At 42.5% G+C, this 72,089-nt stretch overlaps 3 long non-coding RNA genes across 3 annotated transcripts in view; all 3 read left to right on the top strand.

Moving 5' to 3' along the window:
* Nucleotides 1-27,507: 27,507 nt before the first annotated feature.
* Nucleotides 27,508-39,365, top strand: LOC139076436 (uncharacterized). The gene is made up of 3 exons (XR_011528043.1): nt 27,508-27,619; nt 27,725-27,843; nt 39,229-39,365. It is a non-coding gene; the product is annotated as an uncharacterized lncRNA (long non-coding RNA).
* A 13,263-nt stretch (nt 39,366-52,628) lies between these two features.
* LOC139076435 (uncharacterized) lies at nt 52,629-57,127 on the top strand. Its single transcript, XR_011528042.1, has 3 exons — nt 52,629-52,762; nt 53,105-53,254; nt 57,019-57,127. It is a non-coding gene; the product is annotated as an uncharacterized lncRNA (long non-coding RNA).
* Nucleotides 57,128-68,660: 11,533 nt separating this feature from the next.
* The window catches only part of LOC139076434 (uncharacterized), a 4,566-nt gene continuing 1,137 nt past the window's right edge, over nt 68,661-72,089 (top strand). Inside the window, exons 1-3 of the long non-coding RNA XR_011528041.1 lie at nt 68,661-68,891; nt 71,339-71,593; nt 71,686-72,089. The exon at nt 71,686-72,089 is cut by the window's right edge and continues 1,137 nt beyond it. This is a non-coding gene — a long non-coding RNA (uncharacterized lncRNA). The remainder of the gene's footprint in view (nt 68,892-71,338; nt 71,594-71,685) is intronic.

The following is a 72,089-nucleotide window of genomic DNA, read 5'->3' as shown; positions in this document are numbered from 1 at the left end:
TTTAATATTTCTTCATTGTGTGTATTTACGCCTTGCCCAATAATGGTCTATGTTATGTCAAAAGCCAGTCTGAGAAGATTGCTATTTGAGAAGAGTTGTCTAAGGGAAATACTAGCTGTCAAAGACCTGTCCCTTTACTAGGTTAGATAACCAGAAAGCCATATAGTCACATTATTTATTTTACGTCTCTTGGTTCATCATTATTATTGTTATTATTGGTGCTGTTTTTGAGATCTCTTTAAGAAAAGAAAAGCACGTGAAAGACATTTTTGGAGCTTTGAAAATCTGTTCTTGATGATGTTGTTGTTGTGTTTTTCACCATTTCTTACATAGCAAACCATGTTCTATTTCAAACCGTGGTTCAAACCATGACCATGTTCTATTTAGCTTTCGAAATTGTTTTATAGTACCTCTTCTTTGGTAAACTGTTATGCATCTTTTTATTAGCTATTGAGAATTAAAATCATCCTGTTGCCCTTTTTCTTTGACTAGCAGGAAGCTCAATTGCAGTATGTGTCTTTACCTAGATTGTTCCTACAATGCTTCTCCCTCCGGGGCTTTCTTACTATTTTTATCTTTATTATAATGGTTCTATTATATTTACATACTTGTGCAAGTTCCTTTAAAGACTTTCTGGTCATATTCCTGTCCTATTGTGACTATGTAGGCCTCTGAAAAAGTCTTAGTTGTTCTGATCACTTGCCTTACCAGGAAATTCGAATTGTCATCATGGAATATTAGACCCACTTGGTCCTTCACTCATTTTGCAGAGGAGTAAGTGGAAACTCAGAAAGTCTGCCTACTGGAAGGGTGTTCAGTGTAGAGGTGGCGGAGCCAGCTCTAGGACAGAACCCCTGACTCATGCTCTCTTTGAACTATACTTAGGTCCAGCACTCTTTCACTAAAAGTGTGAAAAGCACCCCCGGTATCATTTCACTCAGCATTAGAGTCTTCATGATTAAGAGAAAGATACTAGACTGTTTTTTTCCGTGTCAGTAGAAGTTGTATTTTCCAAGCTTTTCTGGCATCTACTCCTTCTTACCCAAATCTAAATAAAGTCTGAGAGATTGGTGAGATAATTCTCAGTTTAAGTCCTGAATTTTATAGTGTTCTTATCTACTTGTATAATTTCAGTTTTTTGAGTCACACTCACTAAAAAACCAAGAGGCTGTGTTATCTGCCAGAGACTCTCCCTACCCAGTCATCCTGAGATTCCAGGCTACAATACTTACGGATCCTCCATATGTCCCTGGGGTCACTTGTCACTTTTCAATGAATGGAGAGAGAGTGGGAAAACACCATAAGACCCTGTCTCCCTGTCCCCAAGCAGTTGGAGACTCAGGTTAGGATTATGTGCTACAAGAGTCGTCCATGCTAAAGGGCTCTGTGCACCGCTCTCATCCAGCATGACCCCCGCTCCTATGAGTCCCCACTTTTCTCAGGACCCTTCCTACACAGCCTTGCCCCATGAGACCCAGGGCTATTATTATGAGCCCAAGACCTGCCTGGGTCAGGTACTCAAGTGATGGTGTAAAATTAGATCCAACTTGTAAAACTGGGTCATTTGTATGTGAGCTGTCACTGTATAACAAAATTGCATTTCCCTAAAGAAGTTTTTTTAATGATCAATTCATTTGTCTTTATAAAATCCAAGAAGTTAGCTGAACTAAGGAACTCTGTAATAAGCATCAATAACTAGCTGTACACTGAAAAACTTTCAAATATTTTTTGGAACCTGTTTTTTTCCTCAGAGGAATGCCTAGTGAACCATCTCAAATCAGACAGATATCGAGTGGTTTATTGAAAGCAACTAAAGTCTCGAAATGTTCTCTAAAACAAATTGATTAATCAGTTCCCACATTTTTGCTGCTTCCTGATCAAGGATCCTGCTGTTAATAAAGCTTCTATCTTATTATCACCGCCTTTCCCATTCAACAGGTTTTTCCTTAACGGTCTAAGCAAAGAAAGGGCATGTGTGTAGTCTGGGTAGGAGAGAGTCACAGTCAGGATTTTGTCCCACAGCCATGGGGAAGCTCCAGAATATTGTCTCTGGGGTGATATGCCACCTAAAATCCTGGACAGGAAATTTAAATAATAATAAAAAGAGGATGATATTGTTGGTTAACGTTGATTATAGTCGTACTGTAGGTAGTCAATTAATCTGCCTGTTGCCCTCTTTTTAGACTTAATTATCCTTTTATTTACTAATTCACATAACAAACATTTAGTGAATGACCTTAGATGGCTGTTTGACTAGAGTCATTCATTCATTGATATCTTCTGGAAGATGGGCAGCAACCCATATGTTGGAGATATGGCAGTCAACATAAAAAAATCCCTCTTTCCCGGAAGTTTACATTCCAGTGGGGTAGGGGACAGACAATTAACAAATCTGTGGCATGTCATGGGGTAATAAGTGCCATAAGGAAAAAAGGAAAGTGGGGAAGAGTCATAGCGATAGAAGCAGAGTGGAAATAGTAAAAAATTTATAAAGGTGGTTAGCTGGACTATAAACATAAATGTTTGTTTTGAAATGGTTAAAGTTTTTTTTGCCTTAGAAAAAATTCAGATCATCTAAATCTCCTAAGGCAGCAATTCTGAAACTTGGACCCTCACTTGCCAAAATCCCCTTTGCTATGCCTCAGTACACCTTTAAAGATGGCACCTGGAGAAGGAAAATAAACTAAAGAAGCATAAGCATATGACCCTGGAGGTCACCTTGTCCTTAACTTGTAAAACACCGTTTGCGGCCTGTCTGACGTCAATCAGCAAAGGTTGACAGATGATTCATCTGTGTTCGTACCATTGTTGGTTCCTGTTATTGTTTTTCTTCTCACATGTTAGTTAATCATTTGTCTGAGTTAGGTTAAACACTCACAGGCTTTATTAGGCCTTTTCCTACAGTTTCATCTTGGCCAGACCCTGGGTGGAAATGCAGATGTGGGTCAGGTCTGTATTTGTGATATGAGGCCCCTCTGGTTCTCCTGAGGGCCAGTATACTGGCATGAGAGACCAGAATGAATGAATCCAGTTTGTAAAACAAAATCATAAATAGCCATAGGTTGGAGGACAGAATGTGCCACTCTTTGCACAAGCAAACTCACCTCGGAGGTCCTATTTCTACTCTGAAATTACAGTCAAGTTTAAAATAATTCCATAATGAGCCATTGACCTGAATCCACATCATCAAATAACACGAAAGGGAGGGTAACAAGGATTTAAGGATAAACTCAGGAAGCACAGAGACCAGACTCCACTAGGATTTCAAAAAGCCAGATCTGCTTACAGAACACATTCTAACCCAAAGTTTCTGAGTCAAAAGTCACTTCTAAGATATGCAGACATGAAGGGAATCGCTTAATAAAACTCTCCTACTTCTGAGGCGGGCTGAGGCACAAACAGCAGGAGGCCTTTAGCAAGTCTTGCTTTCTTTTTTTCCCTAAAATATCCTTTTTCTTAGCTTTACAGTGAACAGGAGGCACTCTGGACCTGACTTGCTTCGTCTGGGTTCTTCCTACCCGGCTGGTGAGAAAGCTCTCTGTCCTCAAACACAGAAAGAAGTCGATCTCACTCCCATCAACATGCATGTTTCTGACCCAGCTCCAAACGAAACTTCAGACCAGACTGGACTCTTTCAGAGCCAGGCTGAGCCTAGGCTGGGCCCCGCTTGCAGAAATTGCTAATGACTTGCTGGTAAGCACCCAAGTCCGAGAAGCCTACGAACACTCGAAGCAGGGCTTTGGAACCGAAAAAGAAAGTTCATCTCCTCACCATCTGGCTAGCTTTTATAATCCTTATTGCACTATGATTAATTTTTTATGCTGTAGATTTCTGCTAATTAATTGTAATTACCAAGAACAGGAAATTTCTGCACGGCCAGATCATGTTTACCCAGAATGGCAAAGTTGGAGAACTGTTCTTTAAGAGACGTTCTTGGGATTATTGAATTTTAAAAGCTGGGTGGAGCCTCTGAGGCTGGGTCTCCCACGTAGCTGGTTAGTAGCACAGCGAAGATAAAAACACCAGCTTCCACATCCCTGGTCCAGTCATGTTTGTACCATGCCCTGCTGCCTTGAGAGCTAGTTCACACCAGAAGCAGCCACTCCTCTCTGTTTGGGTGGATTCATCAAATCCAGGATGGAATTTGGTCAAAATGTCTCATTGCATCACCATGTCACTTTGAAACTCCTAGTTCTTCGGACATAGAGTTCTTGTCCATGTGATATGAACCAATAAATTCTCTGGAAAAAAATCAGTCCAAACACTTGGCTGGTATCTTAGAGGGGAAAAAAAAAAAAAGTCTGGGTGATTGAATTTTTAAAATTGAGTTAAGCAACTGTTTTTGCATTCTGTGGACACTCATAGGAACTCTAGACAAACTTGTCCAAAGCTGGGATTGGGATATAGAATTGTACGGAAATTGTGTGGCCGCTCTGTCACAGTGTCATGTGACATATGAATGCTCGATAGTCGTCCTGGGTGACGGGGAAGCTCCAGGTGTTAGTCCAGAGGTTTTTAAATTGTCAAGCCACATTTTCTCTTTTGAACAGCAGAATCGTTTTTTCAAATGAACTATTTATGTGTAATATAATATTATTATAATATATTATTATAATATATTAATATTATTATAATATATTAATATATTATAATATTAATAATACAGTGTAATTTGTGTGTAAAATAGATTAGGACAATATTTTATGTTTAAAATGTTTCCCCTTTCTAAAAATAATAAATGAGAAAAATACAATTGTCTTAATGAACTGACGTTTGCAATGGTGAGTTATAGGAGTCGGTTTTAGTCTTAGAGCGCGGTCAGCACCTGATTCGTTTCTGTGTGTGGATTTACTGGTACCGTAACTTATTCATCTGGTGTATCAAGTGCTCAGCACAGCATCTGGCTTAAGGGAAAGACGAATGCATCAATGACTCTTAGCTGGGAGCTTCATAAAGGTAGGACCTGCATCTTAATTTGCCATTTAATCCACCCTTCCCTGAAATGACGCCTACTGCCATGCCTTTAACAAAGTAGGCATCCAACAAAAATCGACTGGATTAGGAGGTGAGGAGTTTGTACCTGATGAGGTTAACTAATGATGGTCCACTGGAGAGCTCAGGGCAGTGGAGGGTTGTGGCGAAGTCAATGAGTTCGATGGGATGCTTTAGCTGCAATGTCAGGGATGAATTAGAACCAAATGTGTCAGCTTGCTTCATACAGACTCTTCCTCCTTGTGGCGTATTTTAATTCATGACATTCTCTTGTACACGTGGTCACCAGGACACAGACATTTTTCAGCTTCTCCTCTGGCCTTACTCTCCCCCTCTTTCAGCCAGTGACAACCCTTATCATTTTCTGTCCTATGTGGCACTTTTTGCCTCTTCAGACAGCGCCTTAATCAGGTCTTTATCATCTTTCATCTGGACTACTGCAATAACGCTCTAACTCATGTCCCTATCTCAAGAATCTACCTTTTCTAGTTCATGTTGTGCTTTGTTATAAAGTTTGCTTTCTAAAATCCAAATCTGGTCAGTGTACTCACCTGCTTAAAAGCCTTCAATGGCTCCTTAGTGTCTGTAGGTTAAATTTCAAAGCTTCTTTGCAGGGCATTCAAGGCCACGCTCTTCCTCCACCCCCACTCCCCCACCTCACGTGACCCTTAGTTTCCCTGCATAGAGGATAGTTCTGTTTGGGGCCTCTGCTCCTCTGCTTGCATTATTTTTCTGCCTGAAACGCCCTTGCACACTCCGCCTTCTATGTCTGTCTCCCAGTAGACAGCACCCCCCCATCATGGCAGGTACCTTGTATCTTTTTCTCACCATTCTATTTCCAGTGCTCAGTCCATGGTCTAGCACAAAATATGTATTCAATGAATATTTGCTGAATGAATAAAAAATAAAAAGGGTGATAAATATAATTTGCATTGAATTAAAAATCAAATATATTTTCATTACTAGGAGCTGGTCTACTTAGACTGAGATTGCCCAGTTCAGTTCAGGCCCTTACACAGTAGGAAACACAAAGATTGATAAGACATAGTCTCTACAATTTAGAGAGTCAGTCTGAAATAATCGGGGCCGGCAGGAATTGTGGGAAATATCAGAAGAATGGGGCAGACTATTGAGGTAAACTCTGGCAGTGGTCTCCTTACTGGATTCCCTGCCTGTGATTTCTGCCCCCTCCAATCCAACCTGCACATGTTTCTCAGATTCATCTTCTCAAGTGCCCTTTTAGATATGTCAGCTCTCACCTTAAAAACCAAATGTTCTGTGATCTTTGTTACCTTCAGATTGGAGTCCAAACTACTTATTAACTACATATATTCTTCCTAAAGGATCCAGTCTTTGGCTGCTATGACCTGCCCTTGTGGGATTCTGTCTTGCTCCAAGGGGCTTCTTACACACCACCGGCCTGTGTTGGTTCATTCCCGGAAGGATGCTAAAAGCCACGGCAAACCTAAGGCAGCAACCCTGTCCTGGGAGCAGGCATCATCTGTGCTGGTATGTGACACCTTGCTTGTCTGGATCCTACAAGGCAGGTCTCAGTGACCCAGACCGAACTCTGTTCTATCTTATGACCCCCTTGCTGTGCAAATTGCCCCCTTATAGCACACATTCAGGACGCTTCTGCCTGCAGAAGCCTCAGGAAGGTAACTGGGGCTCTCTGTCCGGGCCTCTCCTTGTCCTACAATCAGTACCTGCTATAGATACTTCTCAGCTTAACTCCATGTCTTCTAAAGTCTGCTCCTTCCCTACCCCACAGGGAAGATTCCAGCATTCAGAGCTGTAAGAATCACCCCGGAGCTTATTAAAATGCAGATTTCCGAGCCTCACCTTTGAGAAGTATGCATTTTAGATCAGCCTTCTGGCTGATTTTGGGGATTGGATTCACTGCCTGCACTTTGAGAAACATCTCGAGTGTGGTCACCCACAGTTCTTCTGCATGAAGTCATTCATTCATTCACAAGCACAGGCATTTCTTCTACAGCAGAGCTTTTATAACAAGAATTGCATATAATGGGATAAATTAATTAAGAACAATGGATTACATCTGCTGTTAATAGTTATAAATCACTGTCTTCTAAAACCATCCAGTAATCATACTTCCTTAAGGAAAAAAACGCTGCTCGAGTCCACTCCACACAGCTGCTTGGAGAAGCTCTGTGATTTCTTGGCGCATCGGCGGATGAAAAGAAAATACGAGAAATCTGCCCTTACATGGTAAGAGGAGAAGAAATGCCTCACTTAAACTAGATGGATGGTTGGCTCAATAATGTTTAGTTTTTCAAGTTATGCTCTTATAATTTTTTTAATTCCAAAAAGAAAATAAAACTTCATAATTTCACATCTGAAACTTTGGCCCCTAAGTCCCTAATATGATTTTTGATAACTGAAGATTGATTAGGAACACAATTCTCAAAATACAGAGAAGAAATTGTATTGGTTCATTTAGCCTACTAAGTTCCAAACGCTATGATGGGGACACAATAATACACAATAATACACAGGACTTTCTTCGAGGTATTTATCAGGGTTTAGTGGGTGGTGACATATGATGATCATAATCTCCCAGATTAAAGATTAGGGGCCATGATATCATACATGGTCTTACAAATCTGGATGTGAGATTATTCTTGAAATTCCTGGACGTATGTTCCTCTTTCCACATGAATTCACAGCCTAGCCAGATTGATGTACTCATTGTCCCCAATCTTGCCCCACACCTTTCTGCAGCCTCTCTTTAGCTCATGCACTTGCCCATTCTTGGAATACCCTCCTTCTATTGTTCTACTGCGTAAGCCTAACCTTTATCCAAGATCCAGTTAATGTTCCACCTTCTTTGTGAAGCCAACCTAAACCATCTCCGACCATAATGAACTTCAGAACACCTCCATCCCTTATTGTTTCTACTCTTACTTGGTTTTTAACAGATGCCAAGGCAGCATTACAAACCTTCTTACGCACAGGTCCCTTTTCCTCAATTACAATGCTGCACAGCCCTTTGGAAAGCAGTGGTCAGGCCGTATGTATCTTTGTAGTCACTATATTGAGCCTAGCATCTGACCCTGACGGTGCTCCTTAAATTTGAGACACAAATGAGAACACGAACGTTGTCTTTATTCTTTTTTTTTTTTAAAGATTTTTTTATTTTTTCCTTTTTCTCCCCAAAGCCCCCCAGTACATAGTTGTATATTCTTCGTTGTGGGTCCTTCTAGTTGTGGCATGTGGGACGCTGCCTCAGCATGGTTTGATGAGCAGTGCCATGTCCGCGCCCAGGATTCGAACCAACGAAACACTGTGCTGCTTGCAGCAGAGCGCGCGAACTTAACCACTCGACCACGGGGCCAGCCCCTGTCTTTATTCTTTATTTGTCAAATTTTCTCCGTTCTTGGTCTATTTCATTGCGCAGGCTCTAAATTCTACTTTTGTTTATGACATCTAAAATTTCAATGATAGTTGTTGTCAGGTGCAAAGTTATCTCTGGTGATAACGTCTGTTTAAAACCAGGAACCTCAAACTCACGCTTTTGGGGCCAGTCAAGTAACTAAGTAGGACTGTGCCCATCCAGCTCCATGTCCTTGCCACAAGAGAATACGGGGAAAGCTAAGCCAAGCTCGTCTGTTCTGCTAAGAGCCAGCAAGGCTTAGCATGTTCACACCCCGACAGTCTACACCACTAGGGCTCTAACTTTATTAGCTCTTTTTGGTCTTTTAACTCTCTGCCATGGGCAGTTTGTTCTCTGCTTAAAGTCGTTTTGCCATGCTGACCTAAATGCAAATGTCTTGCCGGACCCAAGCGCAAAGACCTGTCTCCAAGTCTACCCTAACCTGGGTCTACCTTTTCACACAGAGCCCGATTGTCAAATATCAGTACAATCTCACTGGGCAAGGCTTGTTGGCTCCCACCTCTGCCCAGAGTTCCATAGCCAAAGGTGCTCATCAAGTTCCAACTCTCTGCTGCCCTCAACAGGCCCATGATCTCATTGCCTTGGCCATTTAGCCTGGTTAACTAGGTGGGTTCCAGGTGAGATAAAGAAGGTCTTGCAGTGTGAAATGGATCATGCATTTTGTGTCAAGTGATTTTGTGTGTTTGGCAGGTAATTTTTGTTTTGGTTGTGTGTGGGGAGGTGCTTTTTCCTTGACTTACTTTATTTTTTTAATTATTTTATTGAGGTCATAGTGGTTTATAATATTGTGTAATTTCAGGTGTATATTATTATGTATCAGTTTCTGTATAGACTGCATCATGCTCTCCATCAATGGTCTAGTTTTTATCCGTCACTATACATATGTGCCCCTTCACCCTTTTTGCCTACTCCCCAACCCTTTCCCCTCTAGTAACCACTAACCTGTTCTCTTTATCTATGTGTTTGTTTATCTTCCACATGTGAGTGAAATCATACAGTGTTTGTCTTCCTCTATCTGGCTTATTTAGCTTAATACGAATACCCTCAAGGTCTACCCATGGTGTTGCAAATGGGACAATTTTGTCTTTTTTATGGCTGAGTAGTATTCCATTGTATATATATATACTACATCTTCTTTATCCATTCATCAGTCGCTGGGCACTTGGGTTGCTGCCACGTCTTGCCTATTGTGAATAATGCTGCACTGAACATAGGGGTGCATAGATTTCTTTGTATTATTGATTTCATGTTCTTTGGATAAATACCCAGTAGTGGCATAGCAGGATCATATGGTAGTTCTGTTTTTAATTAGTTGAGAAATCCCCATACTGTTTTCCATAGTGGTTACACCAGTTTGCATTCCCACCAGCAGTGTCTGAGGGTTCCCGTTTCTCCACAACCTCTCCAACATTTGTTGCTTTTTGTCTTGGTAATTATAGCCATTCTAACAGGTGTAGGGTGATATCTCATTGTAGTTTTGATTTGCATTTCCCTAATGATTAGTCATGTTGAACTTCTTTTCAAGTGCCTATTGGCCATCTGTATATCTTCTTTGGAAAATGTCTTTTCATATCTTCTGCCCATGTTTTGATTGAGTTGTAGTTCTTTTTGTTGTTGAGTTGTATGAGTTCTTTATGTATTTTGGAAATTAACCCCTTGTTGGATATATGATTTGCAAATATTTTCTCCCAGTTGGTGGGTTATCTTTTTGCTTTCTTCCTGATTTCCTTTGCAGAAGTTCTTTAGTCTGATGTAGTCCCATTTGTTTATTTTTTCTTTTGTTTCCTTTGCCTGAGTAGACATGGTATTTGAAAAGATGCTGCTAAGACCAACGTCAAAGAGAATACTGTCTAGGAGTTTTATGGGTTCAGGTGTTACATTCAAGTCTTTAATCCATTTTGAATTAATATTTGTGTATGATGTAAGGTAATGGTCTACTTTCATTCTTTTGCATGTGGCTGTCCAGTTTTCCCAACACCATTTATTGAAGAGACTTTTCTTTCTCCATAGTATGTTCTTGGCTCCTTTGTCAAAGATTAGCTGTTCACAGATGTGTGGGTTTATTTCTGGGCTTTCAATTCTGTTCCTTTGATCTGTGTGTCTATTTTTGCATCAGTACCATGCTGTTTTGAATACTATAGATTTATAGTGTATTTTGAAGTCAGGGATTGTGATGCCTCCAACTTTGTTCTTTTCTCTCAGGATTGTCTTTGTTATTCAGGATCTTTTGTTGTTCTGTATAAATTTCAAGATTCTTTGAACTGTTTCCATGAAGAATGTCATTGGGATGCTTATTGTGATTGCATTGACTCTGTAGATTGCTTTAGGTTATATGGACAGGTTAACTATGTTTATTCTTCCAATCTGTGTGGATGGAATATCTTTCTATTTCTTTATGTCTTCTTCAATTTTCTTTCAAATTAAGTATAGGTATAAGTCTTTTACCTCCTTGGTTAAGTTTATTCCCAGGTATTTTATTCTTTTTGTTGCAATTGTAAATGAGATTGTAGTCTTGACTTCTCTTTCTGCTACTTTGTTGTTAATGTCTAGAAATGCAACTGATTTTTGTAAGTTGATTTTGAACCCTGCAACTTTGTTATAGTTGTTGATTATTTCTAATAGTTTTCTGATGGATTCTTTGGGTTTTCTATATATAAAATCATGTCATCCACAAACAGTGAGAGTTTTACTTCTTCCTTTTCAATTTGGATTCCTTTTATTTCTTTTTCTCACCTAATTGCTCTGGCCAAAACCTCCAGGACTGTGTTGAATAGGAGTAGTGAGACTGGGCACCCTTGTCTTGTTCCTGTCCTCAGAGAGATGGTTTTCAGTTTTTCCCTGTTGAGTACGATGTTGGCTGTGGGTTTGTCATATATGGCCTTTCTTATGTCGAGGTACTTTCCTTCTATACCCATTTTATTGAAAGTTTTTATCATAAATCGGTGTTGGATCTTGTCAGAAGCTTTCTTTGCATCTATTGAGATGAGCTTGGGGTTTTTATTTCTCATTTTGTTAATGCGGTGTATCACATTGATTGATTTGTGGATGTTGAACCATCCCTGTATGTCTGGTGTAAATCCCACTTAATCATAGTGTATGATCCTTTTCATGTATGGCTGTACTCACTCTGACAATATTTTGCTGAGGATTTTTGCATCTATGTTCATCAGTGATGTTGGCCTATAATTTTCCTTCTTTGTTTTTTCCTCGTCTGGTTTTGGTATCAGGGTAATGTTGGCCTTATAGAATGTGTTAGGAAACCTTCTATCTTCTTCAATTTTTTGGGATAGTTTGAAAAGGATAGCTATTAAATCTTCTTCATTGAATGTTTAGTAGAATTCTCCAGAGAAGCCATCTGGTCCTGGACTTTCGTTTTTTGGGAAGTTTTTGATTACAGTTTCAATTTCTTTACTTGTGATTGACCTAATCAGATTCTCTATTTCTTCTTAATTCAGTTTTGGGGGGTTGTACGAGTCTAAGAATTTATCCATTTCTTCTGGGTTATCCAGCTTGTTGGCATATTTTTAATTCATATTATTTTCTTGTAATCCTTTGTATTTCTGTGCTATCTGTTGTAATTTCTCCTCTTCCATTTTTAATTTTATTTATTTAAGCCTTCTCTCTTTTTTTCTTAGTACATCTGGCTAAGGGTTTGTCTGCTTTGTTTATCTTCTCAAAGAACCAGCTCTTAGTTTCATCGATCCCCTCTATGGTTGTTTTAGTCTTTATTTCATTTTTTTTCTGCTCTAATTTTTATTATTTCCCTGCTTCTACTGCCTTTGGGCTTTATTTGTTCTTCTTTCTCTAGTTCTGTTACGTGTAGTTTAAGATTACTTATATGAGATTTTTCTCGTTTCCTTTGGTAGGCCTGTATTGCTATAAATTTCCCTCTTAGGACCACTTTTGCTGCATCCCACAAGAGTTGGTATGTTGTGTTTTCATTTTCATTTGTCTCCAGGTATTTTTTGATTTCTCTTTTGATTTCTTCATTGACCCAATGGTTGTTCAGTAGCATGTTGTTTAGTCTCCACATTTATGACTTTCCCAGCCTTTTTCTTGTAGTTTATTTCTAGTTTTTGTAGTCAGAAAAGATGCTTGATATGATTTCAATATTCTTAAATTTATTAAGGTTTGCCTTGTTTCCCAACACATCGTCTATCTTTGAGAATGTTGCATGTGCACTTGAGAAGAATGTGTGTTCTGCTGTTTTTGGATGAATGTTCTACATATCTATTAAGTCCATCTGGTCTAGTTTTTTTTTTTTTTTTTTTTAAGGCCACTGTTTCCTTTTTGACTTTCTGTCTGGTTGATGTATCCATTGATGTAAGTAGGGTGTTGAGGTCCCCAACTATTATTTTATTGCTATCAATTTCTCTCTTTAGGTCTCTTAATAGTTGCTTTATATACTTTGGTGCTCCTGTGTTATGTGCATATATATTCAGAAGTGTTATGTCCTCTTGGTGGAACGTCCCTTTTATAATTATATACTGCCCCTCTTTATCTCTCATTGTCTTTTTTATCTTGAAGTCTACTTTGCCTGATATAAGTATGGCAATGGCTGCTTTCTTTTGTTTGCCATATCTTAGAGTATCATCTTCCATCCCTTCACTCTGAGCCTGTGTTTGTCTTTAGAACTTAGATGTGTTTCCTAGAGGCAGCATGTTGTTGGGTCTTGTTTTTTAATCCATCCAGCTACTCTGTGTCTTTTGATTGGAGAATTAAATCCATTTACATGTAGAATAATTATTGATATAAGAGGTCTTAATACTGCCATTTTACCTCTTGTTTTTTCTGGTCATTCTATGTTTCAATTATTTCTTTTCCTTTGTATTTCTGACTGCCATTTCAGTTTGGTGGTTTTCTGCAATGGTTTTCTCTTTAGTTATGATTTGTGGCTCTGCTCTAATTTTTTGTTTAGTGGTTACCATGAGGTTTGTATAAAATACGTCGTAGGGGCAGGCCTTGTGGTCTAGTGGTTAAGTTTGGTGCTCTCTGCTTCAGTGGCCTGGGTTCAGTTCCTGGGCATGGACCTACACCTCTCAACAGTAGCCATGCTATGGAGGTGACCCACATACAAAATTGAGGAAGATTGGTAGAGATGTTAGCTCCAGGCAAATCTTCCTCAAGCAAAAAAGAAGATTGGTGACAGATGTTAGATCAGGGCAAATCTTCCTCAGTGGGGAAAAAAAAGATGTCATAGATGAGATAGCCCATTTTCTGATAGCCTCTTATCTCCATTAGCCTAAGGAGGTTCCATCCCCCTCCCCTTCCCCTTCTGAGTTATTGTTGTCACAAGTTGTTCTTTTTTGTGTTGACTTTCTGACTAAATTGAAGTGTTTATAGTTATTTTTGACACTTTCCTTCCCTTTATCTTTTATGTTATAATTGGTTACTAACCTATTCTGATATAGAGCTGCAATTTTCTGATTCTATCTATCTATTTAACTCCTTGCTCAATGTTTTGTAAACCTTCGCTTTTTAGTTTCAGATGGGAGAGTTCCTGTCCATGTTTCTTGTAAGGCAGAACTAGTTGCAATGAGCTCCCTCAGCTTGTTTATCTGGGAAACTTTTTATTTCTCCGTCCTATCTGAAGGATAGTTTCACTGGATAGACTATTCTTGGCTGAAAGATTTTGTCTTTCAGTATTTTGTGTATTTCATTCCACTCTTTCCTAGGCTGTAAGGTTTCTGCAGGTAAATCCACTGAACACTTGATAGGGGTTCCTTTGTAGGTTATTTTCTTCTGCCTTGCTGGCCTTAACGTTTATTCTTTGTCATTGAATTTTGACAATTTTAGTATTATATACCTCAGAGAAGGTCTTTTTGCATTGAGGTCATTAGGAGTTATATTGTCTTCATGTACTTGTAAGTCCAGTTCTCTCTCCAGTTTTGGGAAGTTCTAAGCTATTACTTCTTTGAACAATCTCTCTGCTCCTTTCTCCCTCCCTTCTCCTTCTTGAATATCCATAATCCTTATGTTGCTTTTCCTAATTGAGTCAGATATTTTTCAAAGGATTTCTTCATTTTTTAAAACTCTTAGTTCTCTCTCCTCCTCCACTTGAAGCATTTCTATAATTCTATCCTCTAAATCACTAATTCTGTCTTCTATAACATCAGCTCTAATTTTCATGGTTTCTAGATTATTTTTTATCTCATTAATTGTGTTCTTCATTTCCAGAATTTCTGTTTGTTTGGGGGTTTTAGAGCTTCAATCTCTTTGGTGAAGTATTCCTTCTACTCATTAATTTTATTCCTGAGCTCACTGAACTGTCTTTCTGAATTTTCTTGTAACTTTTTGAGTTTCTTTATGACACCTATTTTCAATTCTCTCATTTAGATTGTAAATTTCTGTGACTTCAGGATTGGTTTCTAGAGACTTGTCACTTTCCTTTTGCTCTGAAGTATTACTGTAGTTCTTCATGGTGTTTGATGAATTGATCCTTTGCCAGGGCATTTGTGGTAGTATCAGGTCACAGATTCCTCCTGTCACTGCTGTGGGGGGTGGCAGGAGCTGTGTTTTCTGATCCCACTCCCTCTACTGGAAGCTGTACAGGTAGTGACGCTCTGCATTTGTGTGCTGGCTGCAGCTGCTTGGTGGGTCATGCATGCAAGTGCAGGCAGGGCCCCTGTGCTTTACCAGTGGGCGGCTTTCATGTGGGCAGGACTGCTGCACTTGGCTGGAGAATGGCTGAGCTGCTGCACTAGGCAGGAGAGGAGGGGTGCTTTCTTTCACATTCTGGCTGATCCTGCGCTTGCAGGTGGCTCTGCTGAACTGCTTTGCTTGATGAATGGGGCTCTTTTCTGAGTCAGTGGGGAGCATTCCCACAGGTGGGCCACCTTGGCACAGTGGGTGCTCCTGTGTACCAGGCTACCACTCCAAAACCACTCACACACAGGCTGGGCTGCCCCCTCCTCTTATAGTCTGGCCAGCTGCTGTGTGAGGACTGTGACCTAGATCACTGCTGTTGGGGAGGGGGAGGAGTCAGCTCACCTAGTTTCATTGCTTCCCTGGGATCCAGTCCACCCACCTTCAGATGTATGGCTGGGCAGATCTCTCAAGCATCCTGTTGTGCTGTGTAGGGAATCCTCTGTTGGCTAATGAATATCCATTTAGTTATAACTTAGAAGGATGAGACAAAGGGAGCAGCTCACACCACCATGATGCTGATGTCACTCCTCTTGACTTACTTTCAATTACTGTAGGTACATCCTGGTTTTTCCTCCCTTCATACCCACCATCTTCTCTTTCTTCTACTTAAAATAGCAAAACCATTAAGTAGAAGTCAGTTATTTTTGTAAAGACAGTATGGTTTAACTAAAAGCATGTGACATTTGGAGTAAGACAGATCTGAGTTTTAATTCCCACTCTATTAATCACTGACTCTATGAATTTGGGCAATATTTTTCTGTTTTTTTTCCTCTATAAAAGGGCATTATATGTAATAATATGCAAGCAAAACTGACTCAATACTGCTTATTTTCCCCTTTTCCTCATGAAGTATTTTCACTTTGAGTAAGGTAGCCAGTCATCAAGTTTCTTGCTATAGAAATTAGCAGTCATTGTGTGGGTGACATTTGTAATCTACTTCTCCCCTCCCCCTTGCCCTTCTTTGTCTTCTTCCATCTGTGATCTCTTAGATTCAGGAGAGAGAATGCACGTTGGGCAGATGTTTAGTCAGCAACCCCAGCACTTTCTCCCTGTACTGACTAAAGGGATCTTACTTTACCTACAAGCTCGGGAACTATCCTTAGACTGTGAGGCACAACCCTTGTGAAATGTTAGTTACTGTATGAAAACTAGTCAGAGTGGTCCATCCCATTAAATAAAACTGGGTCTAGAAGGGCTCATTGGAAGGCTAGGCACTAGTTTCTAAGCATAATGGCCAAATATATGATTCTACTAGCAACATAAGTACAGGGCAAGACCTGATCTACATTGCCATTTGTTGAACTTTTACTACGTGTCAGTGATCTTACAGATAATATCATTTAATCATCAGAATAACCTAGCATATTAGGCTTTCAATCCAACTTTACTAATGAGGCAACTGAAGCCTAGAAAGTTGGCAGTAACTTGCTCAAAGTCACCTAACTAATAGGTCAAATCTCAGATTTGAATTAAGGTCTGACTGGATACAACTCTGTGCTTGTGTCAGTTGTCTTCCTCTGCCTCTTAAAAATAGGAGATCTGAGCACCAGTCAACGGAGAGGGCACCCTGTAGGGATATAGATCTTCATTTGGTTCCACATGGAGCCACAGGTTTTGGCATCCTCATGCCCTAGGGGGGCTCCTCAAAGGTAAGTTGAAGGCTAGTTTTAACTATGATACTGTAGAATAGTAATGTCAGATCACAGCCTTTTGTCTGTTGCTGTTCCAGTGTTGATTGATAGTTTATAGTTTTAAAGATTGCATTAGTAATTCATGCTTTATTTCTCCTGAATTAGCCTAATGCTTCAAATCATCTTGTTGTAATTCAGCATAATTATCTATAATTAAAAATAAATTCCTGTAGGGTGATAATATTAATTCCTATTCAAATCTCTTTATTTCAGTTATACTATCCACCATTACTCAACCCTTACCCAACAACTCTGAGCACTTGTTGTGGAACTAACTTTACTCCACCCAATGAGTTTATACTTTCTATACCATAGGGCATTCTCCTCCCTTTGGGATCAGTGTTCCTCTAGGCATTTTGTCTTAATAAATGTTCTTAAAGTTATTGGCGTTTGTTTGTTTGTGGTTTAATTCACTTTGAGATTCTCATGAAAGCTATGAAGCACACTCTAGGATAGACACACACAGGCATATATATACAGGTTGTGCATGGAATTTCAGGAGAATCAAGGCCCCCTAGGATCTAGCTTCTCCAAGTGGGATCCTCAGACCAGCAGCATCAGCATTGCTGGGAACTTGTTAGAGAAGCAAATCCTTTGGCCCAACTGAATCAGAAACTCTGGGGTGAAGACCAGTAATCTGGATTTTAACAAGATTTCCATATGATTCTGATGACCAAATTTTGAGAACCAAGGCACTAGGAGGAGTTAAGATCCTTGTCTTGGCGGGATGTCATTTAATATACTGCAATTAAATGTCAGAACTTCTGAGAACAGAAAAAGTAATGGATCCTTGCTAGCTCCGAACTTGTTACCTGCACTGGGTGTTAACAACTGCTTCGTGTTTCAGACCAAGGATCCATTTGCTCACCAGGAGCAAGGAGGAGGCTGGTGGCACTATCACTGACTCAGCTGGAAATACCCCAGGGAAATGCTCCCAGGTGCCCAGGAACATTAAAGAAGATTATAGTGGAGATAGAAATCAATGGGCAGGTCCCCTTACTGAGTACATACCCATCCTTAGATGGCTCTCCAGTCACACCTGTCCTCGACTAGGAGTCATCCTTGCCCTGAAGGCAAAGATGCTTTTTCTGGAGACTAACACTCTAATGCAGAGCCTGGGTGTGATTAGAGAAAACACAGTTTGATGCTAAGAGTTTCAAGAAGTCAACTTTTGGAGTCAATCTTTGTGTTTCTCCATGTAGGAAGTTTTACTTCTCAGCCAGATAACTCAGTCATTAGAGCTAATCTTTTAACTGTGTTTCCATGTTTAAGTTTTATTATGTGAGGAAAAATTACTTAGATTCATAAAGAAGCTCTCACCTAAGGCCTGAATCTCTCTTGAGTAAGTGCTTTGACACATGGAGTTTATTGCCCAAACTAGCCACAGTCATTTGTCCTCACCATTCGATTTCTCTTCTGACTCTTGTTCCTTCTCTGCCTAAAACCCAACCCACCATCCTCCCAAACTTAGTGCAAAGAATTTGAAAATATAGAAGAAGGTTTTTCAAAGTGAGCTTCACTGTAGACATTTATTGTAAGTGTCTACATTTGTGTTTTCCTCTTTGAAATATGAGAGGCTTAGGGGGGCCATGTGTTTTAAATTCAACATTTCACTATTTTGGTTTAGTAGAATTTACGTTGAGTATTGCAAGTAGGGTGCTTATAAGAATATGGAAATGGGATTATTACTTATGTTGACTAATTGACTTCTTTGTGGTCAGTGGTCAAATCTGTTACAAATTAATGTTGTTGGTTTCAAGGAAGGACCAGATTGGAGACTGTAAAAAAAAATTGAGGGCAGAGTTGACATAAGTCAAAAAAAAAAAAAAAGAATTGGCATGCTCTTTATATAAGCTCCTCTGCTCTGAATGCTTCTTCACCCTTCCGGAGACTGTCATGCCTCTAGGCATTCATTAAGACCCAGAATAAATACCATGGCTTCTATGTTAACACTGTCTTTTGGTGATATTTTTGTTATATACTTACAACACTGTTTGTAAATATCTGTTTCAGGTCTGTTTTCCTGGTCTTCTGTGAGCTCCTTATATTCAAGCACTATATTTTATAATTGTTGTGCCTGTAGAACCTATCATTGGCTAGTGTATCATAAAAGCTCAATAAGTCTTCCTTGAGTCCAGAAATGTTAGCACACAAACCATTGTACTCTAGTGCAAAGGGGGCGTTGAGGATACAAGCTAAACACAACTTTGCTGAATGAGTAACTTAGTAGATCCAGTGGTAGGCTAGAGCTTCTTCTCTTAGCTCTATTGACAACTAGGAAACCAAGATCCTTTTTGACAGAGACTTCACTCCATTCCTACATTTCAGGAGATCTCATTCTCTTAAAAACAGAAGAAAATAAGAAAAGAGGCTATTTATTTGAATATTTGAATGCGACCCAAATGCTAAGGACTTTACACAAATCTAAAAATAAAAGTCCTCTGACTGTATTTGCTAATTATTTCTAATAGTTTTTTGGTGGTTTCTTTAGGGTTTTCTATATATAGAATCATGTAATCTGCAAATAGTGACAGTTTATTTCTTCCTTTCCAATTTGGATATCTTTTAGTTCTTTTTCTTGCCAAATTGCTCTGGCTAGAACTCCTAATACTGTATTGAAGAAGAATGGTGAGAATGGGAATCCTTGTCTTGTTCCTGTTCTCAGAAAAATAGCTTTCAGTTTTTCACCATGGTTTAAGACCTTGGCTGTGGGTTCATCATATATGGCCTTTATTATGTTGAGGTAGTTTCCTTCTATACTAACTTTATTGGGAGTTTTATTATAAGTGGATATTGAATCTTGTCAAATGCTTTCTCTGAATCCATTGAGATGGTCATATGATTTTTACTCTTCATTTTGTTAATGTGATGTATCACATTGATTGATTTGCAGATGTTGAACCATCCCTGCATCCATGTTGCAGGGTACAAATCAACAGACAAAAATCAGTTGCATTTCTATACATTAACAGAGAGCTAGCAAAAAGAGAAATCAAGAATGCAATCCCATTTACAATTGCAACAAAAAGAATAAAATATTGAGGAATAAATTTAACCAAGGAGGTGAGAGACCTATACAATGAAAACTGTAGGACATTATTGAAAGAAATCCACAATGACATAACGAAATGGAAAGGCATTCCATGCACATGGATTGGAAGAATAAACATAGTTAAAATTTCCATATTACCTAAAGCAACCCACAGATTCAATGAAATCCCACTGAGAATCCCAATGACATTCTTCATGGAACTAGAACAAAAAATCTTAAAATTCACATGCAGCAATGAAAGACCCAAATAGTTAAAGCAATCCTGAGAAAAAAGAACAAAGTTGGAGGTATCACACTCTCTGATTTCAAAATATACTACAAATCTGTAGTAATCAAAACAGCATAGTACTGACGCAAAAACAGATACACAGATCAATGGAGCAGAATTGAAAGCCCAGAAATAAAACCACACATCTACAGACAACTCATCTTCAACAAAGGAGCTCAGAACATACAATAGAGAAAGGAAAGTCTTTTCAATAAACAGTGTTGGCAAGACTGGACAGCCACATGCAAAAGAATGAAAGTAGACAATTATCTTACACCATACACAAAAATTAACTCAAAATGGATTAAAGACTTAAATTTAAGACCTGAACCCATAAAACTCCTAGAAGAAAACATAGGCAGTACACTCTTTGACGCTGGCCTTAGTAACATCTTTTCGAATACCGTGTCTACTCAGCCAAGGGAAACAAAAGAAAAACTAAACAAATGGGACTACATCAAACCAAGAAGCTCTGGCACAGCAAAGGAAACCATGAACAAAATGAAAAGACAATCTACAAAATGGGAGAAAATATTTGCAAATCATATATTTGATAAGTAGTTAATCTCCAAAATATATAAAGAACTCATACAGTTCAACGAGAACAACAACAACAAAAAAAACAATAAAAAAATGGGCTGAGGATATGAACAGACATTTTTCCAAAGAAGATATACAGGTGTCCAACAGGCACTTGAAAAGATATTCAACATCACAACATCACTAATTATATTAGAGTGATACAAATCAAAACTACAATGAGATATCAACTCACACCTTTCAGAATGGCTATCATTAAAAAGCCAAGAAATAACAAGTGTGTTGGAGAAGATAAGGAGAAAAAGGAGCCCTTCACATACTGCTGGTGGGAAAGTAAGTTGGTGCAGCCACTATGGAAAACATTATGGAGATATCCCAAAAAGTTAAAAATAGAAACACAGCATTATCCAGCTATTCCACTTCTGAGTATCCAAAGAACATGAAAACACTAATTCAAAAAGGTATATGCACCCCTATGTTCATTGCAGCATTAGTAACAATAGCCAAGACTTGGAAGCAACCTAGGTGCCCATCAATGGATGAATAGATAAAGAAGATGTGGTATATATATATGTATACAATGGCATACCAGTTAGCCATAAAAAAGATGAAATTTTGCCATTTGTGACAATGTGGATGGACCTTGAGGGTATTATGCTAAGTGAAATAAGTGAGGCAGAGAAAGACAATTACCATATGACTTCACTCATATGTGGAAGACAAACAAACAAACCAGCATATAGATACAGAGAACAGACTGGTGGTTACCAGAGGGGAAGGGGTGGGGGAAGGGCGAGAGGGGTATGGAGGCTCATGTGTTGACGATGGATGGCAACTAGATTTTTGGTGGTGCACATGATGCAGCTGATACAGAAGTTGAAATATAATGATGTACGCCTGAAATTTATGTAATGTTATAAACCAATGTGACCTCAATTAAAAAAAGTCCCCTGACTTTGCTTCTCCCTCGAGCTAACACCCCGTCTCTTTTCTCTGCTGAACAGCTACTTCTGTTTCTTCAGCCTCATCATCCATTGAAATGGTTGTTGTCGAGATGACCAATGGTGATGTTGTCTCTATGTCTAGTCAACACAGTTCTTAGTTGACTTCTCAGCAGTATTTAGTGCTGTTGATCACCACCCACACCTCCAACCCCCATTTTGAAACTTTTCCCTTCTTTTTTTCAAGCACACGTTTTCATTTTGTTTCTCTTTTTTTTAATTGTTGCATTTTCTTGGATGCTAGCCTGCCTGGATATCTTAAAGTCTTTTTTGGTTGTCAGTTTCCTTTGGTGTGGATTTCCCTAATGGTTTTAGAGTGGAAAAGGGGCATTTTAGCACCTGCATCACCAGCATGTTCCTATTGTTCACAACCCCACTCTGTTTCCTTTTAGTTCTTTGAGGTACAGTTCTTATTTCCACCCTGGAATCTTTACATCCTCTCCTCTGTCTACCTAGAGGCCCCTCTCCTCATCTTTGCCTTCAGATGTCCACACAAACATCTCTCCTTGGAGGAGCCTTCCCCGACCCACCCCCACCACCCCCTGCCTGACACCCCCCACCACAGACTACCCCCATGCTGGGCAAGTTATCCTTATTATTGTTCATATAGTGCCAGCTGCTTTTCCTTCAAAGTACATATCCAAATTTCTAAATGAAGATCTATTTCTGGTGATATGATTAATACCTGTCTTCCCATAGGCTGTAAGCTCCATGAGGGCAGGGACCTGGTCTGCTTGCTTATAGTGAGTACTCAAAACATTTTGGCTAAAGAAGTCAGTTTATTATCTCATTGAATTTTAAAAACAATGCACAGAACTCTGACCTGGCAATTACTAGGGGGCACCATTCCTCCCCACCTGCGTTCCTATCTGAACCATAAAGTGAAAACATCGGTCCTTTTGTTTCATTCTTCACGAAAGGGAGGAGTGACTGCGTTTACCAGGAAAGTTCGGAAAAGCAACTCTTCTTACACACATCTGCCTGGACACGGGACACTCTCTGCTCGTGCCTGCTTGTCCTGCTTGTCTGAAGGCTGGTTGGGGTGAGTGAGCATGGGTGATTCCAGGTGGTTTATAATGAGGTGGGTAGATCTGCCTATTTCCAGGATGAAGCCCATATGGGGCATGGTCTGAGCCACTTCTCCAGTCTAACTTTATCAATGAATCTGACAGTTTGATTTCCGTCTTCTTGACCTTGTTATTTTCTCCATGGGTTGGTACTCTAGATGCTAAGAGTTGGGCGTTGCTTAGTGTTCTAACAAAAACAGCAGGCTTCTTAGATGTTCCCTTTCCCTGTTGGAATTCATGCCCTCGTTCCCTGAGCTAACTGGATTTGAACACTTTTTTCTGTTTTCTAAAATCACGGTATAAATATTACTAAGTTTATTGTCTCCTCTGAAACTCCTTCCCCGTTCAAGTACTAGTTGTTCTAAAAGCGTCGTTAACTTCCTAATGCTGTTCCCAGAGTCACTGGTGAGAGGAGTCTCTTGCATCTCAGCTGCCTGCCTCGCCCCGACTTCTGGGGAGAGAGCTGTGTCAGGCAGATCACGCTCTGCACCCAGCACCCAATCTCCCCTGCCAAGGGTACTGAGCAGACCTATGGGTTGGGGGCATGTGACCCATGGGCAGAGACTCCAGGGAATCAAATTTCTACCTGGCTTGCAGCCTATGAGGTAGCCTGGCACAAATGTAGTGTTCAAACAAGGTCAGAAAATGATTAACTAGGCCAGCAGAATTGAATTGGAGATGTGGGCAAGTGTCCCTTAGTTGGGAAGGAGAGCCCAAGAAGAAGAGTTCTTGAAGAGGATGGAGTCTGATAACTGAGCCTTGTTACCGAAGGAACACCAGAGTGAGATCACCGAGATCCTGCCACTGGTTGCTAGATGGATGACCAGGTGGTTAGAACTCTCTTGGATCTCACCTGCAATACTATTGGGAACCTGGTACACCTTTCTCCTCTGTAGCCAACAAAGCCCAGTGAAGACTCTCACAATTCAGGATATTTCTATTTGTCTCTCCTGAATTCCTTCTCTTCTCTGCAGCCCCCTCGAGGACACTTCCATATGGTATTCCTTAGCACAAAACAAAAGCATATCTCCATTCAATACCTGGCAACTCTCCATGGTCTTGGTTTACTCCTAACTTCACATATGACCTTTTTGGACACAGGGTCCCATGTAATCACTGTGGTAGACTAGAGAAAGGAGGGTGGGACAGAGGTGGCAAATACACAGCTTGCAGGATGATCCTAGCCCTTTGATGTGCTTGGTTTGGCTCACAAGTATTTGTAAGAAAATTTTTTGAATTAATTTCTACATTTTAAAACAAAAGAGATTCCCCATAAAAATCCAGATTTCCAGATTCCCTTGAAAACTAAACACCTGACAGCACTGGGCCTTCTTCCCCCTGAGGGCAATCATTGGTCAGAGCTGGGTAATGGCCACCCTCCTTTAGTTGAGCTCACCCTTAGCTCTAGTTCATCTCTGGCCTGCCTCCATCACTTATGTGCCTGTCTGACCCCTGTTATCATTGAACTTTGCGTTCACTGTTAGAGACAGAATGAGGGAGCACATGAATGAGGAGAACTAGAAGTTGTTTCTTAAGCTAAGGCAAGAAATAGCATTAAGAAAAGGATGCAGCCAATAGAGGATGTCAGCGAGAGACTAAGGATGAGAACCTGGCAGTGTCATTGCATTTGATTAGGAGGGGATCCTTAATGGATTCCATGAGTCCAAATGTCAGATGGCAAGAGGGTGGAGAAGCTGATGATGGTCATGTGGGATATTGGAAATTCAAAGAAATCAGTCATTAAATGGAGAAGAGAGATATGATAGTTTCGGAAATGTGAAATAGTGCCTGTTGATAACGTCTTCAGAATTTCAGAGACTTATGAAACCTTCAAACAGAGAAGGTTATGCCTATGGTATGAGGGAAAAATAGATATTGTTCAAAAGGGAGGTGATGTATCTATGAGGAAATCCGTAAGGTGGATGGAGAGTTGTGATGACTACACGGAGAAGGTTAGTATTCCAGTCCTAGAGAGAGATGGTCTGTCTCCTTTGAGATTTGTAAGGCTTGTGGCATTTTGCCTATATTTTAATTTTCCTCTCAATATGTAGGGAATCTTAAAAAGTTTTAATTCACAATTGATAGTAGCACTTCTTTTTAAAAAAACATGTCCCCGTGATAGTTTTTTTGATGGAATATTGTCCTGTGGCCTGTTTCCTTTTCTGTGCTTTTGGGAATATCTCATATGAAATAAGCACCTCAAACTTACATGAAGAAATTTGATTTACAGAAGATACTATGGAACAGCCATTAAACATTATTTATTGAATTTGCATACAATCATTGAAAATCATGACTTCTGTTTATAAAATCCATGTGCCTCAACTCACAACTGTTGAGAATTTATTTAATTCAAGAACTTGAGATACACTTGGTTTGTGTTCTGCTCCCTTATCTTCTTGGTAGGCTTAATAAATGCATGCACTTCTGTCTTCCTCAAGCTTCCAGACTAGAAATATCTGCTCTCAAGGAAATAATTATTCACTTTCTCACAAAGCCATGACTAGCTCCTGATGGAGCCTAAAAAAATTCTTTCAGATTCACTCACTTGAAATACCACCTCTTCTTTCATTTGTGGCCTTAGGCTCCCTGCTTCCTGCTTTGTTGAAATCCATATTATGGGGTAATTTTTGCCCCTCTAGCTTGACCGACCTCTACGTAAAGAACCTGAACTCCCTTCTGGGCTCAGCAGGGGAAGAGGACTTGGCTCCTTCCACTGGAGGCCGCCATCTTGTTTCTACTCCCAACTCTGATATTTCCCCAACTCCTTCATGCTAGTCAGCTACTTCTCCCAGCATTGACTCCCTTCCCTGCGGCAACTCCCACAATGCACAACTGTGGAGTTTCTCTGTTTACAGTTTGCTGCGGGGTTCATTATGTTTATTTGATGGGGAAGGTTTCAATTACACCTCAGCTGACCCATCCTCTTTAATTTATACTCCCACTACCTGCTCTCTTTATCTATACTTCTAAATATTAGTCACCTCTGTGAATGGAAGATATTAAAAATATCTTTCTGGGTTGGCCCAATTGTGTGGTTCTTTTCAAATAGCAACTGCTTATCTGAAGGGAACATTAAACCCTGAGCACAGTGAGAGACTTATAGTAGTCACAGTATGAAAGTTCTTTGTAACTGGAAGGATCTTGGAAAGAATTTAATCCAAACTCTCTTTTCCAGATGAGGCTTGGGGAAGAGAGGTGATTTACTCAGAATGATTTTGTTAGCTAATGTCAGACCTCTTGACTTCCAAGACAAGATCCTCGCCACCCTAGATATTTCTGTGTGTGTGTGTGTGTGTGTGTGTGTGTGTGTGTGTGTGTATACCTGAAGAATGGTTCCCAAACCTGTCAGAATCAGCTGAGGTGCCTTTAAAAAAGATAGTAGCATGGTCCCCTATCAGACACACTGAAACAGAATCTGTGAGGCTGGGCCCAGAAGCCCAAGGTCTGGCTTGGGAGGTGCTGCTTTGTAGAATTCTCTTGCTTTTCTCCTCCATCTCTTTTTCTCTCACATCAGGCACTGAATTTTCTAAGACTGGCCCTGTTTTTATAATTCCATTACCAATGTGAAAGAGACCCTAGGTGAGTTCACTACACTACGTTGTCATGGCAGAACGCAGAAATCCAGAAGAGAGAGGTGTGCATGTAGCAGCCTGCAGCCCTGAGCAGAAGGTCCTGTATCTTTAAGCAGAGCTCAGCAAGTCTAGCAACTGGCTTTGTTTGTGTATCTACGTGGAGGCGGCCACAGGCTTGTGAGCAGTACCTGGAGCCGTGGGCGTTCTCTAGGGAAGCTGCCACATGAGTCAGGCCTGCAGAGAGTTATGGAGTGGAGTCCTTGATATGCTCAGTGATGATTCAGGGGCACGGTTGCGACCTCGGCATGCCAGACTAACTGAATAACCTACTCTTCCTGGCCAGAGTTGGCCTTGTATGGATTGTAGAAAGTCATCCTGACTTGGACAACTGCAGAGTCACTACCATCAGTGAAAGAGATAGACATGAGGCCATTTTCCCGGAATCAACCATGACATGTGGGCATAAGGAGAGCGAGGGAACTGTGGGGTCAAATGGTCCCGGATGACCAGCTCCCAGAGAATAAACATATTCACTAAGGCATTAGCTCTAGAAAGACCACAGAATAGCTAGGTATACCAATGGGTGGTTATTCATGCGATGATACATGGCTTGGGGATCTAAATCCCTTGATACGTGTAGGTGTTGGGCAAGTCTCCCCTGTGGTGAAGGGTTTCGGGCAGTCCCATGTGAAAGCAGTGAGAATGGCCCAGAGACTTTGGGGCTGCTTCCCAGCCCACTGTGGACTACATACACCTTTGCTTTCAGTTCAGGCGCTCTTTATTGTTTGTTTGTTTTTTTTGTGAGGAAGATTGTCCCTGAGCTAACATCTATTGCCAATCTTCCTCTTTTTACTTGAGGAAGATTCTCGCTGAGCTAACATCTGTGCCAATCTTCTTCTGTTTTGTATGTGGGATGCCACCACAGCGTGGCTTGATGCGCGGTGCTAGGTCTGCACCCAGGATCTAAACCTGCGAACCCTGGGCTGCTGAAGTGGAACGCATGAACTTAACCACTATGCCACCAGGCCAGCCCCTCAGTTCAAGTGATCTTTACTTTTGACTCTTTGGAGGTGAAATATTGACCTCTTTTTTCCCTGAAGATGCCCAGTGGGGCAGAGCTCATAAATATTTACCTTCTTCTCATTTTATAGCTCAGATTACACCCAAAGCATTGCTGTCTGGCAGGAAAAGCAAAGGCTGAGGAATAATAGAAAGAACAGGGTGTCACTCAGATTTTTCTGTCACCACTTTCTCTCAGGGTTGGGACAGTACCACTGCTACCGCACACCCGTGAATCACTTAGAAACCAGGAGTCACAGAGCAGAGGGTGGATTTCATGCATAACAGAAAGGTCTCCTGGAGGTCAACAAGTAGGTGCAGCCAGACCAATCAAGTCCTTTCAGGTAGACAAGGGAATGCAATGTGTATGATCTGTAAGTGTTTTTATTTGTTTGTTTTTGCCGTGAATCCTTCAGGCATTCTTGCTGGAGAACCAATCCTGGGAGAGGGGCTTCTTGACCAAGTGTCTGGTCCATGCTGAAGGGGTACAGTGAGGAAAAGTGAGCTGAGCACCACAGTGGAACCACAGCAACCAGTAAGTGGCATAACCCCTTGGCAATGCTCCCTGTCAGTTTCTCTACTACCTGGGCACAGGTGGGTACAATGGATGTAGGCCCTTGAGTTACAAGGAACCATGACCCATGATGGCTGGGTCATGTAAAGAGAGGGGCCAGGGTTATTGCAAGAAACGACGGGGAATGAAAGAGCAGTTCTCCTGTAAGAAACCACAGTATGATTAGTCCACACAGAGATTAGAGCAGTATAGCTCTTGGGACCTTGGCACTTGGGGGTGGTGGATCTTTACGGTCTGCTATTAAGCGACTTGGCCAACCCTTAGTTTCTGCTGCTGTCTATATGTATACTTTAGCTTCTTCTCCTACCACCCGTGACTGAATACAACTCTTCTACATTATGTCTTCTGTTTAATCCTAGTTTCTACCTCCTCACAATTTTGCCTTGCTCTTAACTTTGCCTGGCTCAAGGCTACTATGGCCTTACCCAGCGAACCTCAGCCCCCACGGCAAACATCCTGAGTCTCTGTGTCTTCCCCAATTCAAAGTCCTGTGAGTGAGGATCTGATTGGCCCAGTGGACGCCATTTGAGATCAGTTGTTTGAGCTCAGCTTTGTACAACAGGTCATGTGATAAGCCTGGATAGGCAGCCTTTGAAACAGGTATCATCCAGTCAGATAAGGACAGAAGTAATAGGGACATATGTAGGGCTGCCATTTCAGCAGGGGCTATGGGTAGAACAGTACCTCTTAGAAAAGGCCATGGATGTGATCTAACCATCTTTACTACAAGCAGCCAAGAGTTAAAAAGCTCCCAATTAAAGAGAAAAGCAATAGTTCTAATCACTCAGATAATGCCATTAATTGGGATATTGTTACTAAGCCCTTAAAATACAGAAAAAATTTTGAAGTGGCCTTGATAAACGACGCAAGACGAAATATAATGTTGCTGGAACCAATGCCATATAGTAAATTTTACACAGGTGCAAAAATGGTGAGGAGGGAGACAGATGGGGAGAAGGGAGGCTTGGAAATCCAAGCAAGCATGAAATACAAACATCTGGGGGTCATGGCGAAACACAAGCATTGCTGAATATGTACAATAATGTGAAGTTAGAATATGACGTATAGGAGATGATAGAGTTTTGTATTCTTCTCAGCATTGGCTAAATCATTATTTTATTTAGTTTTGTTTTGTTTCCGTATTTTTTAATAAAAGAAGAAGAAAAGAAAAGAAAAAGATACTGGAGAAGATGGGGGGATGCAAGGTGAAAGGAAAGAAATAAAAGGGGTGTAAAATAATAGTTGGATTCCTTTAGTTTGGGAATTAAAAAAAAAAAAACAGGCTAAGGATTGACTTTTTAAATTAAGCCTCAAATGCAAGGCAGCAGATGGGTGGACCACCCTTTCATTCCAATGCTACAATTAAAATCAGAGAGAAAAATGGGGAGACAAAAACTATTGGCAAGTTGATTGCCAAGCAACCGATCGAATTGCAAAGGGCTAAGCCAATTCACTTTTCTTAACAACAAAATAATTGGGCTGTGTCTGAACTATGTGAAATTATCTCCATTTTAAAGACACCAGATGAGTTTGATTATTCAGTAATCAATTCACTCCTCAGCACTAGCTTGTTATATCAGCCAAAATAGCTGATTTGACTCCAAAAATGTCAATTCAGTGGCACCATGTAAATGCATCCTCAAGCTTCATATGAGAATGAGCTCCAGATCCAGCACTTTAGTCTCTGCTTTACCCACAGAGATAACTGACAGGAAAGCCACTTGGCTTCCTCTTAGAGAGGGTAGTAGCAAGGAGAGGAAAGAGAATTTGCTTTTACCTCCCTCACTGGATTGTAGGAGATTCATCCCCTCATTCAAAAATATGCTGCAATGCAACTGACACCAACTCCCCAGAGTTAGCACAGACTTCACAGGCAAAGGGCACTGTTCTCCAGAGACTCCCTTCACTTTAGACACCAGCCACATGTTCCAGAGTCCCCCAGGCCACCCATACTTTTGAAGAACTGGTGACAAATTTGGGGATTCCCATGACCCCCTCAGTTTTGGTAATTCGCTAGAACGACTCACAGAACTCAGGAAAGCACTATACTTACTATTTTATTATAAAGGATGCAAATAAGAACCAGCCAGAAGAAGAGACCCATAGGGCAAGGTCTGGGAGGATCCCTAAAACAGAGCTCCCATGTCCTGTCTCTGTAGAATCTGGATATATCACCCTCCTAGCATATTGCTGTGTTCACCAACCGGGAAGCTCACCTGAGCCTCAGTGTCCAGAGGGTTTACTGGGGTTTCATTATGTAGGCATGATAGAATGAAACCTTAACTTCTTGTTTGAATTCAATCTCCAGCTTTCCTCCCCTCCACAGAGGTCAGAAGTTTGGGCTGATATCGTGTGGCTCAAAGCTCCAACCCTCTAGTCACATAGTTGGTTTTCTGGCATGGCCAGCCTCCATTCTGAAACAATCTAGTGGCCCACCATAAGTCACCTCATTAGTATAAACTTGGGTGTGGCCCCAGGGGGTCACTATCTTCTAGTGAGGCTGGAGGCTCCCAAACTGCTTTGGCTGCTGCCACTTCCTGTGGGGAGAAAAATAAAGTTTAGGTGGTATTTCTGCTTCCTAACCTGCATCCCAGTGGTTTGCCCCTTCACCCAGAACTTCCCCTTCTCCTATCAGGTTTCCCCTCAGCTCTAACTTCAGGCACCCAGAGCTCTAAGATGAGGAAATGGCTCTATCCCCTTGTCCTGATCACTTTTTGGTTCAGACAATCCATGTCCCAGGATAAATGACAGTGGACTATTTATCGCAAAGCCCCATGCAAAGTACCCCAAAGAAATATTTGCACATTCATGCATTTCTCAGGGTCTGGGTTGGGTTGGGCTGCTTGGTCTGTGCTTGCTTTTATTATCATCAGCCTCTCCCTCTTCCTCCCCAGTCACTCAAGAACAGTATCCTACAATTGCCTGTAAGAAGCAGCCCTCTGTGTTTTTACCTAGAGAGCAAACCAAGCTCTGGGGAAGGAAGTGGAAAACGGTCCAGCAGGCACAGCAGGCAAGATGCCTGGGCCCCACAGTGCTGGGAGGTGGGAGGAGGAGAGAGCAGGCAGGAAGGACATGAAACATCGGCCTTCCTGCAGACAGCTGGCGAGGCCAGGCGGGCCGTCAGCCAGAACAGGCCAGAACATGGCCTCCCAGGGAGAAAGGTCTGCTGGGATAGTCAAAGCCAATTGTCTGAAAACAGAATTATAGAGGAAGGACGGCAGCAAGAGTTAGGGCGCTGGCCCTTGCCCTCTTGCCTCCCCAGACACAGGGACCAGGAAGAGCACTGAGTCAGAACAAGGGTGGCTCTGTGGGCAGCCGGCACTCACAGGGGCAGGTGGCCACACAGGACACACGCACCAGAGTTATTGTGCTCTCTGGGGTCCATTTGGTCGTCATGGAGATAGAGGGAAATTCCCGGTTCTCCTCTTAGTTTCCAGATACACAGTCTAGTGTGGCACTTTGGTGCTAGGTAGACCTGGGTTTGAATCCTGGCTCTGCCGATCGCTAGCTGCGTGACGTTGGGCGTGTCACCTGGCCTATGCTGAGCCTCATTTCCCATGTGTACAACAGAGCTAATATTATCTTCCTCCTATTGTTGTTGTGAGGGTTAAGTGAGATGATATGCATTAAACTCCTATGTTACCCGGCACCTTTAGACCATTTCCCTTTCTCCCTCCTCCTGTCCTCAGGTCCCTGGTGCCACTGTCCTTCTGTGCACAGTGTCCTGCACCTGTAGATTTCCCTGAAGCTCCTGCTCCATTTCTTGCTGGGCTGTGACAGTTCAGGATCCCCCACTGTCCAGCAGAGTCAGCTCCTGAGAGCGAGCAGTGCACTGGGAGAGCTTACCATTTTCCCGTCATTCACCCAGCTGACTTTGCTGGAATAAAAGGAAGTTGGCATTTATGTGCCATGATTTCAGTGATACCAGAAAGCCCTTTCCTCTTCTCTCTCCACTCCCCTAAAAACCCCAAAAAACAAAATCCCTCCTCTACATTGCCTGCTGAAATTCAATTATTGGCATTTTGTTCTTTTGACTTAAGGCTTTTCAATAGTTAAAATGCCAATTTCTTAGAAGTCCTTATGTTTAAAGCCTGATATTTGTCTATCTGTATGACTCAGTTAGTCTCCCTCTCTCCTCTGAGGTCCACGAGTTAGGGAGGGCCCGAGGCCACTGGCCAAGGAGCAAAAGCGGCCCAGACTTTACTTACTCCAACTTCACAATTTAGCTTTGAGCCTGTTTCAACAGAGGCTGCAAAGCCAATTTCTCATCCAATCCACAAAACTCCTCTTCTCAGCCTTGGAGTTTTTTCTCCCCCACCTCACCCCCTCTCCACTCACTCCCCACCTCTATATGCCACTGGTGCATGAAGGAAAGAGTTCACATCTGTTGCGTGCCTACTGTGGGCTGGTTTGGGAATGACATGCGTCATCTCCTTTATGCCTTATTGCAACCCTGGCGGCAGGATTCTTCATGACACTTCATGAAGAAAAGAAACATAGCAGAGAGTTAGTAAATTGCCCAAAGACTCCAAAACCCTGGTGGTCCAGCTGGGATGTGGACCCAGGTTGGTCTTGCTCTAGAGTTTTCATAAGTCACTGTCAACTGTTTCCACTTTCTTCTTATTTCCCCACTTCCGTTTCTAGTTTATTAAGCTTAATACATGAATTAAAAAAAATACATTTCCAGAAAGAGGATAATACATTTCAAACAAAAAATAACCCATCACAAACTCTTAGTATTTTAAAGACATCTTATTATGAAAACACTTCAACATCCATGAAAGATAAAGGATAGTATTACAAACCCCCTGTAATTGTGGCCTGTTCTTGCCGGTCAACAGGTAAGTGCCAGTTAACAGCTAGGCGTCATGAAGAGTATCGGGAGAGGCAGTGTAGCGAGCGAGCGAGCGAAGCTTGTGTTCTCTCCAGAGCCTCCAGAGCTTCCTTTTCCACAACCGCATGTCCTAGCACGGCTCCCGTCCTGTTATTCACAGGTGACGGTGATCGCTAACCCTTACTGGGAGTTTGGTGTGGCAGACATGCCTTGTGCTTCACAAATGATAACCAATGTAACTCTCCCAGTCCCCCAGTGGGGAGGGCACAGTCATGACAGGCCCATTTTGCAGGGCTGGGTGCTGAGTTCAGAGATGCTCCTTTCTTGCCCAAGGCCACAGGGCTGATGATTAGTGGCAGAACTGGGGCAGGAACCCAGGCGACCAGGCTCCAGAGGCCAGGCTTTGCGCTCTGAACTTGACATCCTCGATTCTTTCCCCGACTAAATTTATATTGCACAACGTAATCTGAAAGCACCACGTTCCCCATCTTTTGTCTATTCACAGTGCTATGCTAATCTAGTCTTTTTTCTTATATCAAATGCAAACAATTTAGAACTAGTGTTTGGAGATTCTGCCACCTTTGTCCCCAAACCAGGGGGCCAGGACTTTGAGTTTCCAGGCCAAATACTATGCACCCTTCTCCTGACTACCTCTTTGGGCTAAGCGTCCCTAGACGATGTGCAGAAACAGGGCATCTACAGCCCCCCATTACCCTCCACCTTACCACCTCCCAGTTTTTAAACAGTATTGAGACTCTCCTTGTTTATGAAGTTGCCAAATCAATTCCAATTTATTAGCTGAGAACCAGCAGGCAGATAAGCTAAAAACAGGGCTTAACAGACAACATGAGAAGCATGGGGAGAGCCCTTAGAACAAGCAGGGCTGGCTGCTCAGCCTTTGCAGACTCAGGGATTAGGTCTCACAAGGACGCGAGCCTTGCTGAGTCCCTTTCTAACAAAACCACACCTCGTAGCCACCTGATAATAGTCCAGCTTACACGTGGTGTGGGAAATGAAACTGACCTCAGGAGCCGAGCGCTGCCACCTGGGCTGCCCGAGGCCTTCAGCCAGAGAAAAGGGCACCGGGATGTCTCACATCAGAAAAGACAGAGAGGGCCGAGGCCATGTGGAAGTCTTCAGAGGAGCATGGGGCATGTGTGTGGGGTGGGGACCTCCCATGCCAGGCTCTGTGCTAATGCCTTATGCCTAGTAGCTCCTGGCAGCCCTGCCATGTGGCCTTTTCTCTGCCCCTTGTGGCTGATGAGTGGGGTCCTACAACATAGTGCTCAAGAGTGGAGCCTCAGGACCAGAGGGCCTGCCTTTCCACTTAAGCCCTGCCCTCTCCAGCCTTGTGGCCTTGGGCAAGTCACATAATCTGTGTGGGCCTCTGTTTCCTCATCTGTGTATTGGGGACAAAAATAGTTCTTCTTCTATGGGATTGTGAGGTTTAAGAGTTAGTACATATAAAACGCTCACAACGGTACTCAGAACTTAGAAAGCTCTGTACAAGTACTCTGATACCAGAGAGGAAGCCATGGGGGTGGGCATCAGGCTGCCAGGGTCCAAATCCTGGCACTGCTACTTGCTGCTGTGTGACCCTGGGCTAGAAACGCAAACCTTCTCAGCCTCAGTTTCCTCATTTGTACCACATCAGGGGGTTGGTGAGGGGTTTAAATGAGTTAATATTACAAAGCTCTCAAAACAAATAGCACTCGGTGAGCACTCACTAAGATTATTATTTTACTATACAGCAGGTTGACATTGTGCAAGGTGATGACCTGTAAAGGAGGTAGTGGGCTGACCTGGGATACGTGTGATTTTGTTCCATGATGAGATAATATTAAATTTTGGCCAGAAAATGACCACTTCTATTTATCCCTTCACACAGCAGTCAGAATTTCCAAAAGCTACAGTTTCCATCTCCAGCTCCTTATCCAAGACCTTTCCCCGGCTCCCCCTCCTACCTGAGTCCCATGCCCCCTGACTTCTCCACGTCGGTGACCCACCTATGTGACAGCCCTTTGTAACCAACTCACGGGTTCCCGCCTCCTGCCTGAGTCTGTACGTTAGCCACAATTGCTTCACAAAGTTATATGGCTCGTAAAACAGAATAGCATATCGAATGGAAAATTCAACCACAAATAAACCGGTTTCATCACACCTTGCCAGCGTGCTTGAATTGTTCCATGTGATTTGATTCCAGCTCAAAAATTGCTCGAGGGCTTTAGTCAAGGCAGCTACTATTTATATCCCACATTGTTTTGGGGGTTTTCCGATTGTCTGAGTCATGGGCATTCTGTAAACGTGTTGTCTGTTAACTCTGTTCCTTGCAATGCTACTAAACGTTACAAAAAACATGAGATTTGGGGATTTGCTTAACCAGAGGCCACAGAGTGAAGCATAGATGGCTTGGGAGAATGGAGAATCTAGAGGAGGGATCTGGATGCTCCCACGTGATCGTCTCTGTGAAGCCCTGGATCACATAGACGGGCTGGTCCAGGGCTGCAGAGCTGCAGACAGGGAAGTAGATCAGTCGGATGTCATTGGGAAAGGATCAGGTGGATTGGTGACAGTGCGGATCTGGGGTAAGATGAGAAATTAAAACAAGTCCCCTCTCTGAGCTTAGAATAAGAGGGAGATTGTTGTGATAGAAAGGTTGGGAAGAATCAAGGATTTAAAGAAAAGAAAAATCATCAGTTCCCTATTTATTGAGCACTATGGGAGAAAAGTGTAAAACATATTCTTGCTTTCAAAGAACTTAACATTTTTCCTGGAGATAAAAGACAAAGGAATCCCCGGAATGACCAACAATTGATTTAGAGATCCATCCGGGCCAGGAAGAAGGCTGCTTCATGACAGGATAGCATTAATTGTGGTGCATAATTACTTTCCAAATGTTTATGTAGAGAATAACTATTGGAAGCTCATTTCTGGCCTGATGAGACAGAGAAGGCCATAGATAAAAGGTGCCATTTGAGCTGCTTTGGAAGCATTGGCAGGGATGACGAAGGTAGATAAGACCGGCAAGACGACGTGAGCACGAATATGGAGGCTGACAGGCCAAAGGCAGGGCGAGCGCTGGAAAGTAGAGACCTGGGAGGTAAATAACTGGATGTAAAGTTAGAAAAGTAGACCGATGTGAAGGACTTTGAATACGGTCTGTGGAGTTAATTGCAGTATGAAATAATGGACTTTATATAAAAATATGCAAGTCTATTGAGTCTCCCACTGGCCATGTGACTTCTCCCCACTGCCTTTGACTCACTCTTTCAACAGTTCCTTGCAGGGCGGAGGTCTAGGCTGGTCAGGGAAGGTACACGCACGTGCAGGACCATGAATGATGTGGCATTGTAGTGCTTTTAGCTGAGGAGAAGAATTCTTTAAATCACAGCTCTCTGAGATGGATTAGTCATCATCTTTCTGCCACTTGAATATGTCACTTTGTTTTTCAGAGTGAGGAACAGACTGCTGATGGTCGGGCTTTCACCATTTACACCTTCAATAGGTACCAAGAAATTTGTATAAGTTAGGCACCGTGCTAGGCACTGGGGACGCAAAGATGAATAAGACACAGTCTGATAGGGGAGACACATAATTAAGAGATAATTACAGCAAAATGTGTAAAATGCAGTGATTGCCAAATACCTAAGAGGGGTGTCGGGGAGAGAAGACTTGGGCATCTGATCCAGCCCCAGGGTCCAGGGAAGTTTACCTACAGCTGCTGCTGTCTAAGCCAAGTCTTTAAGGATAAACAGAAGCTGGCAGGCAAGGGTAAGGAAGGGAGGGAGAGGGCATTGCAGGCAGAAGGGAGAACACAAAATGTGTGATAAAATTAAGAGAGTGAGTTCTGGAGTCTAATTACCCAGGTTGAAATTCTCTCTCTGCCACTTACTAGCTATGCAAGTTTTGGCAAGTTATTTATCCTCTTTCTGACTCAGTTTTCTTGCGTATAAATGAGAAAAATGATAGTACCTACCAGATAAGATTATTGTGAGGACTACCTGATACAACGCATATGAAGAAATTAGCATAGTGCCTACTACATGGTAAACACTCACTGAATAATAGCAATGATGATTATGATGATGACGACCACCAGAGGGTCAATGTTACTGGATGTGCAGTGGAAGATGAGACTTGGTGAGCACTGAGGCCAGAGACATAGGTGATGCTAAAACCTTTACCACTGATTTTTATTCTATAGGCCAATGGGAATTTTTTAAGAGTTTTAAGCATGGAAAATAGCATAGCAATATTTGTGATGTAGATAGATTCTTCAGGGCTTTGTGCAGTGCACTGATAGGAGGAGGACAAAACTGGAGGCCAGAAGTCTTGTTAGTGGTAGTATAGCAGTCCCAGTGAGAGATGATAAGGGCCTCCCTAAGCCAGGGAAATCCCAGTATGGACTAAAAGGAAGGGGCAGATTTGAGAACTTTGGGTGGCAAATGTGACAGGAGTTGGTGAAGGAGAAGAAAGAACTGAGGACACTCCCAGTGCTTCTCATCTGGGAGATGAGATGAATAGTGGTCCATCTACTGAGAGGGAGAACGTGTAAAAGAAGCCTGTATAGGAAAGACAAAGGTAAGATCAGATTATTCAGAAGAGCTGAGTGTGAGGAATCTGGGGGCAGCCAGGTGGAGAGGTCCGGTAGACCACGGTTTATGTCACAGTGAAACTCATTGGGAGGAGCCAGCTAGAAATACAGATTAGGGTGTTGCTAGTATGATGATGATTATGGAACCATGAGAGTGGATGAGATTGTCCAGAGAAACAACATAGGGTGAGAAAAGAAGAGGATCAAGGATAAAATCCTGGGAGACACCACTGTTTAAGAAGCATGAGAGGATAGGCAGCCTATAAAACCAGGAAGGACTGATCAGAGAGGCTGAAGGTGAAACAAGAGAGAGTGGGGTGATGGAGACTAAGAAAGTGGAGAATGTGAAGAAGAAGGGAGAGATCAACTGTCTTCAAAACCATATGGAGGCCCACCGAGGTAGGACAGGGAAGGGACCAACTCATCTGGCAAGAAGGAGGGGAGGAAGAGATGTGAGATGAGGAAGGAGAGACAAAAGATGTTGATTCTTTGAGATATTGTGTTGAGAAAAGAGTAGAAGTAGCTAGAGGAAGGAAGGGAAAACAGAGTTAGAAGATGCTTCACTTTTTTTTTCTTCTAGTGGGAGGGATTGGAGAAAGTTTGTATCTGATAGGAACGAACTTATGGAGAGGAAGAAGTTGTAATGGCAAGAGAAAAAGAAGATATTTGATGAACCAAAGTCCAAAAGGCCATAGGAAGGCATGATACCAAGAGCTCAAGAGGAAAGAATGCAATAGGAATAAAACAAACAAACAAAAACATCATCTTTTCCATCTTTTGTGAGATTCCAGGCAAGAAGATGAGTGGATGAAAGTTTTTGTAGGTGTGGACAAGCTTAAAGTTTGCACGTTAAGTCTCAGGTTTTTAAAAGATGTAGAAGTAGGGGGCCATATGCTCTAAGGGAGGGGTATGGGAAATTATTACGCCTTTCTGGAGAGTTGAGAAGAAGTGCAATTTCTACTAAAAGGGTGCAGCGCATGGACAAGAGAAAGACTGACCCTCAGTCCTGAAGCTCAGTTGAGGAAGACCGTGAATTTGTGGCATCACCCGTCTGAACTGTTGGACCAAATATTTCCACCCTCCTTGAATGAGCTGAGTATAGGAGGAGAAACACAGGGTGCAGTGTTCACTCAGGGGTGGAGCATTGCCACGTGGGCACAGTGAAAGCAGGGACAAAGGGCCAGTGGGGGTGCTGGTGAGATGATAGTTCCGAGGAACAAGCCTGAGACCGGGCTCAGGAGGCTGACAATAGTCCTTCTGTCTTGTTTATCCCAATGAAGCTCAAGGGAAAGAAATTACCTCAGAAGAAATTATGCCTGTCTTATAATCATTATTCTTTAACAGATGAAATGCCATTTTCATTTTTGCTCCAATCACAATCACGAAAACAATATATTTAACTTCAAATATCTCTTTACCCTCATCCTTGGGTTGTGCATCAGCTTGAAGTTTTGGAAACTCCAGAACCACTGGGTGACCTCCCACAGCAATCAGGCATTTTCCCAGCCACCTTGGGGGTAGCATGGTCTTTATGCACTTTTAGCAAGGATGCAAGGAACATTAACCCCGCCTGCTGAGGGGAGGCCCTCCACCTCTAGATAGAAATGACAGAAGAAAGACCAGGAAGTCACTTAAGCAAACAAGCATCTGGAACATGTTGTGAAGATGAACCCAGTTAACCCTCACCGCCCCCCACCCCCTCACCAAATAAGAGTAGAGCAGGAGTGAAAAAGAAATTATTTTGAAGAAAAATAGGCCAGGCTGTGGTCTAATAGAAGTCGATTGGTTGGATGGAAAGATTAAGAACATAGCGAATGACAGTGTGTCGCTACCTTAGTTTAATCAGAAGAACCATCTTTTTTGGTTGTTGTTGGTGGTGGCAGCACAAGACTAGTAACGATTTCCTCTCTCTGTTCAGGACCACTCCCTCAGTGGATGGATAGAGCCCACGCCACTCGGGACGTATCACTGCCATGTCCTCAGGAGGCCAGGATGCTTTGACAATGCCCATTCTGATTCCTCTGGTGGATGTTTTGGAAAGGGCTCGCCTACGCGTCTGCTACAGGAAAGCAAGCTCCTTGAGATGATCTATCGCGTGGAGACATGCAGATAGATTGCGTATCATCCTCGCTTTGGACAGAAGGGAGTTGAATTAAAGATCATATAAATATATCATTAAAAACAAAAATGGTATTTGAACAGCACATTATGGTTTACAAAGCAATTCCTCTTGTTACTATATCCTATCTTCACGAAAACGCTTTATAGAAGGTTGTTATTGAGTAAAAACAACCCTTTATGTTTCTTAGCTTGAAAATATACTTTTTCATTATATGGATTTGATTGTATTGCTCTATTGCTTTCCTTGGTATTTCTAAGTCATTTATGTTTCACTCCCTTACTCCTAAAAGCTTCAATAGATTTCTAGAATTGAATAAAATTTCTCCTTCAACGCCCTCCATGCTTAGGCTCAAACTGTTCTTCCCACGTTAGCTTCTCTCCTCACCTCCTTGGAGACATATTTCTCTATCTTTGTCCTCTCTCTTCCTCCCTCCTCCATCCCTGCCTACCTCATCTGCTGAGCTCTCTGCTTCTAACAAGGCTCCATCCTAAACTTTAACCAGCTCTTCGCTTAGGTACCACCTCCTTAATAAACTGGTTCTTGTTTACACTCACATTTGGATGCAATCTCTTCCTTTCCAAGGTTCCCAATATATGTGATACCCTGTTTCTAAAACTGTCATAATGGTGTCGAAGACATTTAGTGAAGTGTCTTCTTAGATGGTAACTTCTTGAAAGCTCTGGCTTTTTTCTTTCTAATTCAAAACCCAGATCAAGCATCATTTTCACTGTGAATTCTTTTCCATAGGCATTTAATAATTCCCTTCTCTCCCTACCGTCTACTTTTTACATACTTTACACAGATGTGCTTATCACACTGTGTTGAAACGGTTGGTTTTGATGTTTATCTTCCCTGTCAAGCTGTAAGCAACTTGAGGCAGCACAGCATAGTGGTTAAGCAGCCAGACTCCTGGGTTTAAATCTCAGCTCTGCTGTTTACTACCAGTGTGACCTTAGGCAAGATACTTAACCCCTCTGTGCTTCAGTTTTCTTCTCTCTAAAATGGCGATAATAATAGTACCTACCTCACAGAGTTGCTGCAAGGATTAAATGAATTAGTACACGTAAAACACTTATCAGATGGTAGGCAATTATCATTATTGTCCTTCATATTTTTATTGACAAGAACAGTGCTTAAACTAAGCAGGCACACAGCAGGTGTTTTTTGAATAAATAAATGAATAAAGGAGAGAAAATGTACATGATGGTTCTTTCTAACAGATTCCAAAGTCAAAGATAGACCGTCCTCTCACCCATAGTTTTCCCACAGCAATTAATATGAGGTTTATAATAGGTGATCAATAAATATTTGTGGAGCGTGCTTTATAAATATTAATCCAGTGACTGGCAGATTGAGAAGGATAAAAATAATAAAGATGCAATGAATTAGGCTCATATCAAATAAATGGTGATGGCAGATTTGACATGAAGGTTGTGAGACACATTTCTCTCTTGTTTTAAAGCTCCCCGTTGGGAAGATTATTAAACTTGCATGCTTGGCTTTCTCCAGACTCTAGTTCTGTAATAACATGGCGGCTACCAACTGGGGTCACGGAGGGAGCCAGGGCCACGCAGCAGGAGAATCCTGACACTGAGAGTCTCTCGCCTCCAAAGGGCAGATGTGGACCCTGGACCCTGCCTCTGGGGAAGGTGAAGCGAGCCATGCAACAGCTCTGCAGGAGACCTGGCCAATCGGGACTCTGCAGCCCCGAGGAAGGCTGCCACCGCACTGAGGCTTTGGCTGAGAAAAGTGAATCAACTGAGGATTGCGAAAAAGCAGATTAAAAAAAAAAGCCCTTTTTGGCAGATTGTACAGGCAGGTATGGGGCTGTTTTACAGTCCAGCAAACATGCACATTCATGTCAGCGGCCATGCCGCAAAAAAGCAGGGGACTTGGTTGTTCTGCTAGAAATGCTTACACCAGCTCTGTCCCCTCCCTGCCTGCTCTGGCTTTGTCACTCGACTTTCCTAATTCTGTGTTAGAGAGGTTTTTTTTTTCCCCTCCTCTCGGCTTTTTAAAGTAACATCGGTGGAGCAGCTAATGAGGCGGTGGAAAGCAAGCTGGTCGGTTCTGGGTTGCTAATGACTCCATTCCCAGGAGCCTAATCAAAGATTTGTACATTTAATTGCTGTCAAGTCAGCTCCAACCACCTGCCATTTCTGCAGCACCTGAGCTCCCAGCTCCGTAGCCCCTGATTCTAAATGAATCCATCACCATTTTTAAAGGCCAGAAAGCCGGGCTGCTGGGCAACCCTGAATGGGGTTCATCCGGGAGTGCAGAGACCAATAGGCCTTGCGGAGACCTGTCGCTGCCCTAACTGGGTCAGTGCTGGAGGGACCTGCATGTTTCTTGGATCTACTTTTCCTGCTTCCAGAAGGAAAAAGGGTGGGCGTGGTGAGGATGGGGGTGTGGAAAGGGAGAGACAGGGGAGAAGGTGACATCTGATCCCTTTCTTTCAGAATCTATTGATGCTTTTATCCTTAAAGATGACTTGATTTCCATCCCCAGCACATGGTTGTGCCATGGATCAATATTTGCTGGAGATCTGTTCCAATTAAAATGGTAATTGTTTTATCGTCTTTCTCTAATTCAGGTTGTAGTTATCCTCTGGGCTTTTTTTGAGATTTGGGGAATGAGAAAACAGTTAATCTGGACCTGAGTTTAACCTAATGGCAAAACAGGCTACCTCATGGGGATATAAATTAGGAAAGAAAATTAGGTCTAGCCTTTGTTCTAACTGCAGTAAAAAGTCTGAACTCACGGACCACACTCTCTTTATTCTTTTCGCCTGTGAGAGGTACGTCAGGTAAACCTATTCTATCTGATCTTGTGAGGTCAGTCTCCAGAGCAGTGGTTCTCAAACCTGAGTCTGCGTCAGCCTCACGTGGAGGAGTTACTGAAGCACAGCCTGCTGGCCCCTCCCCAGTTTCTGATTCAGTCTGACATGGCTGGGGCCTGATGATTTGCAGTCTAAGTTCCCAGGCAACGCTTATCCCACTGGACTGGGGGAGCTATCTCAAGTCCTCTTGGAAATGCCAATCTCACTATCCACAAGTGGATGAGATTGTCCTTTACCAAGAACTTGATCAGCTGTGTCTGCCTGCTAGGAACTGAGTTGGCCACGCGGAAGAGGCACTGACCCTGAGAACTTACATGGGAAAGGAAGGGATTGCTCCTTTTTTCTCCTTCCCATCACAGGCCCACATATCATGCGTGTAGGAAGGAGACACAATGGGCCACGTCAGCGGTTGGGCAGGTGCAATGCTTTGACCTACACACGAATAGCCCCTCCCATCCTGGAATTCCTTCAGCCAGAGTAAAGCTACTTGTATTCGGGAATTTATTCTCCCTTAAGGTAACCGACCATCCTGATCTGCCCAGGGCTGAGGGGTTTCCCAGTGCTAACATTTAGAGTTCTGGGCAAACTGGGACGCTGTTCAGCGTATCTCCCCTTTGGTTTAGCAGAATCTACATCAAGAAAGGCATATTGCTAATTCAGATTTACAAATAAAATGAAGGTAAATATTGTCAGGCTATGTACATTTTTTCCATACCCCTGCCAAAAAAAGACCTAAGTGTTGAGACTGATAAATCTTCATTCATAATCCCCAGCTTGCCATTGGCAAATATTTGCTCCAGACAGCTTTGGAACCAGACCCATTTTTCATTATTGACTAACAGTGAGGAGGTTTTCTTTTTCACTTCCTTATGAAAGAAATTTGCTAAACTTGAACTGATTTTTCTAAAATAGTAGCTTTTCTAAAATGAGGAAAGCCATCATTCCACTGTAATCTGTAGCTTCTCCTTGACCTTGACGTGAATTTCTGGCTTAGTCTTTTATGACCACCCAGTTGATCTGATGAAGATATTGTGGTGACCAGCTATATCCTCCAGCTTTCTGATACTTGTTGTTTTCTTATATTTGTCTTCTTCCACTCTGCACAGTTGTCACCACTTTCCAGACAAATGCACACTTGTTTTGATTTCCTCCTTGCTGCCCAGTCTATTTATATCAGGGGACCCTGGAAAGTGTGCAAGATAACCTTACTAGAAAGCTAAATTAATTAGAAAGAGCAAACACCGTATGATCTACTGATCAGATGGGAAAATATTGTTAATTGTTATTCACTTACTACCCCAAATCTTTCCCCAGAGTGCTTGAAATCACAGAAATGAGGTACACTTGCTCTTGCTCACCTTTGGAATTTAGATTTAAATGCATCCCTGACCTAGGAAGACAGAACAAAAGAATAATGGCTATCAATCTGACAAGACCGAGGAGGGCAAGTGTGTGTATACGTATTTTCATGGAAAAATTGAATTGGCAAGCCCTCTTGATGGAAAATTCAATGTTCTTTGGGTTGAGAATTCCCCAGCAGCAAAATGCCCTGAGTAGGGGACTCCTGATTCTGTCACTCTCTGCTCATCTTGAAAGGCTGTGCTGAAGCACCATTCTGGAATATCTTTTCCTGGACACAGTCCTTCCCCACCCCGAGCTGCTTTGGTCACTCCTTCCTCCATGTCACAATTATTTTGCGTCCCTGTTTTAGCCCTTATTCCATAGCCTTAGGATTGTCTGTGTATGCATTTATCTCCCAATTTGGCTGCAAACACTTTGAGGCCAGCATCCAGGATATATTCCTGATGGGCACCTTGCTGCCTCCTCCAGTGCTTGGCCTCCATAGATACTCAAAAATATTTGTTGATCGAATGACTGGCTGTTACTCTTGAAACGGCTTCAGTGATCCTACGCACAACTCTCAGCTGATCATTTCTAAGAATTTGTTGTATTTATTTTACTACTGTCAGTGGGATTTGGGTGAAGTCAAGAGATTCTTGACGTTCTGCCCTTGTAACACACAATCTGGGCACAGGCATACTTAAAGGTTAAGTTGGCCGGTACTTGAGAGACGTGATTAAAAACATAAGGTTGAAAAGGCAGTTGGTTTGCTTGATTTCACCTATAGTTCGTGCTCTTGCTTCACTTCCACGGGTCCCATAAAACCTAGAGCTGTGGAAAGTAGAACCACCAGGAAGCTTATCCTTCTTGCCACCTTATTTCTCCCCCCGCCTTTTCTGTATGAGTGGGAAAGTTTCTGCCTGCTTTGCTATGGGACAGGCAGACGCTCCGGCCCAGAGAGGCTTTTATTACCACCCTATAAACTTCACCAGGGACACTGTTCAAAATGGTAGCCTTGTGCCCTGGGACAGAGGTCTTTGCTCAGCTCAGCCTAACTCTTGTGCTTACTGCTTCTGTGTTGATCTTGCCCAAGGATTAAGGAAATGGTCAAAGAAATGGAGAACATTCTCTTCTGGAAACCTTGACTTTACTGCAGGTGTGACTCGCTTTACCCAATAGATGTGGTCCCTAAGAGCTACGTGAAAATCACAGCTTTAGAAGTCTAGTCATATTTAAAATGCACTGGAAAAAGCTGACCATTTAATGGAGGTGTTTGTGAATACTTTCAGAGTCACATCTTTGGTAATAGCACAACAATCCATAATTTCTCTTCTGTGACAATGCAGGTTTTCATAAACAGAGTTTGCTCCAAGTGAGATGCACGAGAACTGTTTAAGGTTGGTGGCAGGTAGCATGGAGATGCACAATTATTAGCAATTATTAATATGCTGGGAGTCCTGTAAGGCACTGGGACTTTTGGGCTTTAGTTTCCCCTCTATTGTGCTGCCTCACCAGTGTCCCCTCCCCAATCCTCCCCTGACTCCTCCCCCACCTGGAAGAACAAAGGAAAAAACACAAGGAACAAAGAAGAGACTCTTCAAATATCTTTCACTTCCTTCCGGAGGAGGGGCTGTTGCTAGGGGGTGATGAGGAACATTGAGACTGAAAAGAGAAAGAGAGGGGGAAAAATACAATCCTCAGAGTGTCGGGAAGCAGCAGGGTGGAATTAAGCCACCCCTGAACTCTTTCCTCTTTCTGGCCTGACTGAGAAGGGGACTCAGTGTGATCTGCAGTAGTGCAAACACAGCACTTGTCGTGTCCTGTTCCTACTCTCTGTCCACATCACTAACCCTGCTTCAACAGTTCGGGGCCTCAGTGCCCATCTAGGCATCATGGAAGGTCTTTAAGCAAGGGTGCGATGAGAGGGTGCCATCCGTTTTGTGTGACTGTTACAGACCCACATAGGACTCTGTTGTTCTGTTAGGCAACGTGCCAGAAAGAGAGGAGAGAGTCTAGTCAGGATATTTAGCTTATCAGCTGCCACGGCAAGAATTTTCCCTGCTACAAACTTCCTAACATTCTGACCCTTCTGCTTTGAAAATTTCCAAGGCTGTTCCTATGCAACAAAAAACATTACATGATCTATGTTTCTTGCGCAATGTAGCAGCGGGTTGTACGTTACCAGGAAGACATGTGAAAGGTGTGATTTATTTCCCATTCTTTCGTGTGGGTGAGTCCAGTGATTTCCGATGGAACAACAGAACTCCGTGAGACACTGAAATGTTCCTGTAGATACCCGACTGCCGTGAGCCTCCACTGGTCTCTTGGGAGGTATGCAAATCAAATACTGGACACCTGGCCAACACAGAAAATATCAGATAGTTCCTCTCAAAACTCCAAACATCCAGGTGTTTTCAGTCATTTAGTCAAAATACCTGAAGGCTGCCCCGAATTAAACTGTAAATTAGATGCTTAGTTTCAGGTAGGCACAGACTGACTCTTCTGGACAAAATCTTGACATTTACTTTATGTCTCTTTTTCAGAAATTCACTGTAATTTTTATCTTTGCAGTGAGAGAAAAACTTTTATCTGTCTCCGCCAGTCTTTCTTCATATTTTGATGATTGACTCATCTCAAAGATGGAGAGTTAAGTACAATTTAAGCCACTGCCACCACCAACATCAAGCAAACAAACAAGCGTGAAGTCAGAAGCCCTGTGGCCCAGCCCTAAAGTCTGCTGCCTTGCTAAGGACTAAGTCACATCCCCCCAAACCTCAGCTTATTCGCCTACACAACAGGGTTGATAACCCCTGTCTTGGAAACTTCTTAGGAGGCTCAATGAGATGCCGTGAAGAGGCAATTGGAAACTACATGTACATCACCTCATATTTTTGCCCATAGATCATTCAAGCATCTGTCCTTTGCCCTAGAGGAAGACCATTCCCAACCTACACTACCAACAAGTTCTAGAAGTCAACAAGTTTGAAATGTTGTTCCCACGAGGGCCTCTCAGAACAGCAGTCCACTTGCCCTGCTGGGTGTATGTTGCCCAATCCTGACCCCATTTAGGCATCAATTCAATCATTCTCAATTAAGATCGTCTGCCTGAACATTGGAGTTAAGAGTAGAATAATCACACTTAGCCAGTTTTTTAAATTCTTTTTACAAGAAAATTTATTTTAAAATTATTTTGGGTCAAGTTTATTGAGGATAATTTACATATACTAAAATTCACTCTTTTTAGTATACAGATCTATGAGTTTGAACAAACATATAATCTTGTGTGACCACCATGAGGATCAACATATGGAACATTTCTGTCACCTCCAGAAATGCCCCTGCTCCCTTTTGTGGTCAACCTCTTTCCCTTTTCCAGCACCTGGCAACCATTAGTTGGTTTTCTGTCTCTATAGTTTTGCCTTTTCCAGAATGTCATGAAAATGCAAGCATAGGGCGTATAGCCTTTTGGGTCTGGCTTCCTTCACTCAGCATAACACATTCGGGATTCATCCATGTCGTTACATGTGTCAATAGTTTGTTCCTTTTTATTGCTGAGTAGTAAGTAGTCCAATGCGTGGATGTACTGCAGTTTCTATATCCATTCATCAGTTGAAAGACATTGAGATGTTTCCATTTTTTTGGTGATCATAAATAAAGCTATAAACATTTGTGGAAACTGTTTCATATGTATATACATTTTCATTAGACGTTTGGTTTTAAGAGACATATTTTAGTTCTAGATGAACAATCAGAGACTGAAAGATTTGGGGACCCCTGGGGAGAGGAGAGAGTATGTTTCCTTTAGCAGTCAGTCAGGCCCAGACCTGTCAGTTAAACATGGGCTAGTTGGAGCAAGAGACTGTTATTATTTTCACTGAGGATATTTTTCAAATAGAAATTAAAATTAACTCTACTTTTCTGAGCCCCTGGGGAAGAATGTAAGTACATGATGGCGACCATCAATTTAGGGGGCCTAAGGTTGTCTAGGTGGTTAAACCAACGTTTCCATGGATTCTGGCAATTCCCAGCATAGGTCGTCTGCGTGTACTCGATAAATTCCTTTTCAAGTCATGGGTAACTGTTCTTTAATAGACAAGGAAGAATATAGAGCCTGTGGGTAGTCTGTTAACAAACTCCTCAGGGTCATTCAGCTTGAATAAACTTTCTTTTTGACTCACTTAGGGGGAAATCCACGTTTCTTAGTTAAAATAGTTTTATTGGAATCGTTACTGTGCACAGGATACCAAGGTAATTATCAACCCCACTGAGGAGTCCGGTTTAGCACCAATTCTACCTGCTTTCTCCCATCAAAAAAAGGAGTTACAGCCATATCAGTAAGAAAGTTTAGCTCACCCTGGAGTCTCATCGAGTCTCTCCCACCATCCCACCTCATCCCCCTGGGGCCATTGCAATCTCTAACACCTCACCACTAAATGTTTTCATCCACCCAGGAAACATTCACTGTGTGTTCACCTGGTGTCAAGCCCTTGGATAAGGGTGGGAGCTCACCAAGATAATTGCACTAAAGAATAATCTGACCTCTAATGTCCAGACGTCAATGTGAGTTTCAATGCTGACAGTGCTACAATCATATCAAGGCAATTTTTCAGGAGCAGCAGAGACTATAAAAGAACATGTAACTAAAATACAGTGTTAGATATGTATAATAGTCTCGTGTTCTGCTCTTTTAATTATACGTGTAGAGTATTTCAGCTTTATTTGTGTGGGCTGATCCTCTCTGAAAAATTATTTCAAGGAGGAAATGTGTTTGGTGTTCTGAACAACTAACTTATGGACACAACTTTGAATGCAGCCCATGAATAATTTGAGGAGTTAGGTCTATCAATGGCTGATCTACCTAACTGCTAGGTTTGGGTTTATTAGTATCCATGTTGGGAGGCATCTGATCATCTGAGGTTCAAGTTTCATCAGGACCACTAACTAGCAAGGAGACTTTAATAATGTTAACAATAGAAATAACAATGATAATAACAGTGACCAGAGCTAACTGTCTATGAGCACAATGGCTCAGAGAATAGGTGTCGAGGTTAGCACCAGTTCTAATTGCTTTCTCCCTGTGCTCATCAAAATAGGTGTAAAGGAGGAAGTAAACAATGACTAGACTTAAATCTCAGTTCTAACGTGTTAACGAGGTGTTACTTAGCAAGCCATATAATCTTGCTAAACTGTGGATCTTTATCTGAAAAATGGGGATGAGAATAAGGCTGCTTCATAACATTGTTATGAGAATTATGTGGAATGGCAGAGGTATTTAACCTAGTGCCTGGTATACAGCAAGTCCAAAGTAAATGTTAGCTGCTGTTATTTATTATTATCATTGTCTTTGTGTGTGTGTGTGTAGCCAGGCAGAATGAATTGGAAAAGAAGTGAGTGAAGAATTACCCTTCCATATTTCAAAATGATAGACTCAGAGACTGGTAAAGAAGATTCTACCTTCCTCCTGTTGGAGAAAGAAACAGATCCGGACAAAAGACCTTAGTCTAAAATATGAAGGGGTAATCTCCCACCTGGGCTGATTAGGGATATTGTTTCCACAAACAGAACAAATGTGTGAAAGCGTCCCGGGTGAGGGTGAGTGGCTAGTGGACAGTGGAAGGACAGAGAGTCACCTCACAGAAACACAGCTTACGCAGATGTCATGAAATCGGAGCAGGGACTGAGACAGCTCCCCGCACCCCTTCCCTTCCCTTCCCTTCCTTTGTCTCCCCTGTTTCCTCGCTCTCCTTCTTCCCACAGGGCCTCTTCTTTCTCCTTCTCTTTGGGAAGCTGTCTCATTAGCCCAATTCTTTCTGCTACCTGATCTTCTCTTTCTCTGCTTGCTCCTCACTGAGCAAACTGATCAAAAGTCTGCCCTGGCCTTACCTACCCTATGTAACCCCATAGTTAAAGGACACAGCACCATCTGGCTTCATCCTCTGGCGTCTTATTTCAATATCCAGAAGGAGAGACTCTGACCTTCTAGGCCTCAGCTGTGGGTAGAGGAGGAAGGGTCGTGTGGGCCGTGGGGATGGTGGGTGGTGAAGTTTTCGGAGAAGGAAGCACATGTACCATACAAGTGTAGAATTGGGACATCAAGACATAGAGGCAATGCGTGAGAAAAAAATTGAGTGGTGGAATTTAGCTGCAACATGCACCAAATAACCTACTTTAGGAGTATTTTCGTTACAGCCAAGCATACGGTTTCCTCATTGGTCAGAACACAAGTAGAACGTTTTGTTTAGCTCTAGATCTCATGCAGGGAAGGCTGTCAGGAGAGTACAATGTCTACAATAATTGGAGAATGTTTAATCTAAGAAAAAATAGTATTTTAGGGTACTTTTCAAAATTCAGAGTAGGATTAGCTGTGTCTAAATGTCAATGGCTCTTTTTTGTGAAGGAAACATGCCACTCTTTCCTTCCTGCCTGTTTTCCTTCCTATCTTCCCTCCCACCTTCTTTCCTTCCTGCAATGCACAGGCAGAGCCACATGGAGCTGTGCCACAGGCATCTAGGGAGCTCCTGGTTCCCAACAGTCAGACACTGTACTGCTGACCCAGGGCTCCAAACATGGATGGCTTCACGGGCTTCACATTCTGGTGGAGAGGTGAACCTTTAAAGAAGTGTCCCTAAAAGCAGTAGCTATTGTGACTGAGATGGACAGAGGGCTCAGCAGAGGCCCAAAGAGGGCAGGAGTCAGCAGGGATCAGCTTGGTCTGAGGAGGTGAGGGGAGGATGGGATGCTGGGGCCAGCCCTGAAGGGCCCGTGGAACTTCGCTCCCGCGATCGAAGGGGAACAGTGTTTCAGATAAAGTAACAAAATTCATTACTGCTGCACGTTCAGGGAACTAACCCTAAGTGGTTCCACAGGGTTAGAACTTGCCATGGGAAGGGGGTTAGGTGGAGTATTGGGACATACAACCGGGGAGCTAAGCTGAAGCCTGGTCATGGAGTGGGAAGGAGCTTTATCATGTAGTGTTAGAGGGGCTTCAGCATAGTGTTTTACAGAAAGTCTCGATTCCATTTGAGTGGTGAGCCACAAAGGGTGAGGTTAAAGGCAGAATTATCAGTTATTGACTATTGCAATACTCCAAGAAAGAGATCTTCGGGACAGAGAGAGGGCAACAGACCCAAGCGGCTGTTTTCAAAAGACAGACTCACCTGGGTTTGATAATCAATTAAATGGGAGAAAGAGTGGTATATGGGGCCTGGTTTCTAAGCGGTTGATCTGTGGTTCTATTAGTTAGAATGGGAAACATAAAAGAAGGGGCTGGTTTGAAGAAAACGAAAGACAAATTTAGTTTTAGATCTGCCATGGAAATTACTAGGAACCTGTTCTGGCTTGATATCAGGAAGATCCCCCTGACATTTAGATCTGCACAGAAGTGAGTTCCCCATCGCTAGGAGTATTCAAGCAGAGATTTACATAACCTTCTGTCAAGGCTATAAGAAAGCTGATTCCTATATTGGTTGGAAGCCAGAGTAAACAACTTTTCAAATCCTTTCCAACTTTGAGATTCTATGAATATCATAGGAGTAGGAAAAAAGGCTATTTATTTCATATATTGTTGATGCCTCCTGACAGATTTTAAATATGGCTATGACATACACCATAAAATAAAAACAAGTAGAAAAAGAGAATGATAAGTCAAGTGCATAACTTTTAAGTGTGTCTCGATCACTGTATATTTACTTTATATACATTTTTTATATGAGGCTGTTTATATCCAGAACTTTAGTTGCTGTTTAACAAATCAACATTCAGCATTTGGCATACTTGTCAGTGTCGGGGCTCTGACACAGCCAGCTCTACGTGCGTGTGTGTAAATATGTGGTTATGTATGTGCAAATAAAAAGAAAGGGGCCATGATTTGTAACTAAATGATTACTATTTTCCATTTAGTGCCACATCTATTCTATTACTGCAAAGCAGTCATTTATAAATCTTTTGCAAGGCACCGATTCTGAGGGGAGTTAAATATCAATCTAAGTATAACATCAGTATGTAAACAGATTGATGAATTGCTAGATTGCTAGGATAGGAACCATATGGAGCTGCGGATCACACCCTGAGGAGCTGCGGATAATTTTAGCATTTCATGAAAACCGAGGACAAGACAGAGCTCCACCACCGGTGGGTGAAACTTCCCGACACTGTTCTGCTTTCACTCTCAAGGCTATATGGGACAATTCGCATTTTGAACATTAAAAATATAGCATGCTAGATTGTTTCCCTCCTAATGCAGGATTAAAGGACTCTGTGGGTGTTAGTGATGGGAAAGACTAGACATAGACTGGGGAGGGGTTATTACCCTGAGGGCTCTGCTATCTGCGCCCTCAAATTTTGTACATATAATACAAGGTTTAACAGGTCTTCAAAGGGATCCAGGATGCAAAAAAACAAAGGTTAAGAATCCGTTACTTTTCAAGTGGCCGGAACAAGGCGGGAATCCAGGCTTGCTGTCTCTCAATTCTGAGCTGTTTTTATGAAACGACACTAGTTTCACGTACTAAATCCAGAGACGGCATGATGTCTTTCAGCCCTTGATGTAATCAGGAGACAGGCTCTCTCTTTCCCAGGTTATATAAGTAGATCCTTCTTTCTTTCTAGTTATGGATGTAGCCTTGTTACTAACCCTGGAGGTGGGTGGAATTAAGTTGAGGGGTCCTGGGGATTCTTTTGTGATTTAAGGAATTTTAGGCTAAATCTATGTAATCAGAGTAGAGCCGAGAATTAAGCAATTTTCAGCTAAATTTCAGCACAAAAGGCAGCCAATGTGGAAAATTACTTAAGCTTTCAGTGAATTTGGGTTCTGCAAAGCTGACCTGAATTACCAAGGAAGAGAAAATTTTCTGCGGAGTAATCAGAGGTGAGCCCCGGAGATTAGTAAAGAAAGCTCTCAGGAAAGGCTCTAAGAACTGCAACCACTCAGCCAAGGAGGCTGAGGGTGAACGCCATTGTGACTGCCAAGTTTACGCAACCCTCTCACGCAGGGAATTAGGCCCTGTAGTCTCTGAGCACAAAGGGAGATGGGGCGAAGCCTGTAGCTCCACGCCTTCACCTTGGCTTCCAGGGACTTGTTGACAGAATGGCCGTGCAAACAGCCTGTGGACAATGAAGTGGCCTCCCTCTTAAGATGCTCAGAACAGCAAGGTGGGGACAGCACCGGGGAGAGACTGGAGGGCAGGAGAAGGGTCCCTGAGTGCCTGGCTGGGCTCAGGAGTAGCTGGGCTTGGGGGAGACCCTGCCCATCTGTCTCCAAACTGGCCTCCTTTCTCTCAAGAAAAACTCCACGAGGAAGATTGGAAAGTGACCAGGACAAGAACCATTATTTTGTTGCATTTTCTGTTCCATTAGAGCATGGACTGTTTTCACAGTGTTTTAAAAAAATAAATGAGAGTGCTCTAATTTAAATAGTAATAATAATTGTGATAAATGCCTCCATGATAAATGCCTCTTGCCGTTGGATGTGATAATTTATTCTCACTTCGTTAGGTATTGATCCCAGATGAATCTCTCGAAGTATCCTTTACTGCCCTTCCAAGACCCTCCATTCCCTGGAGCATAGTGAGGTGGCTCTCCTCGTCAGCATCTTCCTGGGATGGGCATCAAGAACAGGACTTAAAGGAAATATCATTGCTAAGAGTGAGTATATCAAACACTGGGAGAAAAATGTACGCACATCACCTTGAGTGGCACCTGGTAGAGCTTGGTGTGAGGCATATCTTATGAGGTTTTAGTGAGCTAAAAAATTATAAACAGGGGCCGGCCTGGTAGCACAGCAGTTAAGTTCACATGTTTCCGCTTCGGCGGCCGGGGGTTCGAAGGTTTGGATCCCTGGTGCGGACCTACGCACAGCTTATCAAGCCATGTTGTGGCAGGCGTCCCACATATAAAGTAAGGGAAGATGGGCACGGATGTTAGCTCAGGGCCAGCCTTCCTCAGCAAAAAACAAGAGGATTGGCGGCAGATGTTAGCTCAGGGCTAGTCTTCCTCCAAAAAAAAAAAAAGAAATTATAAACACACAGGATAGAATAGACTGAGTCAAATGGATTGGGTTAAATGGACTGATTACTGTTCTATGAGAGGATGGGTAATGGAGGAGGAGGAGGAAGGGGAAAAAGAGGAGGAAGAAGGAGGAGAACGAGGAGGAGGACGAGGAGAAGGAGAAGAAACTGCAACAGCCCAAGACAATATCCGGAACTTGAAGGCACTGAAACCACCCTTCCCAAAGGAAGTTTCTCAATTTCACTCACTACCTAGACATTGGTATCCCTTGTTTGTTGCACGTGCCATCCTTAGAAGCAATCCCGATTTATCAGTTGCTCTCTGAGGTGTACAACCTTTGCCAGAAATAACGTGTGTTTGCTCATGCCTAATTCCCGGTGGCAAGTCCACGTAGATAAAGCCCTCCTCTCAAGGCCATCTCTCTCCTGATGACCTTTGGGGCACTCCTGCTCCCCTTTTCTGCTTTGAGAACTTCCTAGTTAAGTCCCCCTTATCACTGGGAAAACTTGACCTCTAGCACACCAAGCATGTTATGGAGCAGCGGCAACGGAACTTTCTGGCTTAAAGTCAATTTGACTTTGCCTACCTTTGATACAGAGCATTTGTATTTTGAAACTGTTTATGAAAAGTCCTCTGAGCACTGACCTGCAAACACAGATACCAAGAAATTCTGGGGCCAGAATGTTCAAATAACTAGGATAAAAACAACCGAGTTGAATAATAATAAAATCTGGCACCAATTCCTTAGGCTTTTGAGTTCTCCAATGGCAATCCTTCCTTGTCTTGGGCCTTTGGTCCAGGGGAAAGAGCACAGGGCTTAGAAATGCAGGAAGCGTAGTTGAGGCTTCACCTTACTGTTCACCGACTGTGAGAACTGTGGTATGCTGCTGCGCTCAGGAAGCTAGACGCTGGTTTATCACATGCAATAAGGCACGGCATCTGCTTCACAGGATCTCTTGAGAAGATTACGTGAAACAATAAATGCTTCCCAAGTGCTTCCCAAGTATTTTATTTTTTTCCCCCATTGTATAGATAAAGATACTGAGGTCCATAAAGGCTAAGAAACTTGTCCAAGGTAACACAGCTGGTAAATATTATATTCTGGAACTTAGGTTCAGAGTAGGTGGTCAAGAAATGCCTGTTAAAATAAGATTAATATCCTATTGCTATGATTCTCTCTCTCTCTCTCAGAAATTTGTCTTTTGGGCTAAAAGAATCATAGTGCCCTTTAGTATTTTCACAAATTGTTTTAGGCTCAATTTTTTTCTATAAGACATTCTTGGAGATAAAAGGGAGAATGAGCCCCTGTCGCATTTGTTCTGTGATCCTTGTAATAAGAATTAATCCAGAACTATAAATGTAAATTGAGGAAAGCATTAACGCATAGAATCCTTTAATATAGTGTTTTGAAAATAGTACATGTTCGATAAGTATATGTTGATTGGGTGTTTAGAAAAATTAGTTCTCTGGTATTCTGGTAGAAGGCCAACAAGTCCTGGAAAAGAAAACAGACATTTCACATGGCTTTAAGTGTCCTTCTCTGGAGGAAAATAAATAAGCATAGAGTTATGACATCAGGGCTGGAGTCGACGTGACACTATAACAACTATGGAATCAAGTCAGTGATTTTGGCCAGTGGAGTTCTAGACCCTGCCACAGCACGGACGATGCTTATTCCAACCGGAAGATTAGTATAATGTATCTCTCGGATACATTTTTTTCAGTTTTTCCTATTACAAGGACATTGTGTCAGATTCAGCTAAAATAAACTAACGCTAACTCTGCCTTCCAAATGTAGTTGCTTTTCACTTTCCAAAGCACGCCTACATCTTTATACATTGCCGTTCTGACTCGATCCCCAGAACAACTATGGGGAAGAAGTAGAGTGCGTATTATTATTATTTGTGATCTTAATGGGGTGGGGCTGCTGAGCTTGTGTGTCTTGCACGCATCTAGCAAAGTGGCTGGTGTATAATGGGTCCTCAATATACAATAAATAATAGCTATTATAGCTATTACTGTATAGCTCTTACTGAGTGGCAGACACGACTCTCAGCACTTCGCATACGTTGACACATTTCTTTGTGAGGAGTTAGGTATAATTGTGATGAGTATGGGAGACTGCCACTCACTAGCTGAGTGACCCTGGAGAAGTTACTGAAGCACTTTGGCCCCCGTTTCATCATCTGGAAAAAATGGGAAGAATAACCTCATAGGGTTATTGGGAAGATCCCTGAGTTGATATACACAAAGCATTTGGAACAGTGCTGGCATTCCTGATTGCTCAATAAATACTGGCTAGTATTTGTATTTATCCCAAAGCAACCTCTCAAGTCATTGGTGGAGCCAGGATTTGAACCCAGGATGACTGGCTCAAGAGTCTGGTCTCTAATCACTATTTATTTTGAATAAGTAACCAAGTGAATAAGTAACCTAGAGTCATATGACAGTATAGTGGCCTGAGTCCAGGTCTCCTGTCATTCACCCCATGGTTCTAGGGCCAGATCAAGGCTGGGCTAAGGTGAATGCACAGATCTGCTTCTGGGGAGGAAAGCAGGAAGTGGCTGCTTACACGTGGGTTTCATGCTCCCCCTTCATCCTCAGATCACGCTGCCGCCCAGGCTGCGGGGCCTGGTAGTGCCTGTGCACACAGTCAGGAGTGCACGCCTGCGCTGTCAGTCCTTTTGCATTTTAGTGGTCAAGGACTGGGTTCTTTAGCCCCCTGCGGGAGAAATGAACTGAGTGAGCACAACAACAATAATAAGTGGTATCTGAATAGCACTCCCCAGTTTACAAAGCAATTTCACATCCATTGTCTCACTTGATCATTGGAACAACCCTGTTACGTAGATTACGTTATCTCTGTTTTTGAAGCAACCCAAGCACAGAGCCAACACGTGACTTGTCCAAGTGTCAGGGTTGGCAAACCCGGGGCCCAGACTTCCAAGGGTCTGCTCACTCCAGATCCCACGTTCCTTCCTTAACAAGATCTTTGACCCTTTACACTGAGAGATCTTTGGCCTGGGCCTTGGCCTTGGCCTCGGAAGAATTATTTCATGATATTTCCAGAGGAGATTTTGATCTGCTTGGGAAAGTTTCAGTTCGAACCTTCCTGAAGACAGAAAAAAGGGACAAGATGAGTTCCCAGATCACATCTAGAGCCATGGAGTCTGTGATTCTTTTCCAGGAATTTATGAAAGAAATACAATTATTTATTTGGCATGCTTGGTACAGGAAATATCACGGCAGCTGTAAAGAGCTATTTATTTGGGACCATCTGACCATGTGCTGTGATCGAAAAAATATAGGAGAAAAAAGGGGGCATCAGGAAAATGATTTCATTCACTTTGTAGGTTATTGTCTTATTCTGATGACATTTTATTTCAAAACTTTGTTCGCAGCACTCTTCCACAAAAACAGCGCCCTCTGGATCCGCACCCCACCCCCCCACCTCCGGCTTCATCCTGCTTCTTTCCCTCACGTATGTAGAGACTGTTTTTTATTTTGAACCCAATTGCTTCTTCTTTGATTCTGCAGTGAATCGCCCTTCTGAGCGTGTGGCATAATTACTTCCATGGCAATGGGCTGAAGTCAGACAGGCCATTATGTGAGACTGCAGGCTGAGCAGAGAGACGGGAGCTCAGAGTTCCTTTTAAACCTTCTATCCTTAATAATAGCAGGACAGAGGAAGAAAATTACTGGCATTATAAATTGTTTTTTCGATAAAGGTTTTGTCCCTATCTTTTAAAAAGCTGGGCCACACTGAGAAAATTTCTCTATATTTTTAATTGTAGATCATTTTGTGTAAGAAAAACCTCCCAGTGAAAATGGTCTAATGAAATGTGCTTAGTTTGGCTTTGGCAAAGCTCCATGTCATCCTAAATGAGTGCGGAAAAACACACACAAGCAATAGTTGCTATTTCCTAAAAGTGTAAGCGATAACTTACATCAAAAGCAATGCGGGAGATTGAGAAGTGGAGATTGGCCCCTAAGTAGAGCTCGTCTTTTTCACACACTTATGTAAGAGTAGGGACAAAGGAAGTGTGGTGTGCTGCCATCAAGTGGTGAGCTAGGTGAGGCCGATGACTACCAGGATCCCTCAATTATCCGGAACCCAACCTCAACTATCTGGAAGCTGGACAAGATCAAGAAGAAAGCCAAAAAGACCCTTGTGTCGCCAAAGTAACTGCTGGAAGACAAGTTTTGAAGCTTATGTGCTTGACTCAAAGAGTACCATATCAGAACCTTGTTTGTGCTTATCTTAGGTATGATTCTAACAAGCTTGGTTTTCAAACCCTATAGCACACTAGAGTCAAGTAATTAGAATGGAAAGAAGAAAGGAAGATGAATATACTAGGTATTTCATACGTATTTATTTTATTCTAACAACCACCAATATCAACCAATGTTACACTGGTGTTATGGACTCACTTTAAGGATGATAAAACGGATTTGGAGAAGGTCAGTCAGTCAGTAAATGGTAGACTAGGTCTTCATGTCCAGGTTTCTAGGACCTCAAGACTCGTGTTCCTTTGTCTTCTTTCCCTGGCCTTTCCAAGGACAGGAACACTGAGAAGCAAGCCCCGATAGTCAGGGCAATGGCAGGAGACAAAAAGGAATCAGTACTTAAAATTGACCACATTCTGGGACCACCATGTGCAGAGGCAAATGGCCTCACTGCTCCCAAATGCACCTGCAGTAGAGGAAAGTGATCATGACTTCGTGCCATCAAGATGTTCAGTTGCACACAGCCTTCCCTGTGCAAGCAGAAAGGAGCATCCTGAGGACGGCACATGGTGTTAGAGCCTGGGATCAAGTGTTGCTTTGTCACTAGCTGTGGGAACTTGGTCACGTGACATCAGCTTGCTGTGCCTCAGTTTCCTCATCTGAAAAATTTACATAATAATTACACCACCTACCTCATGGAGCTGGTTTGGAGGATTAAATGAGTCAGTTTGTATAAATAGTTAAAGCAGCACCTGATGCTTAGTAGGCATTATATATCGAGCATGCACATTTTAGAATTTAAAAGTGCAAATCCTTTAAAGACTAAATCTGGGCTCTAATTTAAATTGTTTCTCTATTCATTCGTTCATTTAACACACATTTATTGAGTACATATTATGAGCCAGCAGTGGGTAGCCACTAAGTAATAAATACAAATAAGCTAGAGTTCTTCTCAACTAGGAACTCAGATGTGTAAATAAAAAGCCACAGTGATGGGGAAAGAGCTGGGGAAGCATTTCTGTGGGAACGCAGATATGGGAACACACGTTCTGTTTCTACCTGGAGAAATCAGGAAGGCTTCGCGGAGGTGATGTTCAAGGAAGAGTGTGGAAGGTGAGGAGGGGAAAGGGCATTGCCGTGGAGGATGCAGCATGTATAAGCAAAGGTTCAGAAGGAGGAAGGGCAGGTGATTCTGCATATTGGGTTGTAGGGTGTGTGAGGCTGAGGGGGTGGGCAGGGCCACCCCCACAAAGGGCCCTATATGCCGAGCTAAATCCTGAGATTTGTTTGTGATTTTCAAACTTCTTTGGCACTAGGTATTTTTTTCTCCAAACGAAATCTCCTGGAGAACCCCAGCATGGGAATCAAATAAAAACAGCATTTTATTAGAGAACTTTTAGCTTTTAAGTTCAAATTTATAACAGTTACAAAATCAATCAATGAGAACAATAAAGAGGTAGTAATTAATTCAAGTTGGGATTACGTGTGACAAACAACTTCTATTATATATATTTTTTCTTATATCATATTGAGAAAACTGATTTGCTCAAAGAAGTAGTTGCAAAAGGTGGCTTTTTTCAAAAGAACTCAACTTATACTCTCAGGATACTCAACTGATCTAGAAGTTTAAAGGAGAAGTAGAAAGATATTTTTACTTCAAATTTAAATTGTCTACCAACATCTTACATTTCTTATCATAAATATAAAAGTCAGATGAGAAGCAGCAGCATCTGAGGATCAGTGCTAAAATGATCCATATAACACAGCATTATCAAGATGTGACCCAGCCTATGTCTACCCGTCATTGCCTGGCTGTTAGGCTGGGATGAGAATGGGTACCCAGGCGATGCACCTGAGCCCTGCCCGACCCATGAGTGAGCAAGGCCATACCTGTGTGCTCTGGTGGGCCAGTAAAAGCTTTGTGTTGAAGAGCTGGCATGAAGTAGGTTGATAGGTTCTTAACAAATGGTAGCAGATTAAAAAAAATTACTATTGCTATTATGATTACTATAAGTTTGAGTGAAATATTCAGTAGGTAGCTGGAAATAAAATTACATGTGAGCCCTGAGAGCAGACACCATATTTTACACATTTCCCTCAGTCCGGTACCCAGCCCAGGGCCTGCCACACGGTAAGTTCTCCATTGATGTTTGTTGGGTGAACTGAAGTTTAGGAGAGAGTGTTGACCTAAACACCTGGATCCGGACATTTCCAGAGTGTGCACATGGTAACCAAAGCCCTCCACAGCTGTTAAAAAACCCCGGTGGGGAGCATGCATAGAGTGAGAAAAGAAGAAGGGCACAGGCAGCACCAGTGAAACATCAATACGAATAAGGAACCTGCAGTCAGGGAAGCCGCAAAGGAGACCAAGAAAGTGCCAAGATGGTGCTGAATTTCCCAGTCAGCTCTGGAGATTTGATTATGCTGTACCAGTCTGCATCGTGAGAATCCATTCACCACCTTACGTACATACTTGACTTAGCACGACATTTAACCTACCTTTCATATATTTCAACAGCCTACCAAAAGCAACAAGTTAGCAATGTTCATACAACTGGGGGGGGGGGGGGGGCGACCCTTTTCAAGGGTTTGAAGATTCAAGTATAAAGTCTGAACTAGTGTTATAAAGCCACATATGGAAGACATTTAGACCAGGGGGCCTTTCTTATGCTCTTCTGTTCCTCATCCTCATTTAGGTTTTAATCTTCAACTTTAAGCTCGTTCCATAAAGTGCAGCAAGTCCCTTTGCTGTATCAGTACTGTGATGGTGATTCATCAGACTCTTGGGAAGACTTCTCACTGGGAAGGAGTTGATTGGACTCTAGAGGATTAGTGGGTTGGGAACCAACCATATTGAAGACATTGGGTTCTTTTACTGGGCTGAATCATAAGTCCCAATGGAAACTTTCCCCATCCTGGGAGTCATTAATGTGTCATAACCCATAATTTAAAAATTATTGGGTGTTTGGGACTTCCTTTCTTGTCCAACCCACCCATATTTATCCTCATACCCAAAATGAACCTTCTGAATATAAATGAAGGGGGAAATCCTCCTACCACCTCCTCCTGGAGCAATAATATGAGAATAGACACAATTGAGAACCGTCTACTCTGGACATCTCAGGAGGACAATGATGTTTACCCTCCTAAGTCCTTGTGTCTGACTGCTGCTTATTGTTCTCAAAATTCCAGCACCTTTCTCCTCCTGGCAGGCCCTGGGTGAGCAGTCAAAGTGAAGTAGTCCTCTCAGCCTGGCAACTCAATTACTTAGCTCAGCAAAGGCCAACCAACAAGGGACACCTCATAGTGGAGTGACAGAAGTCCTGCCTATGAGGATGGAAGTCTGAATTTCCAGGTGCCCTCAATCTGTGAATATCTCTTCATTTCCATGTTTGTCTTAAGGGGTTAGGAAACGGAAGTTGAGAGAGAGATGGCGTCAAATGTTTGCAAAGGTCACTCTGTTTCACATCTGAAAGATAAGCAGGGATGCCAGGACCAAGTGGACAATGAGGACAAGGGGAAGGATGACAGAGAAAGAGCTTTTTAAAGGCAGAACCCCCTGAGACTTCCTCCCATTTCCCTCTCCTGGTGTCCCTTTGAGCATCCTGCCGATAAATTTAGATGTTGATGTCTATATTTAATTTTATGTGCAGAAAGAAGGGAGAATAGAACTAGTTGGACATTTAAAGGCAGTTGTCTGTGTTTCTTATTTACTTCTAGATAAGAAAAACACCCACATAGTTTACTCCTGATAAAGACTACTGGGGCTGCTTGTTTGCTAAAGACATGTGACTTTTAAGCCATGGACAGTTTGGGATGTTACCAGAGCAAAACTCTTAATTCCTTCTTGCCATTCCCCTTCTGATACACACACACAGACACACACACAAATGCACGCAGTATTTTTTGGGCCCATTTTTATAGATGTCACTATCACCTGTGCTTCTATCCATTCCTGTTTAAACATCTGTATGTCCATATGTTGTGACATCAGTCAAACTTTGCTCCTGCCAGCTCTACTGTGTTAGCCACATGCCTGGGGACTCTTCTGGTTTGCTCCATTGCCCACTGAACTCTACTGCCCTCCAGAAGGTTCCACATGGAGGAAGAGGGTCTCTGGGGTGTGCACGGAAATAAGAACATGACAGCCAGGCCTACAGGATGAGGACATTTGTCTGACTACTCTGCTCATTCCTGCTGTGACCTCACAGAGGCCTCAGTTGGATCAGGCAATTAGTATGGTCAGGAGTAAATGCTGCCCAATTTAATTCAATTACTCTTCACTGTGCAAGAAAATATGGTTATTATAGTGACAGCACCTGTGTGAGGAATACAGGCTCCCGGCCAGCAACCTGCCAACACGATGCCAGGCTGAGGATCAGGAAGGGTGCAGATGAGGATGATTGGAGGGGACAGGGTGGAGCTGTGCCCGCTCCGAGCGCTCAGACAGGCGGTTGAAGGTCCAGCCACAATTGCCCAGAGGCGCCTTTCAGACGGAAACCCACAGATAATGCGGGCCTACCTGTTAGCCAGGCTCAGAGTGGAGGTGTGGAGCAGCCAGGTTTAGCTGTTACATGGTAACTATGAATTATTTACCAAATCCTGGGGAGAAAAGGATGAAGTAGCACAAAGTGACAGCAGCCAGCAGTGGAAAGGGAGCTCTTTTCCAAACTTACTGTTGCAAGAGAAATTTCTTATTTATGTTTCATAAGTCTCTATGAAAAATTTGATAACTAAGAAGACAAAGTAGACCTTGATCTTTCTTTTTTAAACCTTATCTTCCCCTAACTGCCATTTACCTCGCTGTATTTAATAGTAATTGACATCATCATTTATTCCACGTTTACTGGTAGCCAGCCGCTGTTCAATGCTGTTCATGTGGATCAGCTCCTTTTAACCCCCAAGAACACCGTGAAGAACGGGCCATTTTATAAATGAGAAAAATGAGGCTTAGAGAGGCTGAGTAACCTGCCCAAGGTCACATAGCTGGTAAGTGACAGAGTGGACTCCAGCCAGATCTGTTGGTCACAAAGCCCTTGTTCTTGACCATTATGCCAAACTTCTCCTTGATCTACTCTCCTCTCAGATCTTTTTTGCCTTTCTATGTGCATCCTCATATCACTGAAGAGAGAGGGGTATTCCCAAACACTCAGAAGTACATTGGATGCACAAGGACCTGTGTCCACACAGAATCATACCAACATCTCTTAACCAGCATGGTTAAACACTCTGAGCTCTAGGTTCCAATCCCAGCTCTGCCGCTTCTCAGCTGTGTGACTGGGAAATCTCTGTGTATCAGTTCCCTCATGGGTAAATGAGGAACGTATGTCCTCATAGGGTCGTGGGAAGGCCTAGCAAAGTCAACACACTTAAAATGGTGCCTGGGAATAGTGTGCAAATACTGCCAACTATTATTATTACTTCCCTTCTGAAAGCAAATACTGCAAAAATGGGTGGTAAAAGACGTCTTCCTCGGTGTGCACATATGCACACACTGAGACCCTTTCGGTGGAGACTGGCACATATTTGCAGTGCACACAATAGTCAGGCTTCAGCTGGGCACTGTGGTCATAAACAGTCATACTGGCCAGAGAGCCCAGCCTTGTTGGGGGTGGGGAGGCTGTAGGAGACCTAGGTGACCCCTAATCAAATTCCTTTTGGGGTCAGGTAAGCTATTCCTTTAACTTTATCCTCTGTCTTAGGTGCTGCCTCTTTTTACACAGGAGCACAGCAAATGAGAGAGGCAGGAGGACTGACACAAGGCAAGGGGCAGTGCGTGAGTCCTCCCCTTCCCTCTCCAGGAGGCCATGCCCCGTAGCAGGTGCTGGCTAAGCCCCTTCACTTCCCATCTGGCTCACTGCCCCCTACTCAGAGGAAGAGGAATACACAGCTCTAAGGGTCCGTCGAGGTAAATGTCCTTCACACATTCTCTCTGAGTTTGCCAACATGCTTCCTGTAGATGAAGTACTGTCTGGTAGCTTTGCAGGGAGTTTTGAAAACTCTAGAAACTCAGAGGAATTTCCCGAAGCCTTACCACACTTGCCCGGGTCATCATGTTGACACCTCTGAGAAGCCAGGATGAGGGCGTCTCCAGCCTGAAGAAATGGAGTGCAAACACTGTGAGTCATGCTTACGTTGTTAAGGATGGTTCTTAACCACTTGGATTTCTTCTAGGGCCAGGGTCACTTTTTGCAGGTGCCATAAATCTAAGCTAATATACATATCAATGTATATCAAATAATGGAAACTCTGGAATCAGGCTTTATAGTGATTTTGGCAGGTGGGTGCCAGACCTCTCTGTTTAGCTACATACCAAGATTTATTTCCTCCCTCCATCAGGGCCCACCGTGGCTCCACATTACTCTGAGGTATGGAATGACGATCCACCATGCACAGTGTCAGTGGTTCCTACAGCCTATCCTGTCTTTTGCAAATGAGCCGGATTAGTCTTCAACGCCCCGAGCCCTTCAACGACCAGCACTGTACATTTAAGTTATAATTGCTGGTATTACTCAGACAAGGAAAGCAATCTAGCTCCAAGAAGAGCAGGGCTCACAGCTGTAGCCGAGTACGAGAGGAGAGAGACAGATGAACCAGGGACGTGCCCAGCTCTTGAGTCCTCCGAAGGGACCCTGGGGAGAGAATGGCAGCCCCAGTCAGGTAACTGTTTCAGTGTAACATGAAGTGATGTTACCTTCATTTCCACACCAGCTGAGCTCCTGAATAATTATATTTTAAGCAACACAGAGCCTAAAACAACCAGATCCACTTAGCATCTGGGGAGCCAATTGCACCCAGGCCTGCCCAAACTGGCCTCTCTTCTTGCAGGGTGTGGGAGAACACGGGGCTTTGTGGGTCCCCGGGGCTTGCCAGGCCCGGAGCTGTTGCTCAGCTGTGGGAGGCACGCCAGTTCTCAGGTCTGCTAATGAGTGGTGTGGTGTCTGGCAAGGACACGGCCTGTGAGAGAGTGTGACTAATCATGAGTCTTTTCAATAATGCTGACGATTCATTCTCTTTTCTCTCCTTCGCCTGCTCTCTGTGCTGGAGCTGGCTGAAATAGGAGCAAATTAGCCTCATTCTGGAAAAGGCAGGGCTTGATAAAGGACCCCCTAACAGGTTTGCAGTGCTCCGTGCCTGGATGTTTTGCAGTCAGAGCAATTATCTGACTTGGGTGGATTGACAGGGTGTTTTTTGTTGTTGTTCCCGCCACTCAATAGCAGGCAGCATCTGAAGACAGTGCCCTGTTACCGTTCCATGGGCTATTTAACAAATTTGTGTCGGACACCCGCAAAGGCAGTGTCATTATTATTCTACATATGCTCCAGCCCAAACTGAATACCCTCCCATTTCCTGTTCAAAGGCTACATTTCAACAAATAATGTTTCCATCCCCACATGGAAATGCGGTCGACCTTAAATGCCCTGGAATCCTTGATGGGGGTGGGAGCCGGAGAGGGGGTGAGCTTTTCCTCAAACTTCTCTCTCTTTCTGCCACCTACTTTGTTGCTTGATAACTTCACTGTGCTTCCAACACGAGAGCGGAACTGTGTGTTCTCTCATGGGGAAGGTGTGTATGTGTGTATCTCAGGAAAGTTGGTAATGCCATCTGTTGGTTAGTGGGTTGGAAGAATTTCAGGCTGGAAGGCAGGTTTTGCTGATGTTGGACCAAAACTTTTAGAAAGGAGTATGAATTGTCTAATGGATGTGGTACCCTCTCATGGACCAGACCTCCAAGAATGACTCAAATACAATTTCTTAATAACAGAGCCAAAGCATTTAGATTTTTGAGGGACATGAAAAAGTAAAAGAAAAGGAGTAATGCCTCAAGAGCTGGAAAACATTGGGGCAATTTTTAACATTCCTTATTCCCTAAAACAAAAATAGTGTCTAACTCAACCTTCTTGTCACCCTTTAACATTTAGACCTGTTTCTTCTCACTTTCTCAGCCTTGTGGGACTACTACTAACTTCTAAGGAGGTCCAAAATGCTAACTAGAGATATTAAAGCTTTATTTTCCAAATTAAAAATTGGTACGTGTTCCAACATGTGTCAGAATATTTGCAGGAATGATAAGTGAAAGTATTTTAAATTAGAGTCTTCTAATTTAAACATTCTGCTCTAATTGGAACATTCTGACCACAGAACCCCCTTTCAATTTCTGAGTGCCCTGTATTCATAAGGCATCATGGATTGTAGTTTCATGTAGGAGTTGCAACTGGTGACCGGAAGTCAGATCTGGCCTTGATCCATGTTTTGTATGATACGTACCATGTTTAAAAACCAGGAAATTACTCATAAACATCCAAATTTCTAGCTTCTCTTTAAAAGTCGTAAAATCTGGATACATTGACTTCATAGGCCAGCATGAGAGCACTTTATAGCACTCCTTCTTTACAGAATACTTTCTCACACTCCTCACTGCTCTCTATTGCTTCACATTTGGCCTCTTTTTCCTACTTACATGATGTACCTGGCCTCTCTTGTCATTTGAATTTGTCCTCACTGATTCAGTGGTCAACAGATGATTTGGGTCATTCTCTAATAATATGAAATGTGAGACACAGACACCTCATATATGTTGTTTGTTCTATGGCTGTTCACTACATTTGTAGCCAATTTTGTAACTATGATAATCATTTTTAGAAGAATAAATGGCTGGGTCAGGGAGTGGGACTGGGAAATGGAAGAGTTATTCGGCTTCCAGGTAATATACTGATTCATCATGATGTATTCAGTAAATTGGGCCTTCTTACCGTGTTTCAAGCTGGTTTGGTCGGAGAGAAACAGTGATGAGTATGTACAAGTTCAGGATTCAGAATGTATACATGTGAACATGTGTGAGATTGACTTAGACAATTCTTAAATCTTCTGTTTTCCTGAAAACAATATTGTAAACCATTTCTATTATTTTACTATAAAAACATAACTCATTGATATAACTTAGATTTTTAAGAAAATTCTACTGGAAAATAAAGAATGGATTAACATGTATCCAGGGAGATAAATCAGTGTTTGTGAAACTCATGGCATCATTTAAGAGACTTGTCAGCTACTAGTAGGTCAGTGGGAGCAAAAGTTCATTCGTTTGTTCATTCTTTCACTCATTTATCGCATTACCAGCAGATATTACTAAGCACCCACTCTAGGTTGAACCACATGAAATTGCCAACATTTGAGTTTTTAATCTGTAAAAACAGAAATCTCATGAGGTTCAGCATGAAGTACGTAAGGTGCTATGATAGGTACTGGGGATACAAGAATAAGAAACAAGAAGAACAGATGTGCAGATGACGTTGCAACGAAGGGATCTAAGTGCAGTAACCAGAACACGTAGGAAGACTTGTGAGGGTCTAGGGGAGAGGGAAGTTGCTTTTGCTCTGAGGGTAGGCTTGCTGAAAGGCTTCAAAATGAAGGGGATGCTTAAAATGGATCCTGAAAGAAATCTCCATGATATTGAAACATTTTTGCACGTTGTGATGGGAGAGTGTGAGTGGGTGGGAGTCAACATTTAAGCCCAAGGGAAAAGTGAACAGGCAGAAAGGCATGCTGTGAGATTTGTGGATTGTAAGCAGTTTGGGCACGGGGTCAAGGCGGGCATGGCAGCTGGTAAGGCTGGACTGGTGGGCTTGGGGCTTCATAGACCATCTCAGGAGCTCCTCATGATCGTGTTAGTGAAGAGCTATTGGAGTGTTTCCAGCAGAGGTGGGGCATGATCCGACTTGTCCCTTATGAAGGGCTTTCTCTATGCAGCATGTGGCAGGAGCCAGGTTGTAGGCTCCTAATCGTGCCATTGAACTGACTTTGCAACAACCCGGTGAGGTAGGTAAGTGAACATCATCCCTGTTTGATGGCAGAGGAAACTCTGGTAGAGATTCACAGACTATTCACATGGAAGCGACTGTAGAGGTCTTTTGTGATGAATACAGTCACTTCCTCAGTAGACGATGCAAACTTCTTTTTATAATTACTATTAGTATTAGTTAATACAAATTGAGGGTTGCTATTACAGCGCTGTGTTAAGGATTTTATATTTATCTCATGTCCTCACATAACCCTATGAAGTAGGTATCACTACAATTCCCATATTTCAGAAGAGGAAACTGAAGAACAGAGAGGTTACGTTCTTTGCCCAAAGTTACATAACTGTTAAGAGTTGGAGCTGGGTGATCCACACTGAGGCAATGCAGACACAGCGTTGCTCTAGTTGTGAAATAGCAATGACAAGACCAAGGGCTTCTGAATCTTTATGTCAAATCCTTCTAGAGATCCATAACCAACACTGTTTCTGTCCCCAAGATGCAGTTTTCAGGTGCCTGTTCTAGACCACTTGGTATTGAAGTGAGTAGGAAATACTCCCACTCATGCACACATTCGTACATGTGCTCCCATGCACACTTACCCCATTCTAAGTCCTGAACTTCTATGAACTCAGGATCATAACAAAAAGGCAATAAAATGTGGTGCTGTTTCCAAGCAAGTTTCCTCTTAATGAAATGGAGCTAGAATATTGCCATGACCTAAATTCCAGGGATGTTACATAAAGGAGCCAGCTACCATGTTGTACAGTGATTGATTCTCCTTGGAAAAACGGAAATGATAATTATACACTGGCATAGCCTCAGGGAACATCAGGGGAATTCAAAAAAAAAGAAAGAAAGAAAATTGAGAAAATTGCAGGTTAGACCCCTTGAGGCCCTTTGTCAATGAGCACAATAGGACTGGGTTTCCCGGGTGTTCTCAGGGCTCATTATGCAGCAAGCCCCTGGCTCTGTCCTTTCCAGAAAGAGTCCAGAAGCTGCTCTTGCAACTTGGCCTCTGTTCTGAACTCAGCAGAGCACTGGCAGCAGGGCCTTGGAGTATGATTCAGATAGTTCTGGGATGGAAAAGTGGAAGCACTATGGAAGTGAAAACAACGAAGGAGAGCACCCTCGGGGAACCATGTCCATCACCTCTCCCTCCGCCCACTTCCTATACTCCTGAGCTCAGCCCTCGGCAGTAGTAGCCTCTGTAAGAAGAAAACCAAGACTCAATCTCCAATGGATTGACAGGTAATTCAAAAGAGATGTTATAGGGAAAATGTCAAAGAGAAAATGTGGGGAACAAAGAAGTGGAGAGGAGTCAAGAAAAATGCCTTGTCAATTACTGTTAGTGAAAGGAAATCATAGCTCTGAGAGGAGGAACGGGGAGGCTGTGGCTGATACACCACAACCTGCCATGTTAATGAAGGCAGAGCTGACTGTGATAACCGGTTAATCTCCAGATCTCATTGACTTAGCACTGTCTTCTGTCTGCCTAGCATCTGTTGGTATGTAGTTAATTAGGGGACCTCTCTAAGAAGATAGTGGGATCAGAGCGTTAATAATTCTTTACAGCTCAAAAGGGTGAGGGGCCTTTCTCCATCCCATCCTTTCTGGGCGTTTTGGTTCTGAACACAGCAACAGCTGAAACTGAGTGTAAGGAGAAGGAAAGTGATCATTTGCAATCCAATGTAAGATACTTATCTTGAAACTAGATTAAAATATATCTATATCATATCTACATATCTATATCTATCAGAGTATCTATACCCATACCTGGTACATGTTTTGTTATTATTCCTACCAAGTAAGTCTCATCCTTATCATAGACTCCTCCATGTCAGGGATTCTTCTATTATTATTATAACCCCACCTCCACCTGCAAGGCACACACTCACACACACACACAACGCTGCTTGAAAAAGCAGTCCATGACACTAAGTTGCTTTTGATGCATTCTATTGAAGAAACAAGACATAGAGGCAAAAAAAAAAGAAAACCCACAATTCAAAATAATTTATAAGAATCAAGTAATACAGTAAGCAAGTGATGTGAGAGCTCCACCATTTTAGGCAGCAAGCTGGAGTAAGGTGGGGGAGGGTAAAGGGTACACTCCAAGTGAAGTTATCTCACACTGAAGGGCTATTCTGGAAGCTGCATGCAGTACTTTGACTTACATCCTACTTGTCAGACCCTAGTTACAGGTCCATACCTACTGCAAGGGAATCTGAGAAGCATGAATTTTTGCAGTGTTTTGTGACTGGGAATGGAGTCCTAGAACAAAATAAAATCAGTTCTAGAAAAAAAAAATGCCAAACTATGTTTTCCCCAATCTGAGCATATGCTGGAAATTTCAACTCTGCTATGAGCTTTGCTCTGACTAAGGATCTAGGCTGTTGTGGTGACGGTGTGCTATTGGAAGACATGATTTCAGCAAGCAGAGGGAAGAAGCATAGTGTCAAGTGAAGATGGTACCCAAGGACAATCTTCTGTTTATTGAAACATGCAGGAGCTTGGCCACAGCGTGATAAGTGGGGGATGACAGGGCAGCAGAAATGTCTACAGCAGCAACCAGGGCTCACCAGCATCCCCAGACATTCTAGGGCTTAGAAGGGCATTGGGAAATTATACACAAGGGTTGGGAAGCACTCACTTGGGGTGGTGAAAAAGCACTCTTCTTGACCCTACTCTGCCAGAAGAGGTTTCTCTGCATAGCTGGGGAAGAGGAGAGTGGGGTCAAGGTAAACTCAATCACAGGGCAGTGTGAACTGAGGAAACTCTTTAAACTGTCCGTGGAATATTACCAGAGTATCTAAATTTATTTGGCTGATGTCCTAATGCAGCCTAACACAAGAAAGACTTGGTATCTCTCCTCTCTGCCATGTCTTTCTCCTTCCTCCTAACTCCTTTTGACCAACCGTGGGGAGTGAGTGAGTTCATTGCCTGAGCAGAATTAGGTCAGACCAGAGCTGAATATCAAGCTGACAGAGGGGAGTTTGGTGCCAAAGTTGATTAAATGAGAAGTGAAAAGAAAGTCTCACTCTGAATCCAAATATGGGAATTTAGAAAGGAAAAGGCTAATATTAGACTTCTTAAGAATTAGTACAGAATGATACGTTTATTATCAGAGAATCAAGAAGTTTCCATCTGTGTTATTACTTTATTGTAAAGAAGTCACATTTTCATGTTGATAGATGTTTAAAACACTCGAGGTTTAGCTGTTAGGGTAAAAATTGTTAATTTCTCACATGGAAAGTCTTGAAAAACTGCCTATTACTGCTCTTCAAATACATATCATGACATACTTTGTTACGGCAGGGTCATCTCTTAAGAGTTTTCTAACTGCCACCGTCCCACCCCAGACTGAAAGAGCAATTCTCTGTCAAAAAGGGGACAGCTTCTGACAGTCTTGCTTCTACACAGAAATGACAATCTTATTAATAATGCTAAGCTGATATTGTAAATATATTATCACCACTGTCACACCAACTGCCTATGTTAAACAATAATTACTAACTAGTTTCTGCAAATGTATTATAAAAGCGTGGCTAATCTGAACTATTTTCCTCCTCCCTATTTTATTAAAAAAAATTGGGTGATTCAGAGAAAGCAATCTGTTACCTGGAGGAATGTAGAATTTTTAAATGATCTTTTTTTTTTTTTTTAAAGATTTTATTTTTTCCTTTTTCTCCCCAAAGCCCTCCGGTACATAGTTGTATATTCTTCGTTGTGGGTCCTTCTAGTTGTGGCATGTGGGACGCCGCCCCAGCGTGGCTCGACGAGCAGTGCCACGTCCGCACCCAGGATTGGAACCAACGAAACACCGGGCCCCCTGCAGCGGAGCGCGTGAACCCAACCACTCGGCCACGGGGCCAGCCCCTAGAATTTTTAAATGATCTTTGATCAGTGTTTTTAAGAATCTTGTGAAAATGGTGGTTCAGGTAATAAAAGAAGTAAGTTACAGCCTTCAGCTGGTATCTTTCTCCCCCAAATTTAATGATAATGAATATTTAACTGACTACTTTCGCTTCTAATTTATCTCCAGGATGCCCATCATAGATGTTGTCTGGACACCCATTCTACTCTCCCTAATAGCAGGCTGGAATCTTCTAGATCTCTGCTTCTCTTCTTCCAAGGACATCTGTTCTTCAGCCTCACAGACGTCTATCCCTTTACTCCTCCCCTCGCCTGCCCTCTTTAGATGCCCCCTCCCCCGACTTTGAAGCCTCCCTATTCAGCCTACACCCCAAGAGGGAATTTTTTTTTTAATCAGTATCTCCCCCAGACCCTGGTCTTCCTTTTCTATCTTGTCTTCTGCCACTTTCCAGCAAAACACAAACCAGAATCAATCAAACTTCCGTTTTCTTTTCTTTTAACCGGGAGCATCAGATACTGCTGCAGAAAATCGCACACTTTTGTGTATTGATTCTACTACAAATTCGTGGTTTC

This window comes from Equus przewalskii, chromosome 16 (genome assembly GCF_037783145.1).
Source record: "Equus przewalskii isolate Varuska chromosome 16, EquPr2, whole genome shotgun sequence".
Taxonomy (NCBI): domain Eukaryota; kingdom Metazoa; phylum Chordata; class Mammalia; order Perissodactyla; family Equidae; genus Equus; species Equus przewalskii.
This window is presented reverse-complemented; position numbering and strand designations above follow the sequence as displayed.